Below are 57837 nucleotides of genomic sequence, written 5' to 3'. Positions count from 1 at the left end.
AACTATAAGTTACATCTAACATTAAAAATAAAATACAAAAATATATTCTTCAAGAATGTCCGGTTGTAATGAAAGAAAAAGAATTTGTTGAAAAAACAATTGGATACCTCAATTTCTTTAAAAATTCAAATAGCTCCTTGTTGTGAATTGAATTTGACAGGGAGGGAAAATCTTAATTAACTGGTACTGCTCTTTAAATTTAAGGCTAGATTACTGTTGGCCATTTAATGGTAGTTAAGTCCGTTATTTCTGTAATTAGTAGCCTTATACGTGTCAGATAGAGAGGATGTTGCGGAATATTAATTGTACGTTGCTCTTCTCTATATTGCTAGGCTGTAATAGAATTTGACATTACGCAACATGGATGAATGAAATGAACACAAGAACCTATCTCTCTCTCTCTCATTCAAGAACACAAAAATTGAAAAACCCAGTAAAAAATCATTAAGAAATGAAATAAATCAAAGCCACGTTTCTTGAAAATCTCCAAATTCAAATTAATAACACAAAACAAGAAAGACCCAGAAAATTAGAGGGAAAAAAAAGAGGTAACGTGAGCATGTACCATCTAACAAAACCACAGCCATGCATCTTTAGCACGAACAAGTGCAGCAGCAGCAGCAGCAGCAGCATAGCCATCAGTAGACTCAGCGTCTACTCTATTCCACATCACCTTGTCTTGTTCATGGTGCCCAGTGGTTGGTTTTGGTATGAGAGGGAATGATTAAATCTAGTCTGAGTGAGAGATTTTCAATATTTTTAGACTAACCTGAACATTGACCTATATTAAACTCAGTCTTTGAGTGATTAAGAATGTGTTTTTATACTGGTTTGGTTCATTTGATAATTTTATGTTATTTTTCATGTGATTTAATTTTATAATTTCACTAAAGAAAAAAGAGAAATGGGCGAAGAGAATAAAAAAGAAAAAAAATACAAAAATTAAAGGTGATCAACATTGGACGAGAGATTTTTCAATTGTTTTTTATATTAGAGGAACTAATTAATTAAGTGTGGAAAACTATATTTAATTAAAATAAAATTAACTGAAGTTTGCTATTATATTAGATGATTCAAGGCTAGGTATGAGAATCAAATTCCAAAAAAAAATAAAAAATTAGAAACTCAATTTCAAGTTTCAACACCAGGGAGGAGGAGATGTCAAAACGGGTTCTCCTTCAAATTCACATCAAACAATTAAAGACTCTACCTTTACTGTGTTTTTTTTATAGATTCTGTGATCTTACAGGTTCAATTCAAAAGACATGGAGATGTTACAGACAAAGGTGAGCGGCAAAACAAGGAAGAAAAAGTAAATAGAACTAAAAGGACTATAGGACACAGTTGTATCAGTATCCAGTTCCTACAAGGTACAATTTATTGCATAAATATCATATGGGGATGGGATTCATTTAATGCCTCTTTCAATGACTTCCTGCATTGAACAGCACGGAGTATGAACACCTTGGTTAGTTGAATGCCGACATAGGCGAGCGTGGAATTTTATTAGCCATGGCATGACAAATTGACAGTAATGGTTTGGGGAAGATGCTGCCAACTACCATCAGTCAATTAGTATAGGGAGGAAGGTACCCTCATGCATGAAATATGCTCTAAAGTTGAATGTATCTCATCGTTCTACGCTTCATTTCATCTTTTAATATTTCACACCTTTGATCTCAAAATTTCTTCTTTGATTTCCCAAAAAAAAAAAGAGAATATGGCAGTAGAGCTTCTTACGTTTTCCATGGAGGAGACTTTGAAAAGGCTGAGTTACATAGCGGCTGAAGGGATCAGACTTGCTTGGGGGTTGGAAGGCCAGCTGCAAAAGCTCAACCAGTCCTCGACCATGATCCAAGCTGTGCTCCATGATGCAGCCAGAAGACTAGTAACAGACAAGTCAGTGAAACGTTGGCTGCAGAACCTACAGGATGTAGCTTATGATGCTGAAGATGTTCTAGACGAGTTTGCGTATGAGATTATCCGCAAAAACCAAAAGAAGGGAAAGGTAAGTGACTGCTTTTCACTCCACAACCTTGCTGCATTCCGTTTGAATATGGGTCAAAAAGTTAAGAAGATCAATGAAGCCCTGGATGAAATCCAGAAAGATTCAGCTAGATTTGGGCTTGGATTCACATCTCTACCTTAGATAGAGCTCAAGAAGTTAGCTGGGATCCAGATCGAGAGACAGATTCCTTCCTTGACAGCTCAGAAGTTGTAGGAAGGGAGGATGATGTCTCTAAAGTTATGGAATTACTGACTAGCTTAACCAAACACCAGCATGTCCTTTCTGTTGTCCCTATTGTGGGGATGGCTGGCCTTGGAAAGACTGCTGTAGCAAAAAAGTCTGTGAAGTAGTGAGGGAGAGAAAACATTTTGATGTGACTCTATGGGTTTGCGTTTCTAATTATTTTAGTAAAGTGAAGATTTTAGGAGCAATGTTGCAAATAATTGACAAAACTACGGGTGGGTTGAACAGTCTTGATGCAATTCTTCAAAACCTTAAGAAAAAGCTGGAAAATAAGTCATTTTCTCTTGTTCTTGATGATGTGTTGAATGAAGAACATGACAAGTGGGATGCTTTGAAGGAGCTACTGTTAAAAATTAATAGAAAGAATGGGGATGCTGTTGTTGTTACAACCCGCAGTAAGAAGGTGGCAGGCATGATGGAGACTACTCTGGGGAGTCAGTACGAGCCAAGGAGACTATCAGATGATCAATGTTGGTTCATTATCAAGCAAAAGGTGAGGAGAGGAGGAGAAGGAACAACAATAGCTTCGGACTTAGAGTCTATTGGAAAAGAGATTGCAAAGAAAAGTGGAGGGATTCCATTACTTGCTAAAATTTTGGGAGGAATTCTTCACGGAAAGCAGGCACAGGAGTGACTGTCAATTCTAAACAGTAGAATTTGGGATTCTCAGGATGCAAATAAAGCTTTGCGCATATTGAGACAGTTTTAATCACCTGTCATCGCCAGCACTAAGAAATGTTTTGCATACTGTTCCATTTTTCCTAAAGATTTTGCAATTGAAAGGGAAGAGCTAATTCAACTTTGGATGGCTGAAGGTTTTCTTGGGCCATCAAATGGGAGGATGGAAGTAATAGACAACAAGTATTTCAATGACTTGCTTGCAAATTCCTTTTTCCAAGATGTTGAAAGGAATGAGTATGAGATCGTAACAAGATGCAATATGCATGACCTAGTGCATGATCTTGCATTACAGGTCTCAAAATCTGAAACGTTAACTCCGGAGGCTGAGGAGGCTGTAGATAGTGCATTTCGTATTCGTCATCTAAATCTCGTTTCTTGTGGGGATGTTGAGCCAACATTTTTAGAGGTGGTTGTTGGAAAATTGCATACTATTTTCTCAATGTTTAATGTATTAAATGGGTTTTGGAAATTCAAAAGCTTGAGAACTCTCAAATTGAAACTGTCTGATATCACTGAGTTACCAGATTCAATTTGCAAGCTGAGACATTTGAGATATCTCGATGTCTCATATACTAATATCAGAGCATTTCCAGAATCCATCACCAAGCTCTACCATTTGGAAACATTAAGATTCATTGATTGCAAGTCCCTAGAAAAGCTTCCCAAGAAAATAAGAAATTTAGTCAACTTGAGATATTTTCATTTTGATGATTCAAACCTAGTGCCAGCTGAGGTGAGATTCTTAACACGCCTTCAAACTTTGCCTTTTTTTGTTGTTGGTCCAAACCATATAGTTGATGAGCTAGGATGTTTGAATGAACTAAGAGGAGTGTTGAAGATATGCATGGTTGAGCAAGTTAGAGATAACAAAGAAGCTGAGAAGGCGAAACTGCATGAAAAAAGAATGACAAATTGGTATTTGAATGGAGTGGTGAAGGTAACAGTAGTGTCGAGGATGCGCTGGAAGGCCTGCAACCTCACCCAGACATAAGAAGCTTGACAATTAAGGGTTACGGGGGTGAAAATTTCCCATCATGGATGTCTACATTGCTAGTCAATAACCTGATGGTGCTAAGATTGAAAGATTGCAACGAGTGCAGACAACTCCCAACACTTGGATGTCTTCCTCGCCTTAAAATCTTAGAGATAACTAGAATGCCTAGGGTGAAATGTATGGGTAATGAGTTCTATAATAGCAGTGGCAGTGCAACTATACTGTTTCCAGCACTGAAAGAATTCAGTTTGTTGGGTTTGGATGGTCTTGAAGAATGGATGGTACCAGGTGGTCAAGTATTTCCTTGTCTTGAAAAGTTATGGATTAAGCATTGTCGCAAGTTGAAAAGCATTCCGATATGTCGTCTTTCATCTCTTGTAGAATTTGAAATAATAGGATGTGATGAATTGGGATATTTATCTAGTGAATTTGACGGCTTCATGTCACTTCAACATTTGAGGATAGATAATTGTTCAAAGCTGGTATCCATTCCAAGCGTACATTACTGCACAGCTCTGGTGGAATTAAGTATATGGAACTGCCTGAGTTGATCTCAATTCCAGGTGATTTTCGAGAATTGAGATACTCTTTGAAGAAATTGAGAGTTTGGGTTTTCAAATTACGATCTCTTCCAAGAGGACTACAATGTTGCGCATCTCTAGAGGAATTGGAAATATATAATTGTGGAGAGCTTATCCATGTTAATGATTTGCAAGAATTGTCTTCGCTTCAAAGATTATCCATTAAAGATTGTGATAAGCTCACCAGTACTTTTGACTGGCATGGTTTACTACAATTATGTTCTCTTGTTTATGTTGGAATCATTGAGTGTCGGAGTTTGAGTTATTTTCCAGAGGATTGCTTAGGCGGCCTCGCCCAGCTGAAAGGATTGAAAATCGGGGGTTTCTCAGAGGAGCTGGAGGGTTTTCCAACCGGAGTTGTAAACTCAATCAAACACCTGAGCGGATCCCTTGAAAGACTAGAGATAAGTGGATGAGTTAAACTGAAGAGTGTACCGCATCAACTTCAACACCTCACTTCCCTTCAAAGATTGCAAATAAGTAATTTCAAGGGAGAGGAGTTTGAGGAAGCTTTGCAGATTGGTTGGCCAACCTTTCTTCTCTTGAATTTCCTGGGATTGAGGGTTGCAAGAAGGTGAAGTATCTGCCAAGTTCAACAGCCATGCAACGCCTCTCCAAATTAAAGCAATTGTGGATTTATGAAAGTCCACTTCTTTCAGAAAATTGTAGAAGGGAGAATGGTTCTGAGTGGTCCAAGATTTCTCATATCCCAATAATCAATATAATATAGAGTGTTTGCTTTCCCTGTAGATAACCAATTAAGCTTTATTCTTTAATTTAAAACATGATAATTAAAAGAGAGATGATTATTATCCATCCCGCTTGCTTTTTTCCTTCTATTGTAACCTAAATTTGATTCCTAGAATAGGACGACCCTATGAAATTAAATGAATATTGATTATGTGAAAAATACAATTTAAACCTAGGACACTTTTTAATTGATACCAATTTTTTTTTTTTTTAGATTAACGAGATTAACGTGGGTGTTCGGGCTAGCTTGCGCGCACCACGACTAATTCTACGGGCCCTGAAGTTAACGACCATGTAAACCTCTAGTGACCATCATATAAGCAACCAAGGACTCGAATCTGAGATCACAGAGGGAACAAACCTCTTGATCTCAAGTCCTTACCACTTGGCCACTTCCTAGATGGTTTCAAATTTTCTTTTTTAAAAAGGGACCAACTTGGCTTCAGTTTATTCATAAATTATAATATTTTAAGTAGTAATTACAAAGTCTATGTCCATTCCTCATCTTGCATGCCTTCCTGAATTACTTGAAAATGAGTAGCCCTCATTCTGCGAATATTGCAGAAACGATGAAGCAATCCCATTTTTCTGAGATTTTTTCTTTACTCGCTTGATATCATTCTGCATTTTGTAGTTTAGCGTTGTTTATCTTTCCAAAACTAATACCAAGTTGGCTATTTTAACTATCATTTGTGCACTCGGACCTCGAAGACTAAAGGAATGGGTTTTTGAAGTTTCTGCAAAATAGTGTTTGTCAGGCTGGATGGTGGATAAATGCACAGTTTTATGTTGTCTTCATGGGATAAGTATATAGTGATCTTCCTAGATCTAATTTGTTCAGCTATAGGGTTTGAGTATTTGGATAGTTCTGTTAGTATTCCATTATTAGGAACTGGAAGGACGGTGAATTAGTGGTAGAAATCTCAATTTCTACAAAACAATCTATAAAAGGTTTTGAAAATCTTAAATGATTAAGTTAATAACTTTATAATGCATATTAAATTCTAAAAATAAGAGTTTTTGCTCTTAATTTTTATGGAATAAGTATTCTGATAACATGTGACAAGAGAATAAAAATTATGATGATTTATTGAGTGGTTTGAGAAAATATTTATAGCTATTGTACCTTAAACTTATTGTTTTATTTAAGGGGTCAAAAGTCTTTTTTTCTTGAATATATTAGTAAGGAAAAAGTTTTTTACATTAAAATTAATATTAATTGAAATATCTTTTTACACAATATTAATAATAATAGAAATTACCCTTATATAACATTAATGCTGATGGAAAAACATTAAAATTATAGGAGATTTTTATACTTTATTCCATACACATCATTAATTTTGATAAAAATAATCATTTCATAGCATTAATGAGATTGAGATATAATTAGCTCTTAAATAATTTTTATATACTTACGTGGAGGGAGATGATTATCCAAAACTCTCAGCATTCCATGTTGACTATATAGAAATAGTTTTGTGACCCAACACGAGGCTAATAAACATCAATGACTATATAAAACTATCCTAAACTCTTAATATTCATTATACATCTTGTTAAGTTAACATGTGATTTGGCTTATCGTGTAGTCAAACAAAAAAAATTAGATTTGATATCTTATTAGATTTATAAGTATTTAAGCTTAATATATAACCGAAATCAAGTATCTTGTATCTAGTCATTTATCAGACCTCCAGGTATTTAACTTTAATATATTGCTGAACTCAATAATGATAATTCTGAAAATAAAGCTCATATCACTCCTACTAATTTTATACACGTTGTGTCATCACTTAGTCTTTGACCCTTTTAATGCCTCTTAAGCAAATGATTTGTGTACGAAGTATGTTCATCAATCGGTATATTTGTCAGAAGGTAAAAAAAAGGATGGAGCTTCCAGCTTATCTCGAAGATAGTATAGCTTAATATGGGCATGGGTGTGGATTTTTATCTGCAATGCAACTTCTATTATTTCAATTTTTATGAGGTTATATATGTTGATAATGTTTTGGGGCAGATAGAATTTCAAAGCTGAATTTTCTAAATGTAAAATGACCATTGTTCTTGAAGGATAGATGGTTATGCTGATGTACTGCAATTTTATGAAGGATTATTATTTCTTCTATCTTGTAATTCTACCTTCATCTTACATAATATGATTAGCTCCCAGTTGTCTTCCTTTATCTCTCTCCTTTTCTCTCTTAAGAATTCAAATATCTGAAATAAGTCGTTGAAGCTATGATAAAAAAATAAAAAAAAGAGGTTGATTTCACCAAGTCTATTCAAACAGTAATCAGTTGCAGAAGTTTCAAAGTTTTCTATTAAAAGGCTTCTTACGTACAGGTATATATCGAATGGAAACCTCTGCCTTCTCTTGTCCAACTGGTATCAAGGACCCAAACGAGACAGAGGTTTTGTAATCAGGAAAGCTTTGGTGATAGTTGCATCTTGTTTCTTACCTCTGCCTGTCCATTGGAATATTGAATCAGACTCAACAAATAATGTTGCATGGCTTGAGAAGAACAGGGGCTTGAGAAGAACAGGGAAAGCAGGGCGTGGAGTACGCAGAACATCTTCAACTCCATCAGCAAGTTGTCAAAAGAAGTTGAAAAGGGTAACTTATGGTCATGTGCCAAGCGATGGGAATGTCACTACCTATAACCTAGCAAAACAAAAGCATTGACAGGACTATTAGATTGGCTTTAATTTTTCCCATGAAGGTTGTTTAATTCTTTTTTTGTAATTATTATTATTGTAGGTGTTTGGATTAGTTTATATGTACCTCAATTAATTCCATGAGTTTTAAAGTTAATAATTATATAAATTTTTAATAACCTTAAAATTTATAAAAATCAAACTAGTAATTTTTAAGAAACAAATTTAGAATTTTATTATTTGAGCTATACCTCTCAAAATTAAAATTATTTAATTCTTATGCCAGTAACCTGTTGGTTGTCTCATCAATTACGATTCACATTTCAACTTGGTGGTTGTCATGAAATGTGAATCGTAATTGATGAGGCTTGCTGAGTTTGGCATAAAAACAACTTGAGTTTTACACAGGCTGGAAGGTTTTTCTTTCCTTTCTTTTTTTTCTTGACAACGCAAATTCTTGTTGTATAATTGCCAGGGTGCTTAATAATTTACACCCAAAAATACGCGATTACGTGTATTGGTATATTGTAGATTGCACACAACGATCACAACTTGCTGAAAATTGGTCATCAGATCAACAGCAGCTCCATTTTGGCTGCAGGTACAGTACTTAAATATAGAGCTAGGTAGAGGTTAGGCCCTGGAAGGCAAAACAAGGCTAGACAAAAATTATAGGCTGTTTCCAAGGCCGCCATGCTCATTCTACCACAATCATCGCAACCTAGCAAGTAGCAATTTCATTCATCTTTTCTATTCAGAACTACTAAAATTATTCATCAATTTTAAAAAGATAATAACTTTATGCTTCCTAGCTAGTCATTGTCTGCAAAGCAGAACACATTCTGCTCACACTACGCTTCGCTTCAGAGCAAATCAAATAATAGCATTCTAAAATGTATAAATCAAATAGCTAAACTATGAATGTTTTATATGATATTATTATTGCCAGAGACGTTATAGGAGCTGTTGTTCGTATCAAACATGTACAAAAGTTATCATTTACACTTTGATAGCATTTAATGGCTTTTGCTTTTTCTGCACTGTAAACTCCTTTTCTGATGCGTCAGAGAGCAATTGCTTCAACTCTTGTATTTGTTCGACAGCGGCAGCTTCATTAATCCTAAGATTTCTTTCATGGGTAATGAAAACCAAAGCATTGTCTTTTTCAGCTAAGATATCTTTGAGCTGGGAATTTTCAGCCCGGCAATTCCTGCAGCTTTCTTTGCAACAATGGCTTTATTCAGGTCCTGTTGAAGTATATCACGCACCTTCTGAGTCTCTTTCTTAGATATTGTGTTCGTGCTTTCAGCTGTTTAAAGCAATTCAAGAAGTTTACTGTTCTGTTCCCATGCACAGGACTTTTCATCTTCAGCTCTTCTGATACAATCCACCAGGCCAGTCTTTCGCATTCGATGCCAGAAGCGATTCTTCAGCCTCCATCCCCAAGCTCTCAGCTGTTTTTCTATATCAATCAGGTTGTTTCCTTGCTCCATTCAAAAGATTCCTATACATGTCCTCAATGCTATTTAAATTCTCTTGCAAATTTTCTACCTCCGCTTTGAAGTGCTCCAGCTCGTTCTAGGTTCTGTCTTGTCAACTGAAGTTCAGACTTGAGACTCTCTAATTCTTTTTGCAATGAAATTTTATCCCCAGTCTAAAAGTTTTCACTTTAGTTTGTGATTCAGACTATCAAATTATTGTGCAGTTGTTGTAATCATCATGAATTCTTTCAAACAAAATTACCCCCAGTTCATCTAATTGTGTTTATCCTTCTCAATGATCATTACAAGGCACATGCATTATGATGATTTTTGTCATGAATTTTGCAAAATTCATTCAATTGAGAAAATTTTATAAAAATCTTTGAAGTAGTTATTTTTCATGTATCAGGATCAAGCTATAAAATTTAATGATTGTGTTTATGTGTAAATTCAATTGTTAAAATGAGATCATGCAGATGTAAATTTAGAGAAAAAAATTACTCAGAAAAAATTCATTTCTTAGTCAAATGTCAGAAAATGTCATCCAAGTGCTAATACATCTATGAGTATTGACATATAATGAAATGAGTGTCGGTTAGAACTGTGAAAAAAAAATAGTTAACCTAAAATTTTGGCTATTTTAAGTAAATGGCTTAAGTGTGCTCTCTCACAATTAAAGATTTTTTTGGAGAGTTCTGGTTTTCAAAAAGAGGAGTGTCTAACTTCAAGTTATATTGCATTTAATGATGAAATCTCATGATTTAATATGATAAAGAATGAAATGTACGTAACGTGCATACGAGTCATGATTTAATTTGCAATATATATATATAGCTAAAACTTATTGATATAAACAAATTATTTTTAATCAAATAAGATTTTGAGAAGCATATAATATTAGTTGAGGTTCATATCGATTAAAAAATGAGATATATAAGGTTTGAATAGTGTTTAAGAGTTTAAAGATATAAAATTATTTATTATTTATCGATTTTTAAACTTGACATTTTAATTTTAATATTTTAGTAATTAATCTTGTTACAATTATCATTTTCCAAATTACACTTTGTGCTGGTTGTTGATTTTTTTATCTTTGTTTGTAAACTTTCCACCATCATTATGACATTTTAGAAAGCTTTTTTATTATTATTTTTTTCTTTGGGTTTTTTTTTTGTAATACTTTTCTCCCTTTTGCATTTTCTTCTTTCTTTTTTATTTGGAGAATGTCATTGATTGTTTAAAGAACTTTCAAAACATGTTCTCGGTGTAATGATGATGTTAGTCTCAGTTATTATTCAAAATAAATATTTTAGGCTCAAAAGTGGGATGATTAGAGATAAAATTTTATTAATAAAAGTCTTATAAAAGAATAAAATTTTAAAAAAAATCAATAAATACCATGTATGAATAAAATTTGAATAAAACTATATATAATGGTACAATGTGAATAAAAATTAAATTCAAGGCTCCATTAAATTTTATCATGGTTACTAGCATTATAGTTTTTATAAATATATTTATTTTAAATACTTTTTTTTCTGATATATGTGTGGAAAATATTAAAGATATAAAAATGAGTAAAAAAATTGTTATACGTTTTGTCTTAGGTGTCCATTTTAATATTATTAGAGTTTGTTAAAATATATAAATCCTTTTCTCTAGAAGGGTAAGAAATAATATATATATATATATAATCAAGGGTCCACTGCAAAGAAAAATAATAACAAAGGTTGAATCTAATAATTTTTTGAATGTTAATATAATTTTAATTATCTTTTAATTTTAATTTTATATGTTATTTTTTAAATTTAAGAATATAGACATAAACATAATTTTTATGAATTGTTTCATTTAAAGTACTCTCTTTTAATATTAGTTGCAATGGTAAAAGAAACATCATAAATATGAATCTTTTGTATGGATATAAATAAAATAAAACTAAATTTTTTTAAATAAATCTAATAATTTTTTTTAACTTAAGTTTTGTATTTTTAATTTAAATTATAGCATAAAATTAAAAAAAAAAGTGAATTAACATGATAGCTCAAGCCTAATACTCAAGAATAATAGTCTGATCTCAATTGGATGCATACTCATCTTGGGCATGACATGTCCAACATCCTTGGTGCTTGATGTGCACTCTAGCATTTTTATAAGCTCAGGTTGGGAATTGTCTGATTTTTTTTTTAATTTTAAATTAATATTTTTATATTATTTTGATGTGATGATAGATTTAAAAAGTCAAATCCAAAGTTATTGGATTTGGTTTCGTAGTTAAATTCAAAACACTTAAAATCATACTTTATATTTTTTAAATTTTAAAATAAAAATTATTATTAGTAATTTTGAAGTCTTATTTTATTTTATTCCTTTATCACTTGCTAGTTTTCATTCACGTTTAGCTTTCTTACTCGTGTCTTAAAATTGACTCGACTTGGAGGTCATAAAAAGAGGTGAGAGGTTGTGGATGAGCCGCATTCTAGGGCACAATTGGCGGACTTGTAATAGAAGAGTTGCGTATCTTGACTCTCAACTCCCATGCCCATTTTCTTTGGCTCCTAAGGCCTTTTGTCCCTGAGAGTTGTACTATCTAGAACGTCGAAAGGAGCGATGAAAATACCATCGACTCCATTCAAGAAGATTTTCGTTATTTCATAGGATCGACTCTAGAATTCACCAAGTCAAGGAAGGAAATTGAGGATGCGAGTAACAGTCAGAATGGGATCTAGAAGTGATCGTGTCATACCTGTCCACAAACAAGGGTATTTGTGTACTTGAAGAAGTGTTCTCCTCATTATAAACTCAGGCGTCCTAGGGCAACTTAGGCAGACAAAACATACCCAAAACAAAATGCAGAGGTTAAGCTTATTCGTTGTATTCCTCCTATTCTTGGTAGCTACTGCCATAGCTCAAAATTGTGGCCGGCAGGCTGGAGGCCAAACCTGCGCTAACAATCTTTGTTGTAGCCAATGGGGTTTTTGCGGGACAAGTGACGATCATTGTAATCCTTCCAAGAATTGTCAAAGCAACTGTAGTCCTGGTGCTGGTGCTGGTGCTGGTGAAAGTGCTTCAAATGTTAGAGCCACGTATCATTATTACAATCCTGACCAAAATGGATGGGACTTGAATGCTGTGAGTGCTTATTGTTCTACATGGGATGCCAATAAGCCTCTGGAATGGCGTAGGAAATATGGATGGACTGCCTTTTGTGGACCGGTTGGACCCAGTGGACAGGCTTCTTGTGGCAGGTGCTTGAGGGTAAGAGTTAATTACACATGAAATAGATTTTGATGTTCTCTGCTTTACTCTTACTCTTTATTTTTCACTAGTTATGCCCAATAACAATCTGGAAACTCATCACTGCTTTTACAGTTTTAAAGTTTAAAAAGGTTCTCTGAAAAAGAAGATAAATTTGAGTCAAGTCCTTGAATATGGATATGCTCGCCATGGTCTAGGGTAGCTAGTTAATAACTTCTCATGTATGTGCATTAGATGTTAATGTAGAACAAATTACTTCACGTATTAGAATTCCCATGGACATCAACAGACAAATTCAATAAATTAAATATATTTTCACATATATTTATGTAGGTGACAAACACTGGTACTGGAGCACAAGCTACTGTGAGGATTGTTGACCAATGCAGCAATGGAGGTCTAGACTTGGACGCTGGAGTATTCCAGCAAATAGATACTGATGGAAGGGGCAATGCTCAAGGCCACCTTATTGTGAACTACCAATTTGTGGATTGTGGGGACTAGAGCATGGCCCTCTAGTTCTATGATGAAAATAAGAGAAATCCACACCTAAATAATTTCAATTCCCAATAATGCAATGCATATGTTGAGGTTTGAATAATAATAAAATTATTAATGATTGCAAATCATTGTTATTTCCAATAATGCAAATCAGGTTTGAATAATAAAACACCATCATTTTTATTAATTCAAGTTAATTTATTTAATTCATTATTTAGACCTTCCATCGATCATAAACTAGATTGGATTTAATGTATTTATTATACACCTAACATGGGTTTTAAAATAAAATTTAAAAAACTTCCTGCGAGATGGGACAATAACATTAACGTTTGGTTTGATTAGCGTGCTAAATTTTGTAGGCATAAATAATGGATTGGACAAATGCAAATTATCAAGGTTGAGGTAGATGATCCTATTTAGGGCCTAAAATATTCCAATGAAAGCCCTATAACTAGAATGGAAATCAATTTAGCCTAAGGTGGCTGCAACTAATGAGCCTAATGGCTAGCCATAATGCAAATCTGAACCACACCATGTGCTGCACTACACTGTGACTCAAGCATCCACCTCAGCCCTACTATTTCAAGAAGATTTCACTTTCATGTATTCAGCCAAAATTGAACCCAAAGCTTAAAGAGAAAAATTCCAAATCATGATAGAACTTGTCCTTTTCAAATGTAAGTTCTTAATCTATCCAGGGGGGAGGTACCCAGAGGGTTGCAAAGGAAATTCTTCATTTCTTGGATGGGTTTGACCGATTTTAATTCTCTATTTACGTATTGGATGAGGCTTTGACTCGTCGAGAGAAAGGAGGCTATTTTATTTTATATAAATATAAATGCCATGGCCACTCCCAAAGTTCCCGTCCCTAAGGCATCTAACTAGTTTCATGAAAAATGAGATAATATCCCAATTCAAAATTTTTACTTAAAATGTAAAATGTTCAAATAGATGGGATGAGAATTGAAAAAAAAATAGAGAAAACTAGTCTTATTATATAGTCTAAAGTTAGTATAGCACACTTATGAAGCAATAACTTTTACCTTTAAGTTATAATTCAAAAATTATTTATAAAAATAACTTATGATAAAAATGAATAAAGTTAGAATTATTTTAAAAAAAAACTCGAAAGAAATTTTGTGTCGATCTTGATTATACTTCTTCATTTATATTCATTATCCAAAGATGACTAATTTGTACATTTTGTCAATATTATTGATAAGATCTATCTTTGATAATATATATATACACACACCCACACACATTTGATGCAAAAATAATTATATAAATTTACTAATAATTAACAAAATATTAAAATAGCTAGGCATTTATATCTTTATTGCATTGCCATGTTCACAAATGCATTGTGAATTCTCATATTGTAATTGTTTTTTTGTTTTTAAATATTTTTTTTTTCAATTTAATACTTACCCACTGACATATTTTAGTTGAAATTTGCATTAATATTATATTTTGATATTCTTAATATGAGATTCTCTTAGAGCTAGAAAAACATCTCACTTAGCATTTGATTGTTCAAAAAATTGTTTGGATATTTTTTTTAGGATCAAAAACTACAAGAACTAAAATTGGGTATTATTAGAAAAATATAACCATCTTTTTTCCTTAAGAGAGAAGAGGAGTGAAAGAGGATTAAAAAAAAAAAAAAGGTCATTGAAGTCTTCTTAGACCTTCATTACTACAACACGTCATTGTAAACAGATGCCTATGCCGAGAAGATTTCAACAATATCAAGAAAAATTGTCATCGAAGCTGCAAAAAGTTGCATATGACTTTCAATACAACAATTTCTCTTATACACTAACTCATGTGTCATATACAACATTTATTTTATTTTTTGTTCATTTTAGTTATTGATTCTTTAACATCTTTTTAATTTAATCTTCAATTTCATCCCACCAAAGCTCAATTAAGGCCCACTATTTTATTTTTATTTTTTACATTGAGTGCCAACCATTTTTTTTCACTCAAAAGATTTTTTTTTTGTGTATTTTTTAATTGATTTATAGTTGTTTTAAGTTCAAAAATATATTTATGAGATTTTAATTGTGTTTTTAGGTTAAAGAATAATTTTTTTAGTTAAAATACCGTAGGTCTATTTTCAAATCACTTCTCTAATGATCAAAATCTAAAAACACAAATGACATCATTTAGTACAATATATAGCATGTCGTCTATATTGGTTTTAAAAGAAATAAAGGGGTGGATAACACTCACACTAATCATCTGACCACCATCTATTCTTTTTTATTATTTATTTTAAATTAAATGTAATTATAATAAATTAATTAAAAATATGTTTGAGATGTCCATCCTAATGGGTTTAATTAAAATAAATTAGTAAAGAAACTATATTAAGTGTTACGTGATAAAATATTCTTTTGTTTTTAATTATTTTTTGTATCAGTCCTAGTTTTTTTTTTAATTTTTTAAAAAGTAATAGTTCACAATTAGTTAAAACGGTCAACCGATCCATATTGGCACAACTAATCAGTCGGATACTAGTGGATTTCACTGGTGTCTTTAACTATTAAACAAAAAATCGATTGATTTGATCAACTAAATTAGACAATAACTAACTTTATTATTCCTCTTATCAATCGGTCGACCGGATCATTTGGTAATCCAAAATGGTTGAACAATTTGGGTAGTGCATCATATATCAGTTTTTTAAGACTAATCATATCTTTACATAAACGTATATCAACACAAAACTAATACAATCGTTTTGAATCAATACTCAACTCAAATGAGCCATAACCTTATATCATCACTCATTTTTCATTGATTTCATGTTAGCAACAAATGCAAATAAGATATACTAATAAATGACAACAAGAGTTAAGCATTTATGTTTATATGTTTAAAAATAATAATATTATATTCTTAAATACAAGTAATATGCCTAGTCTGAGCAAAAAAAAATAGAGCAAATCTCCTCCTGATATGAATATGATAATTATAAATAGTATAACATATAACCCATCAATTGGGAAATAAATAATGAACAATTAAAGAATATAAATAAATCTATTATTATTTTGTGATCATTATTAACCTAGTATTTGCATTAAATATCATAATATCATTATTCACCCATGACTCGGGCCTACTAAATAATATTGATACCAATTTATCTAGTATCATTAATTTCCAGTCTATTAGATAGCTAATTAATCAAGTACATGTTGATTTTAATGTATTCGCATTGATATTATTAGCCCTTCCTATATTATAGGAATAACAAACCAAATCTCATATAAATATTAATATCAATTATCATCATTAATATTATTAGTTTCTTATACTATAAATGACTAATCAAATTCAGGTAAATAATAATACTAATTATCATCATTGTTATCACTAGTCTCCTACATCGAGAATAAATAATCAAATTCAAGATACAAATAATCATCATTAATATTATTAGTTTTTCATTTTAGGACTAACTAATCAAATTTCAGTAATACTGATATCAATGATTATTATTGATATCTTTAGTCTCTCATATCAAAAATGACTAATCAAATTCTTATTTCTTATTTCTTTTCATTCTTTATTGCCAAATTATTTGCTTCTTAATGTCAATTTTAAAAGATGTAAGGAATTAAATTAAAAATTCTATTGGTGTATTGATTTAGCTAAGATAGGCACTAGACATATACTTGCCATATGTGAAGTCTCAGCTCTAGATTGTGGTCTATTCGTATCCTCTCTCAACACAAAATAACTTCATCATTATTATATATATCTTTCATTCTTTCCTTGTAATATAATATCCATTAAGTACAATTAGGTTTAAAAACACATTTCAATTATGATTTTGAACACCATTTACATTAGTTATCCTCCCTCATTTGATGTCTATTTGGTCTAACCTATGCATAAAAAGGGAGGCAAGATTTTTCTTCACCTTGTCTTAAATTAACACTTGACTTATTGTTTAATCATTATAATAAACATGTTTCTAGCATTAAACTACTAATTTAAACAATTAAATTCTCTAACCTAATTTTTCCATAACACAAAACAAATGCTCAATTTATTAAAATTCAAGTTAAAACTTTAAATTAAGCTTGGATTAGACTTCCTTACCTCTTAAACACAAAACTTTAGAAGAAAATGGCAAGAAAAACAAGTTCCCCCTTCACCCTTTCCTCCGCGATACCGTCCTTTTCAAATAATAATTATCCTTGAATTTCTTCAATTTCCTATGTTAGATCTCCTTCCAACCTTTTTTAGTCCTTTATTTCAAGTGTTTAAATGAGAATTTTTGAAGAAAATTTAAGAAAACATCTCCCTCTCTTCTTCTTTTAATAGCTAGTAAGAAGTCAAATGTGTATTTATATTAGTCAATATCGTGCAATTTATGACAATACCCCTCTATTTTTATTTGAATATTTTTTCTTTAACTGGTTATCTTATTTCATCAATCTTCTACAAATAAATTTTGTTTGGAAGTTTTAGTCCTTAAAACTCAATCTCTAACTATTTATCACTATTATATTTACCTTTTTTCAAATGAATCTAGTTTATTATCGAGTCAATTTTACTCAATTAATAAATTTAAATTTATTTTATTTTATTTTGAAGTTAGGGGTTTATATTTTCAAATAAAATTATATCCTTTTTATTTTTTTATGCTCTTTCTATACAATATATCCTCCATAATATTTTTTTTTTCATTTTTTCCTAAACTTTATGCAAGTGTTTTTCCATATTTATCTATTTTTAATATCATGAATTTAAAAATCTAATAATTTAAAAAAAACAAAGTTAATGAACACAGTCAGTCTATTGTTTTTTAAAATGTTTAAAAGTATGGAAGTGATCACTTTTAAAAATATTTTTTATTTGGAATTGTATTAAAATTAATTATATTTTATTTATTTTAAAAAAATATTTTTGATACTAATATATCAAAAAGATCTGAAAACACTAAAAAACATTAATTTGAAGCCAAGAAAAAATTAAAAAAGATTTTTTTTAAAGCACTTTTAAATCAAAAATATAAATAGGCTCTAAAAAGATGCATTCTTTCATCACACGAGTTTTTTATTTTTCAAGCATCAAAGTTTAGTTTTTTTTTAATTGGTTTTTGCGTATCAAATTTAATTATTTTTCTAACCAAATCTTAAAATAAATGTAACACACTAATTAAAGATTTTAAATCCCTAGCTTCAAAATTCACAAAATATAGCTATAGAGGTTCTGTCCCACTGGTCAGCCATATCTAGATCTAAATAATAATAATAAATACTAATGTAAAGAAGAAGTTTCATTTTTATGTAAAAAAAATCTTTAGATTATATTAGATTAATATTTTAGAATAGAAAAGAAAAATACAAAAAAAAAACATAAACATTTTTAGTTAAAAAATTAAAAATATAAAATAAATTTATCTTTATAATAATTTATATAATTTCAAAATAAAAAAATATAAATAAAAAAACATATTAATTATAAACTAAAAGAGGAGGGGGTTTTACTATACCTCTTTGCATAAAGCATTATTCATTAGAATAATGATTTGTTTTGTTTTTTTCTTTGTTTTTTAATTAATATTTTTTTATTTAATTTTATTTTTTAATATTATAATTTTTATATTTAGTTATCACACTCTCATGATAAGAATTTCAGATTTGATAGGTTAACTTGATTTGATGAGTTAACTCAGTTGATTTGGATATTTTTTTTTCTTAATTAGTTTTTTTCTTTCAGTTTTATCTTTTAATATTGATTTGATCGAGAATTAAATTTTATTATTTATTTTATTTACTTTTTATTAGATTATCATGATCTCATGACACAAGAATAATGATTAACGAATTAACCCGAGTTAATTTGTGTTGTATTTTATATCCTTTATTTAATTAATTTTTTTAATTTTATCATTTAATATTTGATAAGTTGGGAATTAAATTTATAATCTATTTTGATTTATTTTTTATTAAGTTGGGAATTAAGTTTATAATCTATTTTGATTTATTTTTTATGAGAATATCTTGATCTTAAGATCAAGGTCATGAGTTTTGGTATTTAAACCCTAATTAAATCAAGTCATTTTTTTAAAATTTTCTTTCTAAGAGTTTATATTGTTTTCATTATTAAGGTCGCGAGTCCTTCAACATTAGACTTGTTTTTTTATTGAGTTGTCTCTTTTTCATGACCAAGGTTGCGAATTAATCTAAATGACTCATTTTTTCTCTTTTATTTTAATTTTTTTTTAATTTCATCAATTATTCTTTTATTTTAATTAATTTTTTTTAATTTCATCAATTAATATTATATTTAATTGGAAATTAGGCTTCATGATTTATTTTTATTTGTTTTTTATTAGGTTATTCTAGTCTCATGGCTTAGTAATAGTGCTTAATGGTTAATTCGAGTTAACTGAACTTATTTTTATGTTATTTTTTAATTAAGATTTTTATAAATTTCATCGTTTAATATTAGATCCGACAAAGATGATGGAGAATCGAGCTTTATAATTTGTTTTAACTTTCTCTCTATGTATGAGATTATCTCAATTTTAAAATCAAAGTCGCAGATTTGACAAATTAACTCAAGTTAAGTTAAGTCTTTTTTTATTTTTTTTATAAAGTTATTTCAGTATAATGACCTAGGTCATGAATTTGGTGAATTAATTCAAGTTATTATTATTTTTTTAATTTTATCCTTCAATATCAAGCTAGTTAGAGATTCAAATTTATAATTTGTTTTGATTTTTTTTATGAGATTATCTTGGTTTTATGATCTAAGTTGTAAATTTAACATGTCAATCTAAGTTGGCTTTTTAGGTTTTTTTTATTTTTTTTTAATTTTATCTTTTAATATTTAGTTAATTGAGAATTAAATTTAATAATTTATTTTGATTTGATTTCTATATAATTATTATAGTTTCATAACCCGGGTCATGAATTTAACATATTAACAAAGGTTTTCTAAAATCAATCTAATATATTGTTATTTTAATATTAAAAAAAATATTATTTTTAATTTTTTTAATTAAGATTTATTTTCACAAGTTATTTTTAACCATTTTTTAATTTTTTTAATTAAAATTTATTTTCACAAGTTATTTTTAACCATTAAAGTAAACCAAGTTATATAAAATAAATCCTCATATAATTTATTTTTTTTCTATGCTCCGGGTGAATAATTTATTACTATCTGTTTTAACTATTGTTTGTCTCTCATTCCAATATAATAAACTAATAATGCGGTCAGTTAAAAACATAAAACCAAAGTCGCCGAACGTTAAACACGAACGAAGCGTGTTCCGCATTTACACGCACAAACAAACAAACAGACATATGATGAAGAAAAAGAACGAAACACACACACACACACACACACACACACACATACTCTTCGCTTCGGCCTTACCTTTCCTTTCATGTGATTTCGTCGAAGAAAGAAAAAAAGCTCCAACTCCGTATCCCCACCCCCCTTTTGTGTCCTAAATTTCCAACAAACTCTTAACCCACACGTTGTTACTTCTTCTTCTTCTTCCTTTTTCTCTTTTTAATATTAGATCTTTCTTAATTATTATGTTTTTCTCAGCTCTCCTCTGAATGTACTGTGGATATGGCGGGACAGACTGTCAAAGTCCAGAGACAGGTGCTCGAGGAATGCATGACATGTCCTCTTTGTAACAAGCTCTTAAAAGAAGCTACTACGATTTCTTTGTGTCTCCATTCCTGTAAGTTTCTCTCTTTTTTTGCCCTTCTCTTGTCTAATTTGTTGTCTTCTATTTTTTTGATCTGGGGTTGTCGGGATTGTTGTGGAATTGGATGATGAAATTTGGGTTGTTTTTGGCTTTTGGTTTCTTGATCTGGGTTTCTCTTGTTTTCCAATTTCTTGTTTAGCTTGCGTATCATGGCTTGTATGGATGTTGCAATTTGATGATTCAATGTCGTCGAATTCGTGATGGGGTTTGTCTTGATTTGTATTAATCGATATGGAGTGCAATTCTAATAGTGTTCATTTTTGTTATATGGTGGATTATCATAGTTTTCAAATTTTCTGGTACTCGTGTATTTTTGCTCTCATTTCTGGTTTTGGTTCATGCATGTTCTGTATGACCTTTGTCACGTAGTATTGAATAGTGTTTTCTTGATGATTTCAGTTTCAGCTTTGTACACTACCGGTATGGTATTATGATTTAATAAACATAGTCAATTGAGTATCGACGATATGCATGCTTGAATTTGTTAACTTGCGTCGGGTAGAATCTCCAAATGCTCTCTGTAAGTTTGGTCCTTTAGGCTTCAGGTGGTACAGTTCTGCAATGCATGCTTTGCACCCCAAGGAAAGCTTTGCTTTTCTTCTTGTTGATCTCTGTTACTGATAAGAAAATTAAACTAAAACTTGCATTGTTGAAGTAATTTGAAGTTTTGTTGTACCTTGTGACCAGTGTGTAATAATCAATCCGTATTGCCACTCACTATCCTCTGTCAATGACTCATGTAAACATACCTCCAATGTCATGACTATTCAATTTTATTTAAAGAAAACAAAATATTAAAAGCTGTCAAAGTTCGTTGCCGGGCATGTAATTAAGATTATGCATGCTGGTTGCAATGGAGTGGCAAAAATTCCACGGAATTGCTGAACTATGGCAATTTGCTCTGTTTAATCATATGAGGCACATTTTATCTTGAACTATTTTTGTTGTTTGTTTTTAGTACGGTCACATTCTTCTGATTCTTTTTCTTGTTGATTGTTTTATCTAAGGTGCTAGATCAAACGCTTTGGTCTTGAACAAGCAATTCCCTCTAATTCCTTTTCCATCTAGAAATCTTTGATTGTTCGATTATCTGTTTCTGATGGGTTGGTTATGAATTCCAAACCAGTCTGCAGGAAGTGCATATATGAAAAGCTCTCAGATGAAGAGGTAGATTGTTGTCCTGTATGCAACATTGATCTGGGTTGTCTGCCAGTGGAGAAACTCAGGTTAGCCTGTCTGTGAAGCCATACACCCATAAACATGCACACAATCATACTTGCATACTGACAAGCACCTGTTCTCTTTTCAAAGTGCCACAAATCACTATACTTCTATTCTAATGAATTGCTTCTCAATTGAGTTTGATATGGCGTGGGGAGTTGTTTTTGGAAACATAGACTAATTCTCTGCAAATCCATTCACGTGATTTTATGTTCACTAACTGTAATACTGTTTTCTGTAACCAATGTAAATTGATTTGTTTGGGTTGCTCTTCCGTAAAAGTGAAGCAAGACTTCTTAATCCAAGAAATCCTGAATTTGCAAAATTCAAGATGATATTTTAGTTAAATAACTGTTCATGCCATGACATGCATTTTGACAAACTTCCAGGAAAAAAATTAGATCAGAGCACATGCTATGAAGTTTTCTCATGTTTATAGAAAAATAACATGCATTGGGATTTTCATGTTTGTATGCAGGCCAGACCATAATTTGCAAGATATAAGGGCCAAAGTATTTCCTTTTAAGAGAAGAAAAGTTAATGCCCCTGAAATTATGCCTTCGATTGCATTGCCAGCAAAAAGAAAGGAGAGATCATTATCATCATTGGTGGTCAGCACTCCCAAAGTGCCAATTCAAAATGGCTTGACGGGAAGGAGATCCAAAGCTGGTGCCAGAAAGGCTGCTGCATTACGAGGATGCAATTTTACTGTTGCGGAATCCAAGAAAGAAGATTCTGCTGAAGATAATCCGATGAGCCCAAGCTCACCAGGGTCTCCTGTCAAAAGTATTCAAAAGAGAAGGCTGGTAAAGGAGACATTAGTTTCATTCTTGTGCTTGGATGAGTTGCAATTCAACCTTGATGTTGTGCACGCTAGTTGCTGCCAAAAACATTTTTACTATATTAATGATGTTTTTTTCCTTGATAAATTCATGCAGGATTCCTCTGTGGCTGAACCTTCTACTGAGCAAAGATGTAATGATGATGACGAGGATGAGGATGTTGAAATAATTGAAGGGAAGGCTGATCTATGGACCCCCTTGAATTGTCTTGTTGAAGCTGCGAACAGAACCAAGTCCTCCAAATCGCATTCACAAGGGCTGTCTTTAGTCAAATCTGGCATGCTTGATGATCCTGATTGTGAACCACATCTGTATGAAACAAAACCCCGAGCAGAATCACCCGGTGGTCATCACAGTGAAGTATATATGTCTAAAACAAAAAATAAGGAGCATGGACAGGGAATAGGAGTCCAAGATGACAAGAATGGGAAAAATTCACCTCCCATATCAGTGAAGCGGAGAAGGTTAAGTGCAGCACGAAAAAGGGCAGCTCTGTCTGAGGGGTTGAGTGCCTCAGCTCAAGCAATGATAGATGCTGCATCAGCTAAGAGCAATAGAAGAAATGGTCCAATATGGTTCTCATTGGTTGCCTCTGAAGACCAGTAAGATGGTTCCCAGGCTGTCTCTAATTTATTTTACTTTGTCTACTTCGTGAAGCTTGGATTGTGACTGCTTCAATATTTGTTGCTAATGTTATGGAAATTGTCTCCAGGAAAGAAGATGCTTCCTTGCCGCAGATATCCACGTGCTACTTGAGGATTAAGTGAGTTTCTTTAGTCCTATTACCCTCAAAACTATGTTCCATTTTGTTTTTTACTTCTGAATATGTATATGTTATTTTTTCTCAGCATTTGTGTATTTGAAAACTACTTCAGTGTTTGAAAGGGTAAATTTGAAGTGGGCCACCATGCTTTCTTATAATCTCTTTTGACAGGTTAAGAAAATGGGTCTTTGTTTTTTGTATGAAGATGTCAAACAGAAACAAAGATTGAGGATTTTACATAAGATGATATAATATTATGGTCCAAGCATTTGTTTCCCCAAAATGTGGATAAACTTTTTACATATTATATCCATCTGCTATAATAGAGAAATGTTAGGCTTTTCATGTGTTGGTTATTTCAGTAATTGTGTGGATTTTATTGTTTTGCACTCTAGAATCTGTTTGGTCTTACTTCACTTTTAGTAATTGAAAATCAAATTTTGCTCTCATTGATCAACTTAGTTTTGGTGTATTCACTTGATGGTTATACCTCTGAGTTTGCTCAAATCATGGTCTTTAATGATGAAGCTATCAATTAACTGGGACTCATCCTCATTTACCCCTTGCTTTATTGTTCTTGATTTTTCTCGTCACAGGGATGGTAAAATGCCTGTGTCTTTCATTCAGAAGTACCTTGTAAAGAAACTTGATCTCGATTGTGAGACTGAGGTGTGTTCATCTCTCTTGCCTTCCTCAAAATATAATTTCCTTGTTGGTTAACTCGTTAAAAATTGCTGTGATTTTCATTTGTCAGCTCTATTGTCGTTTGCTGGCTCTTTATTATTGCTTGTAAAAGGTCAGGAACAGATATCGAGCTTGTAACTACTGTTGGGTGTAACTTGAAATTAATTTTTTTTTTTTTTTGTGGAAAGATCCCGGGGGGCATGTTTCCTTACTTCTCTTGTGCCTGAGGATACTGACTCATTTAACCCTAGGAAGTTTAGTTGGAATGATTTGAATAATTCCTAAAGCTTCAAGAATCAAAATGATAGAACCTTTTGTCAAGTGTCAATAAGGCTTCATGTTTTCATACCAAGATCTGCTAGGGAATCTTAAATCATATGATAAAATGTACTCTATCTTCAATCAATGTACATTCAACTCTTATCTTTTGAGTAACATGTAGTTTTACTGGAATGAAGGGAGATACATATACCGATGAGTGATAAACAATGATAACAAGTATCCAGGGCTATGGATGTCATACAGCATTATATTTTTCTGAGCATAGATGTTCTTAGCCAGATGCAAAACAAGTAGTTTTAAATTTTTAGATAATTTCCGGCTAACAAGATGGAGTGTTATAGTGCATTCTATATCAACTTAGTCAATGCTTTCATATTTCATGTTTTCTTGTATCACTTCTGTTTTCTCGTGACACTAAGAAAGCACTTCCTCTGCTTGTTGAATAAAAATCAAATCTACATAACTTTTAATAAATACTGGCATAGTTGCTTGATGTTCTTGTGGGGGAAAAATCTGAACTATGCAAGTGACTTTGCTAGGAAGCTTGGATATGTGGTCCCCACTTTTTCTGACAGTTCATTGTTTCCTAAAATTGTTGTTACATAGTTGATAAAATTGTTCGTGGACATTCCTAATACTTCAAGTCATGATTTTTAGAAATGGCATCATAACATTTGATTTGTGTGCTTATAATGGAATGAACACTAGCTGCTGCTGCTGCTGCTTCTTTCGTCTTCTTCTTTTTAATTTTGTAGGTGGAAATACTTTGCCGGGGTCAGCCTGTCCGGCCAACTTTGCAATTACAGAACTTAGTAGACTTGTGGTTTCGAACTGGTTCGACATCAAAAAAAGTACCAGCATCTGTGGGTTCGTCAGCTAAGGACTTCGTGATGGTATTGTCATATTGTCGGAAAGTCCAAGAGTCTTAAAATATACCTTTAACCTGACTGTCATCTCGATGATTATTTGCATCTTCAGTTATGAAATATTTATGTTGGATTTTCAACATCTGTAACCTTTCTGTGATCTTTAAATCAAATCATCACATGCTTGCTGCTTTGTTTCATGCATGTGATTACATGTATGAATATATTTATATTTCATTTATTATAATAGAGAGCCACATCACTTACGTTTCTATTCTTTCTCAACACTGTCTCCTGTTTATCCAGAATTTAAGTTTCTAATGATCATATCGCTATTTGAATTTACCAAGTTACTAATTTGCTGTTGAAAGCTGCAAATTGAGAGGAGAATGTATGTTTGTGAGAGTGGGAAGTTGTTGAAGCTGCTAGGAGACTTGTAAAACGTTTCCTCTTTCCGAACTGGCCAATGGCATATTAACTCCTGAACACTGTCTGCTAAATGCAGGCTTGCTCATGGCGGCACTATCTCTTGAACGGACATGAAAGGATGATTTCTTATTTCACTCTTCAAATTTAAGGCCGGCCATATAAAATCGAAGCTTAATCTAGCTCCATATGCTGGAGTTAAACGATCATCAAACCGTGGGACTAGTTCAGACCCTTCTGGATTGAAGAGCCTCAATCATAGGAAAAATCTTGACTGAATTTCGGACTTGCAACTCCTGTCGTTAAATCTCTTGTTCGTACCAAGTAGCATCATCTTAATCAAAAGCAGAGTGATTCTCTACCAAATTTAATTATGTAAATCTTCATGCGAAAAGGACTTAATTTCAGTATACAAAAACCGACTAAAGAATTTCAGAAGAAAAGAAAAAAATGAACTCGAAACAAGCCGATGAATTACAAGTAAACTATCATACAATCTCCTTTTTTAGCAAAATAATTAGTAAATTCCGTTAATTTAAAACCCTAATCTTAAATTCCTATATTTTATATTCATCTGCAACCTAATCCTTTCACTATATTTCAAAGATAGGTTAATTATTTTTCCCCTAAAGTGTCCTCCATTCCTTTGGAAATTGTCCAATCTCCCCAACTAAAAACAAGACAAAATCCCCTGTAACAAGGGTAATTCAGACATTTAAAGAAGAATTGAATGTAGACTGTGGTCAAGGGACTAACACGTTATTTTCAAAACTACAAGTACTAGATTGTAACTTTTGTAAACATAAAGGGACTAATTAAATAATTTACTCAAGAACCATTAATGATAGACAATCTTTAATGCTGGAAACTCTTCAGTGTGTTGTTTGCAATTGCTGAGAGGTTGAAGTGAGCGCATCAAACCTTGGTCGGTCGGTCTGTCTACTTGGAAGCTTTCTCAAAGTCAAAACATGCAGCAGGTAATCAATAGAAAACCCTCCTACAAACAACTCCATTATTACTATTGTTATTATCTTTTTATGGTTTAATAATTAAATAAATAACAATGAGGTGAATGGTGAAAGGGTGGTGGATCTGACAAGGAGGTGACTTGGGAGGATCAGCAGAACATCAACAAATTTGGCAGATTAAACAACAGATTGCACGAGCTTGAAGACGAAATTAAGATTGCCAAGGTACCATCTTTTTGTGTATTTATATGCCTTTGATTTCACTCTTATTAACGTTTAGCATTTATGTGGAGATGGTTTTTCTGAATTTGTAACAAGGGCAGCTTTGATTTTGTGTTTTATTTGATGGGTTTGTTCTATCATCTTTTTTGGGTTAGTTTTTTATGTTTTGAATAAGAGGTTAATATTTTTACTGAGTATTATTGGTAGATAAAAAAGAGAAAATAAAAAGATTGTTGCACTTATTGATCAGAGTGTGCAGCAACTGGAGTTTGCGTTTAAAAGGCTAAATGTGATTGATTTGAATATGAACTGGAAATTCAATTTTCTGTCTTAGTGTTTGTACGTTTAAGGGTATGTTGGTTTGGTGCAGTAGGAGGGCTTAAGCAAATGTAGGGTCAAAAAATTCCAGTGCTTGCAAGCTAAAGTGAGCTAATTGAGCTTATGTTGAATGTTAAAGATTGTTGAGGTTGCCTCGTATATCTTGAAATGGACGATCTTGAATATGTTAATTTGAGTGAAGATTGCATTAAGTTACTGGGTTTGTTTTTGCCTATGCTTTAAATGGGAACTGAAGTTAAGACTAAGCCTGTGAAAGATTTTGAGGAATTACATCTTCTTGCTGATCTGGAGCAAAGCTTGAGTGGATCGGTTTGTCGTAGGGTCCAAATATTGTGGTCACAGGCAAGTTGTTGCGCATGTCAATGGACCATATTCATAGAAAATTAAGATAGTGCAGGCATACTCTTGGTCTCCCATGCCAAAACTAAGGTAGTGAAACTCTAAAGTGAATTCTAATTTCCCTCTCTGTTTCCTAGTTTGATTTAGAATTGAGAATGGAAAGGAAGGAGACATGGAATAATTTTTTATTTTATTTTTCTGAATGCAAAAGATTTCGATCCCAATTTTTTGCATGTGGCAGCAAGTTATTCATATTGACCTTGTGGGTTCCAGCTAGCCTAGATGGTAAATTCACTTCATAAAATTCAATATCCAAATTAAGAATGCATTTTCTATGTTAAGATCTTACTTTTACTTCTTCCACCTTTGTTACTGGTTGCTTTCACGAAATTCTTGCTCCTCTCCCCTACATTTTTCTTTCTTATTTGCCCCTAGTTTCCTCCATCAGAGTTAAACATAACATGCTGTTATCATATTTAAGACTCGCTGAACTCCACAAACTCCTTTTCAAATTTCCATTTTGGTTGTTCAAATACTTTACCACCCAGGTCCATCCAGTCGGAGATGCTTTGTGCATAGTGTTCCCTTCACAGACATTTTTGTCCTAAACCTGTCTCGACTTAATTATACATAAACAAAAGCGCAAGGATTACCATAATTTTATGTGGACAGTTTGTCACATTGCCAGTACTAGCGCAACAGCACAGCGTAATAGCCATCTTTTGCAAATGGCAGCAAGTTATTCATATTGGCCTCGTGGATTTCAGTAGCCTAGACAGTAAATTCACTTGACTTTGTCTTTGAAGACCTGAAATTGAATCCCATCCAAACTGGGATGCGAGGGATGAAAGGGATGAAAGGATGCATCTTGTTGTGTAACCTATCTCTTGGACCTAATATGCCCCACCCATTCTATAAATGCATATAGGGATGCGTAATTTTGTTTTTAATCCTGTTCTCTACCGTGCTGAGTTTTTTCACTTATGCAATAGCTCCTTTTCTTCAGGAAACCAATGATAATCTGGAGGATGCAAGCAACGAGTTAATTCTTACTGATGAGGAGGTGGTTCGGTTCCAAATTGGAGAAGTCTTTGCTCATGTTCCAAGGGATGAGGTTGAGACCAGGATAGAGCAGATGAAAGAGGTGACTAGTAAGAACATGGAAACACTTGATGAAGAGAAAGAGTCCGTGGTTGCACAGATGGCCAAGTTAAAGAAGATTTTGTATGGAAAGTTTGGGGACTCCATTAACTTAGAGGAGAATTAGTGAGGTAGGTTTTTGTTTTATTCCACAGAAGCTGTCTTGCTGATTTGCCATTTTATTCATGGAAAAAGTCTCTTGCTTATCGTTGAAATATCAGGGAATCGACTTCTTCAAATGGTAATTGGATATTTTAGATTGTTGTCCAAGCTTCATGAATATAGATGGTCTCTGTCTCTTAGTCCGAGGTGTATCTGCTATGAAGTGAACTGTTCTCTTCAAATTTTGATATTTTCTGTCTCATTTGTTATGAAAGCTGGTTTTCTTCTGCTAGTTGTCGAGTTGCTTAAAAGTACGGTTTTATGTATATATATCTTTTAATGAATAAAAGTCGTAGAAGCCCCACCAAAATTAAAATTCAAGTTTCCGTCTAGCAACAAACTATTGACAATGGACTTGCTAGGCAATCAGAAGGCCATTGCAGAATTTTCCTTTACAATTGCTTGATGTATGTCAAAGATCAAATCACATATATGATTGAAAAAAAATAAAATAGAAATGCTGATTAAGCAAATCGGACTGTTTAATCATAAGCATCCGGCGTTTTCTTCCAATTCAAGTTAACCATTGGGGATCACTTGATACAACTCTGTAGCCTTCATTTGTGTATAGTTTACGAGCATCCACATCATCTTCATATGCCCTAAGTGCATGATATTCAAAACCCCATCGATGGGAGAGCATGTCACATGCTTTTAGCAAGGCGCTTCCTATTTTCTCTATTTTCTGCCCCTGATTGTTTGTCATTCAGCCTCAACATAGTGTTTCAGGACAGAAGAAAAATTGTTTGTTACATAGCCTTAACATGATGATGTTTCAGGTTACTTTCAATTAGTGTTCCATGATAGAAGAGATAGATATATAAGAGATATAAACGTGGTTAGCTAACAAGATAGAAACGGAGACAAAATAATATGCATGTTTTCAAAATAATTTTAAAGTGATTTTTAATACTTTTAAAACATAAAGTATAGAGAGGCATGTGTTCTTTGTCATCATGGTCTGTCTCTTTTATATCGAGACAGTAGTCAAACATTATTATACATTCGGCAAAGCATGAATGGACGGTGACTATCATTGCCATAACATGAAAATAATTTGTCGAAGGTTAAGATTTATTATATGATTTGAGTTTTACAACATGAAAAGACTATTTCGGAAATATAAAAGTATTCATATGCATGTAAGGTGCTACATGATAACTTCATCTCTTAATGATATGACATTCACAATGCCCACCATCTGCCTTTTAAATTCAAAAGATTCAGCTACATGCTCAGTGATGCAGGCAGACAGAAGCTAACAAGGACAACAATAACACAAAAACATACGTTATAAAGCTAAGACCCATCGTCTAATGATTTTGTTGGGTGACTTAGGTTATATGGTGTTTTTCCTCTAAATATTATTATTATGCCCTCGTTTATTATTCTAATCTACCTAGAAATTTCTACTAATAGCCTTAGCAGCCTATTGCTTCTCTACTACCAAGTCCCTCTGATATGCCTTTGAAATTATTCATAGAGACTGAAGACAATGTACATCTCGGATGGACTGCTGTAAACCACTTGGATACCTTGTCACAAACTACCCTTTTATTTTTATCAAATCATTCCAGGCTATTAACTTGTAGGAATCAATAATGTAATCATAGATAGACTTACGTTCTTGTTTCGGCATGTGAAACCTTTGGCATAAGGTTTAGAAATAGCTGAAAAAAGGAAGTGCCCCCTTATCTTCTTTTTATCATCTTGACCTAATCATTGGTTTTTGGCTTTCCTTGCCTCTTTTGCATCTTCTTTAATTGTTCCCACTAGAAGATAACCGACTATTTAGTATGATTGTGATTATCTTAACTCATGTTTACTCAAAACCTCATTGTACTAAAAAATTCATCTCAACTTTGTTCAACTAGTCTATGAATTCCTCTGTCTGCAAACTTCCAACAAACTCAGGAATCTTGACAAGAACATTATAATCCCTAAATCTGATCTCTTCTAGCTTGAGATGTTGACTTTTTTTATTTTCAGTACTACTCAATGACCAATGATCACACTCTTGGTTTTGGTTTTAGCCTAATAAGTCCATCTCTTTTAACCTGCAGGTCAACTCTATGATTTGCATTTGCATGTCCTGAATGTTGAGCACCTGGACATTTCTCGTCTAAATAGAAGCCTTCTTATCCCCTCATTGACCACACCCCGCTCCATAATCTTTGCCTGCCATGGTTGTAGCAGCACATATCAAGCAAATAAATATTCATGAGATTACAACACACATCAAGCAATAAATCTAGAATTGTTGAGCTCTTATACTAATTGATGCGGGTATAAGTTAATAAAGACAACAACATAGAAAATATAGAAAAATATACAAGGTTCAATGAACAAAAAGAATTGCATATCTTAAATTCACAATTTTACTATTTGAAAATAATTATAATGAAATCTATCTCCTTAAATGTTTACAAAACCTTTAAATAAGCTACATAACCCTACCTCTACTAGAAAAATAACTTAAGATCCTAAAACACAAAGGAAATTAAAATGGAATCCAAAATAAAATAATAAATCCAAAAAAAGTTAGGAAAATAAAAAAATTGACCTCAATAACAATTTATAAGCCTAATTCTGAGATATCTGATTATTTAATAAGTAAAAAAGAAACTTTTTATAGAATCATGTGAAAGAATTTAAACTCAATTCAACAATTGAATTTTTTATTGTCATAGTTTTAAGATATTAATTCAGTCTGGCATAACTAGATTTTCTTTTAATCTTAAACTTGCCTCATTGATTTATACAAAAACTTAGTAAGTCATTCATATAATTTGTCAAAATCTTAGATCCTTACCTTAATGTTTGCAACCTTCAATTTCTACAAGCACGACTACATCACTCGGTCACCAAACACCCATCTGGTTGATGTTAAATAATCATCATGCTTTCAAGTGATCAATTAGCCAAAGCACCAATTTGACCTATAAAAAGATTATTAATTCTTTTAACCACTTGGAAGGCTTAACTGGTTTAACGTGCTAAAAATAGAGTTCACGTTCACGAGACTGTAGATCTTTACTTAATAATCATGTCTCATCATCATAGATTTATACATGTTCCTTAAAATTATATCAATTCTTGATGGTCCGTGGTTCTCTCTCTGCCCCGGTCTCCCCTCGTGTTTTTATTGCTAAGGTAATTATAAGCAAATATTATAATATTTTGAGCTTACAGTGGAATTCTATACTGTTGCGTAAGCTAACTTTTAAACGCTACAGGTTTTGATCAAACCTTTTCCTTTTCTTAAAATTTCCGTTATTAAACAAGGACCACCGTTTGTTGTTCTTTTATTTTATGATTGCTTTACTAAAGCTTGTTAGTGTTTATAGTTCATAATCTCCTAAAGTGATGAATTGTGTATATATATATATTTTATTTTACTAGACACTAACAGATCTCACATGTCGTGAGACATGCATAAAGTAGCAGGTTTGTCTCTTTTGATAGAATCTCTAATTTCTATTATTTTTCCTCTGTTCTGGATTGTGAGAGAACCGAAATAAAATTTATTAACAAATTTAATAGGTTTCCAGTTTTTCTGGTTTTTCATGACAAAAAAACCTACCATGGTCGAACCAAACTGGTCCCTAGTAGTCATGATAATTACAAAGGATAAGGAAGAACCTTGAAGAATTCGATGAAAAGGTCATCAAAGAGGGCCTTCGGTGTGTGGAATGCTTCCACTAGAATTTGAGCTCCTCCCCTCATCTCATCACGATTCCAAGCTAACCTTCATTAAACTTTTGAGAGATTTTATTTTAGCTTTTTCCTATTGAAGTTCTTGATGCCAATCATCAATATTTCTGTATATATTAGAGGAAGCCAAGGTATCCTTCCAAACTAGTTTTTATCAAAAAAACAACAGCAGAAAAGCTGATCCCTCAATTTAGCTATTTAAGTGGCGGGAAATGCAATAAGGATACACATATTTAACTCCTCCTAACTTACCTATCCTTGGCAGATAACCTCACAGGGATAGCAAGCAAACGCATAGAACTGCCATGGAATCATATATATGCTTTGTTCTTTAAGTTATTAAAGGTTGGACATGTGATAGAAGAGGAATAGGACAAAAGGGAAGCAAATTGGCTTCCCCTCTTTCTAAGCTTAATAAAAGCATTAAAACCAGGCATTATGAGTGCTGCATTACAAACTGCGGGGATGCTAGTGTACCAAAGCAAGAAAAGATAGAGTGAAGACCTGATCGTGCTACTTAAACAGTCTATCATCCACTCATCATCAACCATTACTTTACTTGAGCTTCGACTACGAGCTGGTTTAATGATTTTGAGCATAAGCCGCCACAATCAGATATGTCAAGTCCATGATAACCATTCTTCAGTATAATACCAACAGGAGACGAGAATTTTTTAAGTTGGTTAATCATCTTGATGATTCACTTTGTGCCTAAAGAAAACACGAGTTTCCATTAACAGTCAACTGAAACAGACAAATTAGTAATCACGCTTGAATTGCTACAGTAAAGCTGGTTACCAAAGGAAAAATTCCCCAAGAAAGACACAAAAATCACCTCCTTGCAACTGCTGCCAACCGACACGTTCCCAATTCGATCTTAACATTCTTATGGCCTTCCCTCATAGCATCACAAAAATAGAAGCTGCAAGTTACAACAAACCAAAAATCCAAACTACCAAATCCAAGTCACCATTCCCCAATTCCACCGTCAGCAACAAACTCCATCGTCATCTTGGGCATGGGCATAAAACCTCGATTCAAATCTCCTAAAAACAATGAGATTCCACCAATACAAGCTTCAAATCAAACAATGAGATTCCGAGTACAACCCGTTTTGGGTTGCAAAGGCCGACTGCCAGCTACTGAAAGCAACCCACCTTCAACAGCACTTTCCTCATCAAGAAACAAATCCTCGGTGCCCCTAAACGCAGCATGAACTCCAACAACAACCACCCCAATAATCAAAGCAATCAAAACATTCAAACCCACATCAGTATACGCCAATGCCACTATAGTAACCAATCCAAGAACACACAAAACAACTCTATCATCAAAACTCCTATTAAACAGCACAACCGGGCCATCACGCTCGAAATAAAGAAACAACCACGCGACAAATACCCCGATAAACACAATAATAGAAATTGGATGCCACAAAAGACTTAAAAACAGGATTGCAAGAAATATCATTGCATAATTTACGCGAAAGTAATTGACGTTGTATTTGATCCGTGAAATGGATTCATCATAAGTGTAAGGGCGAATGAAAGATGAGAACTTTATAAGTTCTTGCCAAGGACGGCGCGTTGCAATGAGGGTTTGAGTTGTGGTGGTGGCGCGTGAGATGAATGTCAGGGTCGTTGGTGATCGTAGGGGTTGTGTGGTGGTTGTTGTGGTTGTGCTGATGGTGGTGGGGATGGTGCCATAACCTGCTTGTGGTTTTAGTGACATTTAAATGGAGGGTTTTTGTTTGGATCGGATTGAAAGAAAGTTTGAGACTTTATGAGTTCAATCAAAGGTTGGTTTTGATTTGGAGAGAGAAAGATGAGACCTTTATGGTAAATTAATTTTTACCTAAGAACAACAAAATCTTTTTCGGTATAGGTTCTCTCTGGGATTCTGGATTTTTTTTTTGAAGAAGAAGACCAGAGAAAAATTGGAGAGAAACTGTGCCAGGGAAGAGGAATCTCATGTTCAAAAAGATGGCTTCTTTCTTTTTATTTGCTCACAGTTGCCAGCCAAAAATTAGCTTCGTTTAAGGACCAAGCTTAACCCACCATTTAAACATGGACTCCATAATCTGTGGAAATTGATATGCTACTTCTTCGATTACCATTTAATTTTCGATTTAGTCATTACTATTTAAACTTCCAATTCTATCTAGAATTATAAGATAAAGAATAGTTCTTGACTAGATTGATGTATCATATGCTGTGGATTAATTTTTTTCTAATGTAAAAAAAAATGTCTAAACGTTCATGGTTTTTTAAATAAGAAAAAAATATAAAATTCAGGTATTGATTAGGATGAAATCAATAATTTTAATTAATTTAATAATATAATTAAAAAATAAATAAATATTTGTTAATATTATAAGAAGATTTCTTCTAAATACCTTTAAAATATCTCAACAATTTTATTTGATAATAAAATAAAAATAAAATAATCTTATAAAAAATAAATTAAAACTTAATTATTAGTAAATTAAATATTAAAAAATAAAAAAAATATTTGATTCAATTTAACATATTAAATATTAAATTTGTTTTTTAATTATAAACCATAATAACTCATAACTTGAAATATAAAATTAAAATAACTACATAAAAAAATCAAGAAGTTTAAGGATAAAAAGATAAAACTAAAAAAAAAATTAATTTACAAAAAAAAAAACCTAAAGTTAAAATAAACTATCTTTGAAATCATTACTGGGGTAATAAACCGAGATTACTCCAAAGCTTTTAAATCTATTCAAAAGCTTCATACAAATACATTTAACAAGTTCTAACAAGAACATATAGAATCACACATGTACTTTCTTGCACAATTTATTCTTTTTATATTTTTCTCTCTTACATTTTACTATCTCAAGCATAAAAAAATCCCTCCCTTCAACAGAAAACCTACTTTGCAAGGAGAACCAGGTAAGCTCACACTTCACAACCAAAACTGCTCGTAAAAAACCCAATCCAATTCTGAAGTTTTCACAACTTCATCTGTTGATAAGCTGGGTGATGAATTACATAATTACGTGCAAGAAAGAGAATATGATTTTATTTTTATTTTTATTTTTTGAAATCAACGGAAGAAGAAAACTATCTTCAAAAGAAAGGGTAAAAGAAAATTCTAATATTGTTGATTTTCAACTAGAAAACTCGTACAATTATAACGAAAAAACCTATCAAGTCACATGGGATTCATAGCAAAACAGGAAAAGAACTCAACATGCTAAATTTATGTCAAGTACTATCTTGTATTGAGATACCATTTCTACTTTCTTCTCCTTTTCCTTTCTCCCCCACGAGGATTTAATACAACTAATTCGATTTTGCAGCTTCTTCCAGAATAGGAAGGAATGAGAAAAACCAGCAAAGCTTTCATAGACAACTTTCAGTCCCTCATCTCAGTCTGATGTATTTGCCATAGACACGTCATGGTTTTCCCTGATCTGTGCCATGAAACTTTCTCCCAGCATCAACTGCTTCCCTGAAAGAAGAGGCGAGTTGCATGGTTACAAATAAATTTATCCTAAAGATGGCATAGAAAAAGAATTAGCAATGAGTTCTGAACGTGCACACTAGGCTAAACATGTGTCATGAAATATAGCCTGTTAAAAGGACAGAAGTCAACGTAATCTATCTGGTGTGCTCATGCAATGAGGGAAAAACTCATTTATTGCTTCTATGGGTTCTGAAAGTTCTGCAAAGGTGCTCCAAAGTACCGAAATGCAATGCAGCACAAAACAAGATTAAGTCTAGTGTAGAATGTGGAGACTGTTGCAAAATAACCAGATATGAGATTAACTACAATCAAAAAATAAAAAATCTCCAAGTAGAAAAATAAAATAAACTTGTAGAGATACCATTTGATTCACAACCAGAAATGCTTGTATTCTATGTTCATTATACAAATTCATCCCTCCACTCCTCACCAATCACACAAAGGAGTTATTTTCAAATTTCAATTGGCCTTACATCGTTCTTTTTTTTCTTCCTTATACAGTTTTTGCCAGGTAATTTGCATATCTGTAAGTTCCAGAGTTAACATGCTCGGTTAAGAATTCAGAATCCATATGCTGATATACTAGCATATCTTGACTTACATGGAAAGAGAACAGAAGTTTAAAGGGTCAGAGAAGCAAAAATTTGTAACGTAATTTTTTATCACATACCTAAAGGATTTCACAAGCTCCTTATTTTCAGGGTCAAGCTTCACACCCTCATAAAAGGAATTTGCTGCTTCATCAAACCTCTGCAAGTACAAGGCAATCAAGAAATGCTAGACAATGTAAATCAGTACAGCACCCATGGAAAAAAGAAAAGAAAAAAAGGCATGCCTGCAACAAGCGCAGAGCTGCGCCTTCCCGATACCAAGCTTTTGGCCAATCAGGTTTTAGCTCTCTGCAGGCCTTTGCATCAGCTAATGCTTGGTCAGGTTGCCCTAATCGTATCCAACACAGGCTTCTATTTGAAAGCACAGCAGCATTTGTGGGATCCAGATCAATTGCCTGCAAATGCAACATCAACCTTCTATTCAGTCAAGATCCAGAAAGCTACTCAATAATGATGGTCAGTCAGTCAACTAAGAATTCTTCAATGTTGTGTATACAACATTAATAATAAAGTATCAGAAAGCAACCACAAGCACCTAGAAAGGAACATTTGCATGTGTATTTCTAGATCTTCTGGCATTCCATCTAAGGCTTGACTACTTTAAAACAAAATTTGCTCCATTAAATATCCCATCTTGACATATAACCCCTTTCACAAACAATTCAACTAATTTCCATATTAAAGGGAAACACAAATTTAGATTTTAACACCTAATTCTTTAGACAATCATGACTCATGTAGGGTGTCCAAAGATCCAATGTATGAAATGAGTTCCGATAAAAATTCAAAATAGGATTAGACTATCTATCCATATATATCAGGATAATTCTCCAATCTGTCCTTGAATCCCTAATTGATTCAATTTTATCCTTGAATATAAGCTAAGTTTCTAATAAATCCCTTCAGTAAGATTTTTAGGCTAAAGCACAGGAAAAAGTCACGTGATTTGCACATGAAAAACTTCAGTTTGTCTAGCTGGGAAGGGCATTTTAAGAGTAAAAATAGCTGTATGCACATCACATGACTAATTCCAGTAGTCTGGCCTGGAAATCTTGTCAAAAGGATAGATTAGAAACTTAACGTATATTCTAGGACAATTGACTCAACTGAAGATACAAGGATAGATTGGAGAATTACCTTATTAATAAGGACAGATTGAGTCCTTAACCCTTCAAAATATTTAGTAACAGGACAAAAGTCATTAAAAAGCTAGTTTCCAAATGCCAAATAGCATGTTATTTGAAAAAACTAATTTCATGCATAAGGACTGAACACTCTATTAAAAGAACAAGAAAAAGAATAAAAACTCTAAACCTCTGAAATAGGATACAGAACAAATGACATACTTGTGCATAATCATTCACTGCTGTAAGATATTCGTTTCGTTTGAAAGCATCATCTCCTCTTGATTTTGCTTCAGCAGCTCTCTCCTTTGCTTCAGGTGACACCTGAAAAAGTTGTTGGAACATTTATTATGGTGAGAAACACACTGAAATATAATTCCAACCAAATTTCTTGAGTTGTGGGATCACTTTGCCTTGGCATAAAAGACAACCCATGATGCAAGGTACATTTCCAAGTGAATTGCCATAAACTCCTAAAAACTTCATGAATGCTAGTGTAATGCCATTCAATTCAGGTATGGAAACCAACCAATTTTGGGGTAGATTGGTCTGTTCATGTTATAACAGTAAGATTATGGATTTGATTTTAGTTGAGGTTGGCTCTTGGGATAATGCTTCATGTTGCCTGGCAACCCAACCCTGTAACTAATTGACAGGCTCAGTTCAATGATCAGGTTGGGATTGAGACATAAAAAACGTATATCTATCTATAATGTGTATGTATTCTTCCCTTCTTCATTAAAGCTGCATAAATGCAATAAACAGGTTAGGAGGTTGCAAGATCTAATTTCCCTATGTTCCAATTGGTTATCAAAATGCAAAAGATTACAGGATAAGGAGGGAGCCAAATCAATCTGAACTGCTTCGGTTCAAATCTGGGTTGGGTTTTTGGAGTTAATAAGTCATCCCAGTCTGAAAAGTGACAGTTCTGATACAACCCACTTGGTTTCAGACCCATTCATAACAAATACATAAATCTTAAATAGCATTAGCTGCACTGAGCAAGCTTCAAAATGCTAAAGATAAGTGGAGCAAAGAGCCAAATCAATCTGAACAGCTGCAGGTCAATTCTGGGGAGGATTTTTGGAGTTAATAAGGTCAGCTTAGCTCTGAACGTGACAGTTCTGATCCAACCAATTTGGTATGAGGCCTATATATAACTAGTACATAAATCTTAAATAGCAGTGCTGAGCAAGCTACAGAAGGTCTGCAATTAGCATGATTTCTTGCATGTGGTTGAAGGTTCCATGATTTCTTACTTCAAAATAAGAATAAACAGAATGGCCAAAGCCATGAACACAATTGAAGCATTTGAACCAACAAACAAAACAAATCCACTTTATCACGTGCGATAACCAACTGCCATCATTAGAAACAACTTTTATGATTGACTGCAAAATTGACAAGTAAATCAAAACTGAATTCTTAAAAACATAATTGCACCCAATGAGAGGAAGTTACACATAAGTGATAATAGTAAGCTATTCAGTAAAACTATGGCAAGGAAGAAGGATCCATTGTCAAGGAATAAACTCAAAAAGCATCATGACAAAAAAATCACAACAAAAGCAACATGTAACCAGCAAGAAAATTAAATTATAGCATAAGCAGAACCTCAGGCAGATCTCTTTTAAGTGTTTCTGTGTCCCCTGAAGCGTCAACTTCCTTCACTTTCTGTGTTTCTTCCTACAAAGAATTTCCAACCCAATCAAAGGGAAATTAACACTAGGAAACTGCCAAGAATAAAATAAAAATAGCTGTGTGAGTAGAATAACAATATCTGGTCAAGTTAGCCTGTTATCAGGTCATTATTTCTCTCTATTCAGTGAAAATATCTTCATAGCAATAGATGATGTGATTTCTTGTGAAAATAAAGCATTCACAACCAAGAGCTCATTCATTAATAGTACAACAGATCCTCATGTGAGTATGTATGGATGTTCACAAACTTCGACCCCTCAATAAGACAGAAAACTTAAATTAGTAATTGTTAAATAGTGATAGCAGACGGAGCACATGTATTTGTGGCTTTAGCAACAAATAGGAAAGTTTATCAATTCGCATAAAATTCATAACCATATCTTTTGAGGATCACAATACCACTTTGTTAGCTTCAGACTGCATGTGTTCAAGAATTCCATCGACAGTCCACTTAGAGATGCTCTTAACTTTTGTTGTCAAAGGGAAAAGAATCTCAACAGCAGCATGGTTACCTCTTGCAGCTGCAACCTGTATTGGTTTCTGACCATCCTATGATGCAAAGAAAATTCATAATCATTCCAAGTTAAAATAAAGGTGAAAAATAATTCCACGAAAGGAAGCACCATTTACATTTTTCTTTTTCTTTTTCAAATGAATTACATTTACCATGAAATTGCAACATTAAGAACTTCGGAAATTTCCATGGGAAAAAAACAAACTTTAACAATGTTTGATAAGATAGAAATCCTAGGGAGTAGGAGAAAACTCTAAATTCATGAAGACAAATCAGGTATTGCTACCCTTCTGCCCCAAAGCCAACCATAAGAAAGTATTGAAAATCAAAATAAATAAAAATATATTCATCAAAAAGATATTTCCTGAACCCCAACATGTAGAAGCATAGAGACAAACAACAAATAACACTATAAAGAAAGCTACAGTAATCCCTCAAGTAACTGAATGTAGTAGTAGCCTTACCTCATCAGTGACATTAGGATCAGCTCCAGCTTCCAACAAACAGTTCAAAATTTCTGGGCTTCCAATATCAGCAGCAATGTGCAGCGGAGTTGCTCCTCCAGAAGCAACATTCACATCTGCACCAGCCTGCACAGAAGAAATCACAAAAGTCGTGCTATAAAATGGCGTTAAGCTATAAGCATGTAAGCATAACAAGTAGGATTAAAGATGCTTCTACACCAATGGGTGTGATCTCCTAAACAATATTCCCACGCTTTGGTCTACAGAAAAATCCATTCACTTTATAAATTGCTATAAAACCAGTGATACAACCAACAAGCTCAAAAAATTTGATAGCCATATACAAAATAGTTAATGATTTAGGAGATACCTGAACCAACAACTCTAGGCATGCTAATGAACCAGCTGCTACAGCTGATAATAATGGAGTTACACCATCTTCTGTTTCAGCATTAGGCTGCAAAAGAATATCAAAAGATAAAAATAACACTACTCAAAAACAATCTAGCCACACATCATTGAGAAACATAAGAGCATGTCCTGAATCAGAAAATATTTAAACAGACTTGTGGAAGTTCTGGAACATAGCAAATAACCTGTTGGAGAAATCTATACATGAGAATACCAAAAATGCGATAATTGTTATCCAAAGACTTGGATATCACAGGGATGACTTCTTTACACGGTTATACATGATCTATATAGTTTTTCAAGTGTCACTACATGATATGTGTTCAGCTTGGATTGTCACATCTGCCAAATTTAAAATGGCTTCTCTCACTACATGCAATTCATGGCTGTAACTCACTCCTTTTGTCTCTCTCTTGTTTGCTTTTACAATTAGTGACAGATTTAACTGATAATGAATAACATTAATACAGTGAGAAAAGGGGGGAAATTACATTCGCATGGTGCTCCAGCAACACTTTCAAAGCATCCTGTTGGCCATGCCCAGCAGCCCAGATTAAAGGAGTACCAGCATCACTTTGTGAATCAACCTCAGCACCCTTAGAAAGTAAACACTCCATCAATTCATTATTTCCTGCAAACAAAAGCATGCAATCCAATAAAGAAAAAATCTCAACAGAAGAAGCAGGTGGAATGAATCTAGGAGTAAAACTGATTTCTCTGCATTAAGCATTACAGTGCAAATCATCAGAAAGATCAAGCAGGAAACATTACCATGCAGAAGCGCAAGACTTGCCCTGTTAAACCCCAAACATACCTATCCCTGCAGAGTGGTGCAAGGCTGTGGCCCCTAAATCACTTGGCATAACAGGATTGGCACCCTGATCAAGAAGATATTTAGCAGTGGCAGTATGTCCTTGCCGAGCAGCATGAATAATAGGAGTCTCACCTGCATATGGTACAATTTCCTTGAGATGATCTATGTATCAATAACTGCAAAAGACAAATGCATGTCATCTAAATTTCTGAAAAATACTGTTTTGAGATGCAAACATAAATGTGAATCATAAGAACATGATTTCGCTTAAGTTTTCTAAACAAGCAGATTGAAAGGAGGAAGTTGTCAACTTTTGTGCATGCCCCAGTTTATTTTCACATACATTAATTCTGTCCCTGATGGCTGATACCTATGGTGCTCTTCTTGCATGGATCTCGTTCAGGTGTCCAATCACAGGGGGTTTAATTCTAACAGCACTTTTCAAGACCTAATTCCATTCATAGCTTTACTATGTTCAAAAATGATGGGGTAAAACTAGTAAAGCTTTGAAAATTTGTTCATGTAATACATCTAATATGCATAAACAATACAACCGAGAGAATTACCTACACCAAGTACCCAATCTAACAGCCAAGTTGCCAACTCACCATGTTCCATAATCTAAACTGTAAGGAAGACCCACCAACAATGATACCCATTTGAAACTAATAGACCAGGATCAGGATATTTAAGAGTTCTTATGAATTTTCTTCTAGCAACAGGATAGTCTAAAACTTGTCCCTGCAAAGTTGATATCTAAAAACAATGACACGATTTCTCATATTGCTCAATTACATGGCCAGTCAAACCAAAAGCTGGTCTACTTAATGCGTGTTAGTCAGTCTTTGTTCATCTCAGTAAAACGGTGCCCAGGCAACTTAATTAAATAGAATGAAGGGATTCTCAAGAATAATAAGGAAAGGGTATTCTCAAAACTATGAGTAGGGACAGTGTGGATATAAGAAAAATACCATCTTCATCTTTCGTATCAACATCAAGCTTCAACTCCTCAATCAAATACTTGCAAACCTCAGTCTGTCCTTCTCTTGCCGCAAAATGAAGTGCTCCTCGTTTATTAGCATCCTTTATATCTGCCACAGTATTCGACATTCCGTTCCCTTCATCAAGCTGTGAAGCTATACCTGTTTAAACAAACATCAATCATCAAAATTAAACATTAAAAGAAAAAAACAATAGATCCCATATAACCAGAATACCAATACATAATGACCTACTCCACCAAAAGGCAATGGAAGCCGGGAAAAAAAAAAGGAAAGAAAAGAAAAGTAAAGAACTTACTTTTAAGAAGATCAAGATTCCCTACACAAGCAGCAGTAAGAAAATGCTGAACTTTCTGCCTCGCTGCAATCACTCAGGACCGAAGATAAACAAATTCAAGAACTTGCATATAGGCGAAACGAGAACCTCTAAAAAAGATATTGCTGAACTCTCTAAAATGAAATGAACTTTGTATAAAAGTTTGCATCTTTATAGCTAATTATGTTACAATAAACACACAAACACTGATGAGAGAGAGATAGAGAGAGGTAACCTGCAAGGGCTTCAGAAGCCATCGTGAGTTTCACAGATAAATGGTTTCAAAACCCACAAACAATTTTATCTTTTTTTCGATAGTCGGTTTTTATCAATTATTAAGGAACTGGGTTTTCCGGGCTCGGTCTGAAAGAACAGAAACAGAATACTAAGCGGGTCTGCTGCACAACGCAAGGACAGTAAGCGCTTCGTCCCTGTAACGTTTCCCCGTTTATGCTTCCAGAGGGAAAAGGCAAAGATAGTGAAGAACGGAGTAGGGTTTAAAACTAAGGTCCTCTAATCTTCATTCATATCCAAAAACGATACCTAAACCATATAGATTTTCAATGCAAATCCCTCTACTTTGTCCGCCAGGGGCCCCAACACGAAAAAACAATATTTAATCTAGCCCCTAATGTATTGTTTCGTAATCAATTGAATTCCAAACCATTTGATTATTTGAGTCTTGCCTCAGACATTATCTTGTTGGCAGAAAAAAAAAATATCATCCTATTTATCCTTTTTTTTTTTAACTCTTAAAATTAAATTTAATTTCAATATATCATCCTATTTATCCTTCTTTTTTTTTAAACTCTTAAAATTAAATTAAATTTCAATAATTAAATCAATTTTTTAATTTAAAATCTTTTTAAGGGTATTTATTTAAAGTCCAAATGGAATTCAATTGTTAAAAAATAACCAAAAGCAAATTAGAAGGGGAGACCCTCTGATTTGCAACGGTAATTCCTATTAAAATTGACATTAAAAATATTATTTGAAAAATACTCTTAACACAAACTTTATTTTTTACAAAAACCTTTCACTATTTATTTCCTTCTTTTTCTAACCCGGTAGTCTTTTCTACCTCTTTCTTTCATAATTCCTCTTTTTTCTTATTCTTTTTCTTTTTCTTTTTTTGTTGCCTACTTTTGCCTTAGGATTTTAGCAAAGTTTTGCCAACTTTTGCCTTAGGATTTTAGCAAAGTTTCTTTGTGATCATTTTAGTTTGGAGAATAAATATTTTTAGTTCAAGACTTTATTATGTTCATGCTCTGTTCTTTGATTTAAGAAAGAAGAGAAAAAAATCATTGAAGAGAGAGAGAGAAAGTTATAGGGTGGCCTCATTTTATCCAAAAAAAAATCATTATTCATATTGATAAGTTCCTTTTGATAAGTAAATCAAGACTTGAAAAATTGTTTGGATTCTATCTTAATAAACAATGTGTCCTCATGTTTGTTTTAATGAAAAAGCTAGGCAAACAATGTCTCATCCGCACAATCTTAAAGAAAAAAGGAGGCAAAGTCATGTAAGCTTTTATATGTATATTATATATATATATATATATATATATATATATATCCTTTCACACAAAAAAAATATATGCAATTTAAAAAAAAAATTAAAAACATATTTAAATATTATTTTATTTGACATCTTTTATTTTTTTATTATGTTCTTTGTTGAAATGAAAGAAATATTTTTTATATTAGAAGTTTTTTTGTGCAACTCATCATTGTTTTTTTTATTTGATTTCTTTGTTATGAGTGTCAATATTTGCTATCAAAAATAATATATATATATATATATATATAAATCATTTAGTTGATGAACAATGTTAAGAGTTTAACATCTTAATTTAACTTAGTCTAATCATGTTAAAATATCAATATTTTAATATTAAAAAATATAGCATGTTAATTATTATTTTTTAAATAGATCATGTTTTGATTAGTCATTCAACCCATTTTTGGATTGAGTATCTTTATATGTGCTTGTTTCTCAGCATAATGACTTGTCTACAATAGAAACTATTTATAGTAATTTTTTGTATATAAATCTCAAACTATTTTATTAATTGTATGTATTACATTTTGAGTTCATGATCAAATTTATCTTGTTTGCTAGAATAGTGCACTTGTAACTCTAGGATATTTTTTATTTATGTTAATTTTTTTGTTTTCTGATATAATATATAGTATAATGGAAATCTAGTTCAAGCTTTATTTGAAAGCCAAAATTCATTTGAAAAAATCTCACTATTAACAAAACTAAATGAGAAGGGAAATTTAATATTCTCATCCTCACAAAGCTTTATTTTTTTTCAATCTTATCATTTAATATTATTATTGTCTCAAGTCTTAATTTTCATAAATTAACCCGGGTTATTTTTATCTTTTTTTAATTCTTTTTCAATTTCATTCTTTAATATCTAGTTTGTTTAAAGTTAGACTTCATAATTATTTTTATGATTTGCTTTTTATAAAGTTATCTCAGTCTCTTTACTTTATTCACAGGTTTGGAAGGTTAACTCGGGTTGACTTGGATCTTTTTCTTTTTGATTGATATTTTTTCAATTTTATTTTCAAGATTGAGTTGAACAGAAATTAAGTTTTATATTTTTTTTATTTGTTCTCAATGAAGTTATCTTAATCATATGACTCGGGTTGCGATTTTGGTGGGTTAATTAGATTTGCTTAATTTTTTTGGTTTTTAAAATATTTTTTTATTAATTTCATCTTTTAAAATTAGGTTGATTGAAAATTGATTTTCATACTTTATTTTGATTTGCTTTATAAAGGGTTATCATTATCTAATGACCTAAGTAATAAAATTTGACAGATTAATCTGGGTTAATTCTAATCAATTTAATATATTTTCATCTCAATATTAAAAAACAAAAGATGTCTTGATATTTTTTAGTCAAATTGTATTTTTAATAATCATTCAAGTTTAATTTTGGACCCGTCAAGTTAACCACATCACATTGGGTCACCTCTCATATAATTTGTTTTCTTACTAAAAATATATCACAACACCTAAATTTTCTTTTTTACGTGAAAAAAATTGATCTAAAGGCAACATATTACAAACCAATGATTTAATAAAAATTCTAATAGTTCACATTGTTAACAATTAACAATAAAACACTAATAATTCACATTATTAACAAATTATAATATTAAAAAAATAAAAAAAATGACAGTGCTTTACTATTCATTCATTATTCACCAATAAAAAAATTACAATTTTAATCACAGATTTAAAAAAAAAATGACTGGTCTTTGGAATATTTATTAGATGGCATTTTTGAAGCTTTTGATTCGTCATAGGGGTTTTTATTTATTGGTGTTTTGAAATTTTTGGATTGGTATTTTGAATTTTTTTTTTTGTTGCTATAGTTTATGTTTATATTTTGATCTTGTTTTCATAACATTTACATTTAACTGTCAAAATTAACAATTAATAATTACCCATCAACAATTAATTAAGAAAAAAATTTAATATTCATTTAATGGAATTTAATTTTTTTGGATTGGTTTAGAGGGTTTTTATTAAATGGCTTTTCTTGATTGGTTTCAGAGGGGTTTTACGAGTTGTTATTTAGAAAGTTTTGAATTGATTTTGGAGTTTTTAATTATTTATTATAGTTTGCATTTATATTTTAGTCTCTGTTGAGAGATGAGAGAATCCATGAATTCCTTTTTAATCTATAAAAATTAATGTAATTGTAAAATACTTAGTTTTTTTTTATAATTATTTGAAAGTCAAGTGTCTACCTAGTTTAGGCTTGAATGATCTCGGCTTTCTAGGCCATGCCAATTTTCTTTATATTTAAAATTATAAGTTTGATTTTTTTTAAATAAATGATTAAACAAGGTTTTAAAACACACACATTATTTCCATACTTTTCAATTATAATAAAGATTAGAGCAATTTGATGCTAATGTTTAAATGTTTTATGGGAAAAAAAATATTTTTTTCAATATATTATTTTTGGTGAAATACTATATTAAGGGGTTGAAACCTTGACATTTGATTATTTAAGAAAATTTACATCATGATCCTTAGGTTCTTCTATATAAAATCTTTTGTTATTATCTTATATATCATTATATATCATTGACCCTTTTAGATAAAAAGAATCCGTAAACTTTTTGTAATTCCTTTTTTATAATTGTCACTAGTTTTTTTTTTTTGAATATACCAATATCTATTTTTGTCCATTCTTTGAAGCTTTTCAAGAGTTTTCAACTACATTACTAAATACAAGCAATTAAAATAAGAAATTAAGAAGTGATTTATGATATTTTTACTTTCTATAATCACTACTAATATTAAAAATTCTTTTTTAAAACAAAAAAATTATAAAATTTCTATTCATGCCTATATTTTTTTGATTTACTTTTACCTTATGTATAATCCAAATATAAAATAATAAAACTATCAAATTGAAATTATTTTACAAGAGATCATTGGTTATAGTATTATTGTTTTTTTTAAATGAAAAGACTTGTACTTTTTTTTAATTGAAACAATTATTTATGTTCATTGACTCTTTTTATATTCACTACTAATATTAAAAAGACTTTTTTAAAACAAAAAACCTATAAAATTTATATTCATGCCTATACTTTGCAATTTATTTTTACCATAAGTATAACTCAAATATAAAATAATAAAACTATTAAATTGTACAAGATATTAGTGGTTATAGTATCATTGACTTTTTTTTAAATGAAAAGACTTGTATTTTTTTTAATTGAAACAATTATTTATGATGCAAGAAAGAAAGAATAGAGCGCACCATCTTATTTTTTAAAAAAAAACAAAGACACAAAACTTTTTTATGAAAATATGATACGAATAATATTGTTTTAATTTTCAAGTATGTTTATAATTTTCTAGCTACTAACAATGGAAAAAATGCATAGAAAATTAAGAAAGAAAATATTAAATATATAATTGAATTATATATTTAAAAAAATTATTTTTTTAATATCAAACAAGAACTTATGAATCTATAAGAAAATATAAAAAAATACTTTCTACTTTTTTCATCAAAAGTGAATTTATTGGTAATTTTTAATAATAAAAAATGAAGAGATATAACAACAAGCACGCCTTTTATTTATTTTTATATATTTATTTATAATTTTTCTCGTTAATAATATTTAATGTGCATTAAAAGATATGATATTTGATTCAAATTTCATTCTAGGAATTCAAATTCTTGATTTTTTATTATCTTATAATTAGGTTTAACAATTTTATTCGACCGGATACACATGCAATAAAAATACTAGTTCTATGAATAGATGTGAAGGCAATGTTGCAGGTGAGATTAGATAGAATTTTCTTTTAAAAAAATATTATGTAAAAATCTAAAAAGCATGGGAGTTTAACTGTAGAGTGACATTATTCACCCACACATAAAATATTACAGATCCATTATTTATTTTTTTATAATTTATTTTGTTACTTAAAATTTAATTTTGAGAATTTAATCCTATTTAAAAGCCAAATACTTTTGATTTTTTATTCAAGAGTGGAATTGGAAGACCAAGGATCATAATGAAAAAGATATCAAACATGAGTGGTATGCTAGAAATTTTAAGAAAAATGCATTTTGGTTTTCACATTTTAAAAATAACACAAATTATATAATTTTGACACCTCAATATTTGTCTAATTTAATTGTGATGCAAAAATTTATTTTTTTGTTATCTTTAGTCTTTGGTTGAGAGAGAAGAGAAAGATCGTCGATTCTAGCAACAGAGAGAGAAAAATATCGTTGATATCAATTTAGGCCATCAAAAGTATCGATATTTGTGTTAAATGATTTTATTTGATGAGAAGAATTCATATTAGGTATTTTTCTTTTAACTTTAAGATTCGTAAAAAAAAAGAAAAAGATCTAAGCTTGAGTTGATTTTTTATTTCAAGTTGATTTTGTTTTTTAGAATGATATTTTAGTTTTTTTAAGACCATAAATAAATACATCATGATTTCTAAGATGTTTTTTAATTATTTTGGGTTAAAAATAGGTTACAAATAAGATTTTAGATAAAAAAAACTTTAAATCTTAATTTTCTAACTATCATAGTTGCTGGAACTTAAGTAAACCTTAATTTTCTAGCTATCATGATGCTGGAAATTGAGCAACACTATATAATATATTATCTGATTTTTTTCCACTGCTTTTATACACAATTTTTTTTTTTAACAAGAAATCGAGAATAGCTGGAGAAAATGTGACATTCACCCCATTATTTAAGAATGAAAAATGTTATATGTAAAACAAAACAAAAAACTAAATATTTGAGTTCTGATTTAAATATTAAAATTTATTACTTTATCCATTGTTCTAACCGTATACAATCTCCTGTAACAATCCTAACTCTCTTTAATGAAATTCATTTAATTTTCTGAGCTTGAAATTCTTATTGATGGTGGAAGAACACATATCACTCAATGAACAATCTAAAAAAATATCAAGGTATGTAGAACTAATTATATGATTAAAGGTAATGCGACAAAAGACATTACCTTCAATGGGGATTTCGACATAAAAAAAAAAGGGCAAAAAGAGGCCAAATAATACTAGAATGAAATTTGCAATAACTCATGGAAACTCTGGTAAAAAAAAAAAGAAGAAAAATAAAAAAAAAAGACAAATGCATCAATTTCTAACCAAGTTATCAAGAGCCAATGGCAACTTCTACTCCATTGACCTTGTAAATATTGACCCCATAACGCCTCCTCGTGTTTTCGTTGGCCTCTATAATGGTAGTAAATTCTATCAAGACCCTAATGAAAATTTAAGCCAGCCCCTCTCTCTCTCTCTCTCCTCTCTCTCTCTGGATTTATGTCTTCGTCTGATCTAGCTCTTTTATATATATATCTCTCACTGTACAATCTATCCCACACTTTGATCAATAAGACTGCCTGACCGAACAAGCTACAGCTTGTGCCCAGTGCCTTAACTTAGTCTTAACTTGCTTTGGATCATCACCTGCATGCAGAGAATTGGAAAAATCCGAGTTAATATAATTCTGAACTCAAATATAAGAAGGGAATCTTTCTTTGTTTTGAATCAAGTATATGAAATTAAAAGTTATATGTCAGGAGAAGGCTTATTCAAATATTAAAAAGCCAACAATGTCAAGTACTAATTAACAACATGCAATGTAGTCGTGGAGACTTTCTTTACCTGGGCTGCATATCTTCCAATCTGGATCGCCCTTAGGGCTTCCAAACGAAGATGAACGTGTGCCCATTGCTGATGATGATGGTGATTCTCCACTATGAGGTGTGGACACGGGGCTTGGCGATAGTTGCCGGTTAACGGCAAAATAAAGATCCAGTGCTGGTATCGTATTGGTCAATTGTTGCCCTTCTTCCTCTTTAAATCCAAATCCAAGCTCTATGCACCCTTTGAGCTCATTCAAGTCTTCATCTGTCAGGTCATCAGGATCTAGCAGCTTGTTTTTTCTCCCCTCCTGCATTAGTATCTGGCGGCGACGTCTCTCCCATGCTCTGTCACGTCGAGTTTCGCACATTGAAAGTTGCTTGGACAGGCGTTTCTTGTTCTTCCATATCAGGGGCGCCAATGGCATGCGCTCCAAATCTTCAGAATCTGAGGAGTTCAATGATGGTAATGACGACGACGAAGACGATAACAATGTCTGGTTTTTAGCCTTAATCTCATTGCCGTTGATCATCTTACAAGTTACAAATGACAGCGAAGGAGTCCAGGCACAACAACTATATCATATATAGGGGCTAAGAGATTGAGGTAGCAGCGACAGGAAAAGCTGTCTGTCGCGCCACCAAAATGGGAACAGTGTGGGACAGGGACAGGGACAGGGGCACCTCTGAAAAGCTTTCTCAACAACGAACGAAAGGCACCAGCCCAACCAGGTCAGGCTGGAATTGATTGAGAAGGCTTTAATGGGGAAGAGAGGGGAGAGGAACAGGGGATGCGGCTGTCAACGCCTCTGTAGGGAGGATTTGTCAGCCATTCATTTATAAGTATGAATTTGGAGACTTTTTGTTAAATTTGGAAAGGGTAATAGCCAATTCTGGTCATTTTGTTTCTATTTTTGAGAAATTAATATGACAAACAGAAGAATATAAGATTTCTGTTATATGGACATCCTTTTCATTTCTATGCAGATTGTCATATGACACTTCTTCTTCTTCTTCTTCTTCTAATTTTTTTTTTTTTTTTTTTTTGGATTTATTCCGGAATTTAAGCTATATTGCTGCCACCTATTTCGGATTAAGCTAGATTGGATGTTTGTTTTCTGAGTTTTTTTTTTTAAATCATCTTTTCTAGAAGCTGGAGTTTGGGTAGTTAACAACACTAATATTAACCAACGGCTAATCCTTACCACAGAAATAAAATCTAACATGTTCATCTAAGATAGCTTACTTGACTTTTTATTCAAAGCTGAGTAAAAAATAAAAGTCAACCCAAAGTTTGCTTGACCTAATTGACTATAATGGTGAATCTAGAATTGAATTGACTTAAATAGATTGATTAAAAAGGCTAACTCATGACATGATGAACCCAATTTAATTTTTTTAAAATTAAAATAATATTATTTTGATTTTTTTTAAATAAAATGATATTGTTTTAATTGATCTAATCAATTCAGGTTAATTAGTTAAGCATATGATTCAAACTATGAATTAATTTAAGTTTAATAACTTTAATCATATTAGATACATGTTATTGACACACAAATTATAATTTTTTTATATTGTTTATTAGATTATTTACTAATGATGTGCTGTAAGTTAAATTATTTAAAAAAACATTAAAAAATATCCAAATATCTTAACATTTTTTAAGAAAGAAAAGAAATTAAACCTTGTAGTAATTGATATGATGCGACCCGGTTGACTTGACAAGTCTAAAGGTAATCTAGACAACATGAAAAAAACATAATTTGAGTAAAAAATATCTCAAGATGATATTTTTTTTTATAAAAATATTAAGATGATAACATATTAGATTAACTCAAGTTAACCAAGGTTAACATGTTAAATTTATAATCTTGGTTATGAGATTGTGATAATCTTATAGAAGGCAAATTAAAAATCATATTGAAACCAAATTCTCAATCAATCTAATATTAAAAAAAATTGAAAAAATCAATTAAAAAAATAAAAAAAACCCGAGTCAACCTGCTAAATATAGATCATGAGACCATAATAACTCAATAGAAAGGAAAAAAAATCAATGTTTAAGGATGTAATTGAAGGGAAAAAAATAAAAAAAGGCTTGAATAAACTCGTCAAACCCGTAACTTAGTTCATGAAACTATGTTAACTTTATAGAAAATAAATAGAAATAAATTATAAAATTTAATTGTAAATCAACTCAACTATTGAATGATAAAATAAAAAAAAATAATTACAAAAAAAAGAACTAAAAAACCCTTGAGTCAACCAATTTAACTTGTAAAACCCACGATACATATCGTAAGACCTAGATAATCTCATAAAAAATAAATTGAAATAAGTTACAAAAATTCATCCACACTAAATCTAATATTAAAAAAAATTAAAAAAAATTGTTATAAAGCTTCTGTGAGGAGAGTAACAATGATATTTCTACTTTTCAATTAGTTCTTCTTAATAGTAATAATGTTCTTTCTATTTTGTAGATTATAGTCACCTTCAACAAATTGAATTTCATTGTCTAAACTATCAACCAAGATGCCTGCTTTTGAATTTCTCTTTAATGGTAATTTTTGCAAAAAGAAGATCTTAAATTTCTCTATCCATCTTCACAAAACTGTTTTTCCATTGTAACTTATCCTAAATGTTGATACTGAAATGTTGAATAAGATACCTCCATTTCAATAATTAATCACTACAAGCATTCTCAATAATAAAAATTTTTAATTTTGTTTTATTAAAAGATTTTTTTTTTTGTATTCATGGAATTATTCATGTAAATAATTAGAATGAACCGATGGTAACCAGATTTTCTGTTAGTAAATAGAAATTAAAGATTTACAAAAAAAAAATAAAAAAAATTAAAAAAAAAATTAAAGGTTTAAATAAGATAAATCTTACCTTTGACCTTCAGTTGCATTAAAAGATTTACAAGTCATTTTCATGTCCTTTAGATTTAAGAAGTGATGGGGTGAAAAGGGGTTAAAATTTATATAAATTCGGAGGATATAAAATTGAATTTTTGGATAACGAATTTCTCTCGGTAATGAACTGGGATTAAGCGACACAAAGCAATTAAGGATGGCTAATTATCAGTAGACTTGCCACAGCCCAACACACTGCCTTGCATCATTTCTTTCACAGCATTGGAGGGCTTTGATGATGGAGTTACCGGACTCCCAGGTGCTGAGGAACATATCAGGCCATGTTCCACCTGCTCCGGTTAGAAGCTCCTCTCTATCGGCGGCACTGTCAAATCCGGTAGAAGCAAGCTTGCTTGTTGATTTAACTGCAAGAGTATATCATAAAAAATAAAAATAAAAAAAGATTTTCGTCTAGTTATCAACCCTTGCAATGACAAAAATTATGAGTTAGAGTCGTGTACATCCATTTCCATGCTTCATAAATTTAAGCACAAGACATAGTCAGCTGCACTAGCATTGCACTTCACCTGTGCAATGTGGAAGACGTTAATTCATATTAATTAGATCGAGAGCTCTTTAATTTGGAACATATCTTCTTGCTGTGCTATGTTTTTAAATCTTGAGACCTGCCGGAAGGCTAGAGTTTTGTAATATATCTGCACCGACACGCTTTTTTGGCAATCCAGCAGGTTCTTATGCGGCATGAAAATCTGAGGACTTATCAGCTAGTCAAGCCAGTTATTTTTATTCAATTTCAGTGGCTCTTTTGACAACCTGTAACAACTGTCCAAGAACTTCATTAGGCCATTGACAACTGAAGGAAACAAATGCTAAATTTAGCATGTTTTTTACCCTTCCAAGCCCTAGAGCCAATCAAAGCAATAGGATTTACGATTCTTGCTCCCTTTCATCAATTTCCAACTACCTGCCAGTTCCCAACAATGGGTGTTTAGCCAAACAAAACTTGCTCAATAAAAAAACAGGGAAAGTTTCATCACCTCTTTTTGCTTGGTTTGATACCCTGATTTGGTCCAGGCATGAGTCTTCCTGGAAGATTAAAGATGGCTTAGGCTGGTTAACCCTCCATAAAAGATAATCAAGTAGTCCCGGCGTACAGGAAAATTTCGGTTTTCCTTTCCTGTACGCCCTTTTGCATTCCCTCCCTGTCCATTTCTCTTTAGCCATGCATACTAATATCCATGCTTTGCTTTCTCTAGCTTGTTTTGCTCTTGTTTTCAATGCCTTTTATGTGTCAGGTATAGGGTCACAGCCACGGAGTTTGTCTTTGAACTGTGGATCAGAAAGTGGTGGCACTGATGGTGATGGGCGAAAATGGGAATCAGATGTCAAATACATTGCTGGAAATTATCCACACGCCAGAGCTCAATACCAAGACTCTTCAATTGTCTCTGAGGTTCCATACATGGATGCCAGGATATTCAGATCCGAAGTAACCTATAACCTCCCCATCATGTTGAAAACGCGCTATTGGCTCAGGCTCTATTTCTATCCTTCAGAGTATTCTGGTCTCAATATCGCAAACTCCTATTTCTCTATGGTCGCAGGAGGGGTTACTCTCCTGAACAATTTCAGCGCTTCGATCACAGCTCAGGCTCTCACCCAGGCTTACCTCATCAAAGAGTATTCTCTAGCTCCCATGAATCATCAGATTCTCAATGTCACCTTTAAGCCAGCAGATAGGCCTGATGCTTTTGCTTTTATCAATGCCATAGAGCTGGTTCCAATGACTGACCTCTTTGGTTCAGGGACAATGGTGGGGTTTGCTGACCAAAATTTTGACGCGGTGAGTGCAAATTTGGAGACAATGTATAGATTGAATGTAGCAGGGCAGTATATTTCACCCACTAAAGACTCCGGTAATCTTACAAGAACGTGGTATAATGACGCGCCTTATTTATTTGGTGCGGCAACTGGGGTTAATTTGCAGACTAATGAAAGTTTTAAAGTCCAGTACGGAGAATTGACAGAATCTGTAGCTCCTCCTGATGTTTACAGAACGGCAAGAGGTATGGGATATCACAAGGACCTCAACTTGGCTTTCAACTTGACATGGCTGTTTCAGGCTGATGCCAATTTCACGTATGTTGTGAGGCTGCATTTCTGCGAGTTCCAATTAACTAAAGTCAATCAGAAAGTCTTCAACATATACATCAACAATCAAACTGCCCAGGTTGAGCCTAATGCAGCTGATATTATCGGGTGGACAGGAGAAATTGGAGTGCCAACATATAAAGACTATGCAGTTTTTGTGAAGGACAGGCTAGGCGATGAAGAGATTCGGGTGGACTTGCACCCAGCAACCTATTCGAAGCCTGAGTTTTATGATGCAACAATCAATGGAATCGAGGTATTCAAGATGAGTGATAGGAACAATAACTTGGCAGGACCTAACCCTGCGTTATCGGAGATGCAAGCTCAACATATGGCTAAAGCTAGCAACAAGAAATTTCAGAAAGATCACAAAACACTAACGATTGTAGGAACTGCTGGTGGAGTTGGCTTCTTTTTTGTTGCTGCGGCTTGCATTGCTGCTTATAGAAGGAAGAAGATAATTCCTGGCTTTGATTCACATACATCTAGCTGGCTACCAGTCTATGGAAACTCCCATACTGGTACCAAATCAACTATCTCTGGCAAGAGTACTCAAAGCGGTCACATCTCATCACTGGCTCAAGGTCTTTGTCGCCATTTCACGCTTCCAGAGATACTAAGGGCAACCAAAAATTTTGATGATTCTAATGTCATTGGTGTTGGAGGCTTCGGGAAAGTGTACCAAGGTGTTATTGATCAAACAACCAAAGTGGCCATCAAAAGATCAAATCCGCAATCAGAACAGGGAGTTAATGAGTTCATGACTGAGATTGAGATGCTTTCGAAGTTGAGACACAAGCATTTGGTCTCGTTGATTGGTTTCTGCGATGAAGATGGTGAGATGTGCCTGGTTTATGACTACATGGCACTTGGGACTATGAGGGAGCATCTTTACAATACCAAGAAACCTCGTCTGTCATGGAAGCAAAGGTTGGAGGTTTGTGTTGGAGCAGCAAGGGGACTTCACTACCTTCACACTGGGGCTAAGTACACAATCATTCACAGGGATGTCAAGAGCACAAATATTCTGTTGGACGAGAATTGGGTTGCCAAGGTTTCAGATTTCGGGCTCTCAAAAACCGGTCCTGACATGGATAAGGGCCATGTTAGTACTGTGGTCAAGGGCAGCTTCGGCTACTTGGATCCTGAATACTTCAGGAGGCAACAACTAACTGAAAAGTCTGACGTCTACTCGTTTGGAGTTGTCCTTTTCGAGGCTCTATGTGGAAGGCCTGCCCTCAATCCGAACCTACCAAAGGAACAAGTTAGTCTCGCTGACTGGGCTCTTCATTGTCAAAGAAAAGGAATTATTGAGGACATCACTGATCCTCACGTCAAGGGAGAAATCACCACTGAATGCCTGAAGAAGTTCGCAGATACAGCTGAGAAATGCTTGGCTGAATCAGGACCCGAACGCCCTAACATGGGTGATGTCCTATGGAATCTTGAATTGTCGCTCCAACTGCAGGACAACCCTGACGGTTCAAAGCATAGCTCAAAAGGTGAGGGAAGTGAAACTTCTGAAGAGAGTCTAAGAAACCGCAACTTGGAAATGCATTATAGCAATCTCAGCCTCGGAAGCAATAGCGAAAAGACTGCAGGATCAGATGACTCTGGGGAAATCTTCTCTCAGATTGTCAATCCAAAAGGGAGATGAAGATAACATTACTGGTAATTGCTCTGCTACCCGGGATCAATTGAGGTCATGAAACTCAAGCATATAAAACAAGTTTTCTTGGACATCATCATCTATTTGTCGTGATTTTATTAGTATTACATAATGGTGAGGCCTGTTTAAATTCATAGCACTTGTACTCTACAGACAGGATGAACACACAATCAAGTCCATCATGCCTGCTACTCTATGGTTTACTCAATCTATGATTTAACTTATGCATTAAAGATGAATTATCTCATAGAAGATTTTGAATCTTTTTGCAGCTTTTTCTTTGCTGGAATTCTGCTTCATATCAATGTTACTGAAACATGTGTTAAAGCATACAATATGACCAAACGAAGATTTCTGGGAATTTCTTTGCTCTGATATATGTTCTTCTCTCTCTTTTCTTTATTATTATTTTTTAATGACATTGTTATTCTTTTTTTAAATACAGAAAATTAGTTTAAATTATATTAATGAAAAATTAGCTCTCTTCCATGTCAAAATAAAACCTTTTAAAACATGCATTTTTAACTTTTAATAATATATGATTTATGCTTTAAAAAAAATTAAACATAAAATAACCCAAATCACACATCAGTCTCAGACACTCTTT

The 57837-nt window shown here is 32.5% G+C and overlaps 7 protein-coding genes, 1 long non-coding RNA gene and 1 pseudogene across 14 annotated transcripts in view; 5 read left to right on the top strand and 4 right to left on the bottom strand.

Annotated features, from left to right (window-relative positions):
• LOC105135405 (pathogenesis-related protein PR-4-like) overlaps positions 1-13342 on the top strand; it is a 14135-nt gene extending 793 nt beyond the window's left edge. Inside the window, exons 2-3 of one of the 3 annotated variants that reach the window (XM_011040263.1) lie at positions 12549-12654; positions 12988-13342. In XM_011040263.1, coding sequence (XP_011038565.1) covers positions 12549-12654; positions 12988-13158 — 277 coding nt within the window. In that variant the 3' untranslated portion in view covers positions 13159-13342. Of the gene's footprint in view, positions 1-12231; positions 12655-12987 lie in introns of those variants that run through there. The other 2 variants (XM_011040265.1, XM_011040264.1) reach the window with 2 other exon arrangements.
• On the top strand, positions 1240-5321 carry LOC105135404 (putative disease resistance protein RGA3; annotated as a pseudogene).
• Positions 13343-20530: 7188 nt separating the features above from the next.
• Positions 20531-25857, top strand: LOC105135401 (E3 ubiquitin protein ligase DRIP2-like). 2 transcript variants are annotated; one of them, XR_844175.1, is made up of 7 exons: positions 20531-20887; positions 22041-22140; positions 22614-22941; positions 23074-23579; positions 23690-23740; positions 24337-24860; positions 25171-25857. XR_844175.1 is itself a non-coding variant. In XM_011040260.1 (7 exons), exons 1-7 carry the CDS (start codon positions 20773-20775, stop codon positions 25633-25635), a joined length of 1347 nt encoding a protein of 448 aa, XP_011038562.1. In that variant the 5' UTR covers positions 20531-20772; the 3' UTR covers positions 25636-25857. The 2 variants fall into 2 exon arrangements, 1 of the variants encoding a protein (XP_011038562.1); XM_011040260.1 differs by having other exon boundaries at positions 24337-24409; positions 25462-25857.
• Positions 25858-26828: 971 nt separating this feature from the next.
• LOC105135400 (probable prefoldin subunit 4) lies at positions 26829-29311 on the top strand. Of its 2 annotated transcripts, none has more exons than XM_011040259.1 (3): positions 26829-26975; positions 27099-27191; positions 28873-29311. In XM_011040259.1, exons 1-3 carry the CDS (start codon positions 26967-26969, stop codon positions 29131-29133), a joined length of 363 nt encoding a protein of 120 aa, XP_011038561.1. In that variant the 5' UTR covers positions 26829-26966; the 3' UTR covers positions 29134-29311. The 2 variants fall into 2 exon arrangements, with proteins under 2 accessions (XP_011038561.1, XP_011038560.1); XM_011040258.1 differs by having other exon boundaries at positions 26831-26975; positions 27081-27191.
• A 1548-nt stretch (positions 29312-30859) lies between these two features.
• Positions 30860-33015, bottom strand: LOC105135399 (uncharacterized). Its single transcript, XR_844174.1, has 3 exons — positions 32811-33015; positions 31981-32107; positions 30860-31346 (listed from the first exon to the last, which is right to left on the bottom strand). It is a non-coding gene; the product is annotated as an uncharacterized LOC105135399 (long non-coding RNA).
• Positions 33016-33574: 559 nt separating this feature from the next.
• On the bottom strand, positions 33575-34882 carry LOC105135398 (PRA1 family protein E-like). The gene has a single exon (XM_011040257.1). The coding sequence runs from the start codon at positions 34611-34613 to the stop codon at positions 33966-33968; it is 648 nt and encodes a 215-aa protein (XP_011038559.1). The 5' UTR covers positions 34614-34882; the 3' UTR covers positions 33575-33965.
• A 956-nt stretch (positions 34883-35838) lies between these two features.
• LOC105135397 (ankyrin-1-like) lies at positions 35839-43810 on the bottom strand. Of its 3 annotated transcripts, none has more exons than XM_011040255.1 (14): positions 43575-43810; positions 43322-43384; positions 42994-43164; positions 42023-42154; positions 41700-41839; positions 41168-41254; positions 40798-40923; positions 40219-40368; positions 39733-39804; positions 38341-38442; positions 37219-37389; positions 37054-37133; positions 36276-36368; positions 35839-36139 (listed from the first exon to the last, which is right to left on the bottom strand). In XM_011040255.1, the coding sequence occupies exons 1-13, from the start codon at positions 43594-43596 to the stop codon at positions 36314-36316; spliced, it is 1371 nt and encodes a 456-aa protein (XP_011038557.1). In that variant the 5' UTR covers positions 43597-43810; the 3' UTR covers positions 35839-36139; positions 36276-36313. The 3 variants fall into 3 exon arrangements, with proteins under 3 accessions (XP_011038557.1, XP_011038558.1, XP_011038556.1); XM_011040256.1 differs by having other exon boundaries at positions 35839-36132; XM_011040254.1 differs by having other exon boundaries at positions 35839-36368.
• A 6459-nt stretch (positions 43811-50269) lies between these two features.
• LOC105135429 (uncharacterized) lies at positions 50270-51058 on the bottom strand. Its single transcript, XM_011040291.1, has 2 exons — positions 50548-51058; positions 50270-50349 (listed from the first exon to the last, which is right to left on the bottom strand). The coding sequence occupies exons 1-2, from the start codon at positions 51056-51058 to the stop codon at positions 50270-50272; spliced, it is 591 nt and encodes a 196-aa protein (XP_011038593.1).
• Positions 51059-53495: 2437 nt separating this feature from the next.
• LOC105135396 (receptor-like protein kinase ANXUR1) lies at positions 53496-57582 on the top strand. The gene has a single exon (XM_011040252.1). The coding sequence runs from the start codon at positions 54633-54635 to the stop codon at positions 57216-57218; it is 2586 nt and encodes an 861-aa protein (XP_011038554.1). The 5' UTR covers positions 53496-54632; the 3' UTR covers positions 57219-57582.
• Positions 57583-57837: the final 255 nt, after the last annotated feature.

Source organism: Populus euphratica, unplaced genomic scaffold (genome assembly GCF_000495115.2).
Source record: "Populus euphratica unplaced genomic scaffold, PopEup_1.0 scaffold64.1, whole genome shotgun sequence".
Lineage (NCBI taxonomy): Eukaryota > Viridiplantae > Streptophyta > Magnoliopsida > Malpighiales > Salicaceae > Populus > Populus euphratica.
The sequence above is the reverse complement of the archived record's forward strand: the minus strand, read 5'-3'. Positions and strand labels throughout refer to the sequence as shown.

Bases quoted from the DNA above. Each gene is read 5' to 3' on its own strand.
- LOC105135401 (XM_011040260.1), top strand. From the start codon at position 20,773: ATGGCGGGACAGACTGTCAAAGTCCAGAGACAGGTGCTCGAGGAATGC. The intron at 20,888-22,040 runs GTAAGTTTCTCT...ATTCCAAACCAG, and splicing joins TTCTTTGTGTCTCCATTCCT to TCTGCAGGAAGTGCATATAT. The intron at 22,141-22,613 runs GTTAGCCTGTCT...GTTTGTATGCAG, and splicing joins CTGCCAGTGGAGAAACTCAG to GCCAGACCATAATTTGCAAG.
- LOC105135400 (XM_011040258.1), top strand. The intron at 27,192-28,872 runs GTACCATCTTTT...CCTTTTCTTCAG, and splicing joins ACGAAATTAAGATTGCCAAG to GAAACCAATGATAATCTGGA.
- LOC105135398 (XM_011040257.1), bottom strand. From the start codon at position 34,613: ATGTCACTAAAACCACAAGCAGGTTATGGCACCATCCCCACCACCATC.
- LOC105135397 (XM_011040254.1), bottom strand. From the start codon at position 43,596: ATGGCTTCTGAAGCCCTTGCAG. The intron at 42,155-42,993 runs GTATTTTTCTTA...TACCATATGCAG, and splicing joins TGATACGAAAGATGAAGATG to GTGAGACTCCTATTATTCAT. The intron at 37,390-38,340 runs GTATGTCATTTG...TTGCATTTGCAG, and splicing joins CAGTGAATGATTATGCACAA to GCAATTGATCTGGATCCCAC.
- LOC105135429 (XM_011040291.1), bottom strand. From the start codon at position 51,058: ATGATCAACGGCAATGAGATTAAGGCTAAAAACCAGACATTGTTATCG. The intron at 50,350-50,547 runs GTAAAGAAAGTC...CTCTGCATGCAG, and splicing joins TTGGAAGATATGCAGCCCAG to GTGATGATCCAAAGCAAGTT.
- LOC105135396 (XM_011040252.1), top strand. From the start codon at position 54,633: ATGCATACTAATATCCATGCTTTGCTTTCTCTAGCTTGTTTTGCTCTT.